The 72,089-nt window shown below is 37.1% G+C and overlaps 1 non-coding gene and 1 pseudogene across 1 annotated transcript; one reads left to right on the plus strand and one right to left on the minus strand.

Moving 5' to 3' along the window:
- Positions 1-15,700: 15,700 nt before the first annotated feature.
- On the plus strand, positions 15,701-56,239 carry LOC145065446 (pyruvate decarboxylase 1 pseudogene; annotated as a pseudogene).
- LOC145080653 (small nucleolar RNA R71) lies at positions 36,123-36,229 on the minus strand. The gene has a single exon (XR_013695247.1). It is a non-coding gene; the product is annotated as a small nucleolar RNA R71 (small nucleolar RNA).
- Positions 56,240-72,089: the final 15,850 nt, after the last annotated feature.

The following is a 72,089-nucleotide window of genomic DNA, read 5'->3' on the forward strand; positions in this document are numbered from 1 at the left end:
TGCATTAATATAATAATTGTAATACAAGCGTGTTCTGTCAAGTTTGTTAGACACCAAAAGTATAATCAAAATAAAAAGGAGTCTTGTATGTGCTCCATCTTCTCAAAAGCTGCATCTGTACCTGTCTACTAATGACCTGAGAATACAAGTTATTTTGAAAACGAGTATTAGCATAAAGATGGTGATTTCATAAGTATTTAGTGTCATTTCTTGTATAAAAGTGTTTACAATCATGTAATATAAAAGTTGTTATCAAAGTTTGAAAATAGTATGATCTCTAGAAAATCCTATATTTTCCAGTAAAAGTAGTCTTCTACCAAGACTTGGTTATTTGTAAGTTTGATCCTTTGAGAGTGTAAAAGTTTTCCTAATAAGACTATCAGTTATAAAAATATAGCTTTAGACTTCATTCATGTAAAGTAAAAGGGAAAATAATGTTTTACCCCAGTAGTGTCACTGCCGGCTGAATGAAATAAAAATGAAGACTTCAGGTAGTATGAAATGTGCAATACACCTCGGGGAGTCTGTTTTGCCTTCAATTCTTAATGTGTTAATTAAAGGTTTGAATGTGAACTCGTATGTAACCATGTTGATTGACGATCGAATAACTGATGACCCTCCAGGTCATACGTATTATGGTGAAATTTTGTCACCCCTGGGCCTAGTCGGCTCGGACTGTAGCTAGCAGTCAGGATGTGGGAGTGTCTATCCCGTATAGATCTATACACATAATCCCCGCTCTCCCTCTAGGAGACTCTGGTTACACGGTGATGGCATAGTGAAGTGTCGTATCGAGGAATAGTATGTCACATTTTGTTTTAGTATATTCTCTTGTATTATAGTATAATGTACTTTTTGGTATCATGTATTGAGTGTTCTCTTGTATAGCATATGGTATTCTCTTTGTATAGTATTTAACATGTATAGACTCATAACATTACTAACTATAGTGAGTATCATGGTAATAGTAGTAATGAGCGGTAAGCCTTAACTATACCTATTATAGTTAAATACAGGTGTTAGATGCATGCCTTTGATACACAAAGGTATAGAATTGACGTGAAGACTATTATATCCAACACAAATATATATGTTATATAACTAAGAATTCAGCAACAGTCGTACAAATAACAAGATACCCTAAGTCCACAATCAAACAAGAACAGGAAGTAAGGTGAGCTATCAGTCCTAAGTTCGTCAAGTCTTACTTATATAAATATATTGATGTAGATATAGTTTGGGAAGAAAAGAAGTTTAAAAAGAGTTTGGAAATAGTTTTATAACAATTTAACACAAAAATTGAGTTTGAGGAACATTTAAAGCAGTTTTGTTGGCAAAGCAGTTAAAAGTTTAGAAAATCCTTTTTGGTTGCAAGTTATAAATCACATGTGTTGAATCTATAACTTGTTGGATTCAACTTGTATTCCCCCCCCCCCCCCCAATAAAAGCATTTAAAAACATTATAAAGGTCAATTAAGGGGTATGAACTCACCTGCAGTGAGTGGAGTGGATGGAAGTGTCAGGTAGGATGCTAGGTGTCAAGTGAGGACTTGGACACACACACGGATCCTATGTAACATGTAGTGATACATAAATGTATCTAATTAGTTATTTAATCACTAATTAAGTAGGTAAAGACACTCTAATGCATGAAAACACTTTGTTTCAAGTGTTAGGAGTGCTAAGGGTTGCATCTAAGGAGTGTATGGCCTCACTATGCAGTTTACACTTCAAATGGTAGCCCTTAGGCGTGTTTATGGTTTTTGAACCATTTCCCCCATGATTTTACGGCCATAAACTCATGGGAATGGTGTGTTTGTGTGCTTCAAGGTCTTATGCTTCAAAAAAGAAGGTCCTAGGGGTGAATCAAGGGCTTAGGAAGTGGTTAGGGCTCGAAATGGCACATTTTTTGGAGTTTACGGTCCTTGGACCATGTTTGGGAGTTTACAACCGTAAACCCATGAGTTTACTCCATCCATTTCATGTTTTGTGGTTCTTAGATCATTCATGCAAGTTCCTAGTTCATTAGCCAAGCATTGGAAGGAGTTTGGGGCATCAAAACCCCTTTTAGGGGTGTTTACAGTTTTGGGAGATTTCCAAACCGTAAACCCATGTTCTTAGGGGGTTTTGGGGTTCATTCCATGGATTTGCAAGCACACTAAGCAGATAACTAGCTACGGAGAGTATACTTACTTATAGGAAGCTTGCAAGAGTGTTTTAGGACCCAAAAACACTAGTGTGTTCTTGGTGTTTTGAAGATCTAAGTAAAAATCAAAAATCCATAGATGAAATGATGTATAAACACTAGATTTAGTGTTGTATGAACGAATTTAGGGAAGAAAACTTACATTTTTGGTGGATTTGGAAGAAATGTGTGATGATAGTTGAGAGAAAACTAGTTGTTCTTGAGGTTGGAAGTGTAAAAATGAAGACAAGGTGGGTAAACTCATGCTATATGCATGAGTCTTAGGATGAGGGTGTTTACGGCCCAAACACCCCTTGTTTGGCCGTGAACACCTAGCTAAGGTGTTGGATTGTTCTACTCGTTACACCTCACTAATAACGACCCTTCCTTTTATTTAATCGTTTGACGAAAAATAAAATAAAACACCAAACATACTTAAATCCGGCCAAAAATGTACTGAAATATTTTTGACTAATATTTGGAGTGTTTGAATGTCGAAATTATACGCATGAAAATTTTAGGTTGTCACAATCATGCATTTGGATAGACTAAAATGAAATAAATAACACTTAATGTTTATTAATATATTATAATTTCTAATATATTAATAATATTATTTAATTAGTATTGATGAAGAATTAATTAAGTGATCAAAAAAAGACTAATTAAATATATGGGTTGATTGTGTAAATCACTCATACTTGTATAGTGGGCTAATGCTCCATGTATTATCAACTTGGGCTAAAACCCATAGGATGCTCCATGGACGCTCCATGGTCGTTATATAACCCATGGGTCATGGAAATGAAAAGTCATGACAATTAGGGTTTACATGGCGTAACCCTAATTATAACACACTATATAATCTTCATGTTACACACCAAAATTGGCACCTAAGAGAACAAAGGAGGGCAAGTCAATTTCTAATTGTTCTACATATCTCTCAAGTTTATTCCAAGTGCATTTGGTGTTGTTTGAGACATTTGAGGCATCACACTTGGGGTGCTAGGCTCACAAGGTTTCAAGGAATCCAAATCACTTCAAGGTATGTACAACAAAATTTTATGATTAAAGTTCCCCATGTATGCTAGATAGGATTATCAACCTTGGAAATCAAATTTTTCATGCATTTTAGACAAACATAGATCCAAGGTTTCTAGGGTTGCATGTACACCTTAGGAGTGTTAGAAGGTCAAAACCCTACAGTAAGTTCATAAATTTGGAAACTTTTTGAGTTAAGATGTTTTTTGGGACCAGATATGGATTTTTGGACAAAAGGGCTTAAGGGATTATGCTCTGAATAGAATGAAAAGTTGGCTGGCACGTACGCTGGGCATATGCTATGATACGCTACGCATACATAATCAACAACCCATATTTTGGTCAAGACCCTAGTACGCTGGGCGTACTCAGCTTAGTTGACTTAGTCGATTTCTTTGAATTTTGACTTTGACCAGGATTTAAACAAGTTTGACCTAAGGGTATTTTTAGTTTTAGTTGATATTGTCACCAATTGATGTATAGGGGACTTGTAGCGCTGATATTCGGAGCAGTGTCATGTTCAGCTATCTTTCCGGACTGAAAGGTGTGTTTTCCTTACTGTACTTGTGGGTTAAAGGCACGAATGTTGGCCCATTGGATTAGATATCCTGGTTTTCCATATAATGTTATGATGAGAGCATTTGTACATGAGTTATGAGATTAGACTGGTAGATCTGCATGATTATTTATATTGTTGGCTGTGTGTTAGGCTGGCAGATCTGTAGGACTACCTGTGCTTTTGATTATAACTGTTGTTGTAGATATCGACATGTTATGGTTTGTTGGGTTGAGGCGGACCAAGTCGTGCTGAAGGCGAAGATACCCTGGGCGGTCCGGATAGACTGAAGGCCTACGAGGCTGTTGAATCAGGCCGAAGGCTCGGAGAGCAGTCCAGATAGGCTGAAGGCTTGGTGTATCGGTCCAATCATGTTGAAGGCTCTAAGAGTGGTCCTAATTGTTTGTAGGCATGTAAGGCAATCCAATCATGCTGAAAGGCTTGTGTAAGTATATTGTTGTCTGTATGGTTGTTTGTGTGGTACTTTAGGGGAAAACACTAAGATTTGGCTTACTGTCTCACTTTATTATTTCAGATATTTCAGATGATCATGGGAAACTAAAGGCGTGATAGTGCACATTCTCTTGATTTTTATGATTTCAGATTATTGGGATACTCTGATTTGATTATTACTCTTGGAAATAATGACTTGTAAATAATTATCATCTTTGGATTGGTTTTGAGATATTGAAAATTTTACTCTAATATTTATGATGCTGCAAGTTTGTATTAGAGCCCTAGTTTGAGATAATTGAATGAACATTCGTCCGAATCCAGACTCAAATTCAGGATCTATAGAAGTTTTCAAAAAGATTTTTAAAAGTTATATTCAAAAGTTACCAAGGAAGTATGAGATATGTAAGATCATCCAGAGCAAGAAAGTATACCCCTAGTTACCCACACTGTTATTTGTTATTGATGATTATGATAGAACTGCATGCTAGTGGTAGGCTAGGGATCTTCAGGGATTTCATGATTGAATTTCCTGATGTATGATGTCAAATAACCTAGGAGGACCTCTTGTATGTTAGATGGAATTGACATCATTAATGTATTTGCTTATTATATGAATCATAGTTGTACATAACTAAAGTTCTATAGCCTGAGAATTGTTGATTTAGCCTTATTTCATATTATTGTCTGATGAATGGATTAGGGTAGAATCAAGTAGTTGACTTTCTATAGGATCCAACATTATGTATTATTAGCATGCACAAGTGGCTGCAGGGTTGTTCAGAGTTTCATAAGTGAGTATGTCGCTGTAGCAGGACAATTGAAGAAGGATTTGCCACTTTCTTGAGAATAAAGACAAAATTTATATGTACTCTAGTTGTACATTTGTTTTCGAGCAGTTTGTGATGGTCCATTGAGACAAATATGGGTAGTTGTGGAAGGTTGTATGGGCTTGTAACATTGAAAGCACAGGACCCATACGGGTAGCAAAGAAGTCACAAACCATGAGGGTTAGTCTTTTCATGATGGTTATACCAGTATGAATTGTGACCTTTCTGATGGATATATTGGTTTATTTGCAGTATGGTGGTGACAAGAGGTTCTGCTTCTGGAGCTGGTGGCCAAGATAGGCCGAGATTGAAAGATGATGACATCCCCGAGTTTATCACTACTAAGGTAGTTATTGCTGTCTAGAGCTCTATTCCAAAGCTATTTGGGTCTATCAAGACCTTTATGATTGATCTATTTGATGATTGCTATGCTGCTCTAACTGAAGTTGTTGCTGCTGCAGCTACCGTGACTATTGTTCTTGTAGGGATTCGAGGTGAGAGATCATTTCAATATTGGGTCTTCGATCACACGAAGCCCCCACAGTTTGATGGGTTCAAGGACCCGATAATGGCTATGAGGTGGTTGTCTGATTTGAAGGGTTTTTTCTTCACATGTTCTTCCTTGGATGACAAAAGGTCAAGTGCGCCCTGAACCTTCTCTAGTTTAGGGCGAAGGATTAGTGGAGATTGGTGACCGGTTTGTACACTCCTGAGCAGAGGGCTGCTGTTACTTAGGAGTAGTTCTCGGAGATGTTCTATTTGAGATATGTTCCCCTAGAGGAGAGGGATATATTAGATCAGGAGTACCTGGATCTGAGAGAGACAAATGAGACAATGACAGAGATCATCAAGATGTTTACAAAGATGGATCTTTGCTGCCAAGAGTTTGTTGCCTCAGAGTAGGCTCAAATGACTTCGTACTTTTGAACATGCTCAAGATGGATATCCAACAGTTCATCTCCACCCAAATCTTATGGCACCCTCGTCAAGCTTTAGGATGGTACGAGGAGGCGATACATCGCGATGGAGATTCAAACAAGGGAGTGGCGGCAAGCTCTCATTCAGTCATAACCGATAGTGAAGTGGTTCAAGCCTGTTGATTCATGTTCTGGGGACAAAAGGGTCGCACTTGTGGAAAGTGTGGCAAGGGTCATGAGTGTGTTTTTCAGTCTATTTGTAACGCCCTGTTCCGAATCGCTTTCCTAATTCGGGACTGTGGCCTGAAGATGGGTTATCATTAGGCTTAGGGCCTTTGGAAAAGATAAATCTAGAACCGTTTAGGTACAAATAATGTATTGGAGGTAATCTAGGAGTTTGGGTAGTGCATTGGAGCTAAGGGGTATATTGGTAAAGTGGGAGTTTGAGCTCTTTATGAATTTTGGATTTTAGTTCAGAGGGTTTTGAGGTGAAGATGAGTAGATATATGTGTAGAGCTTTTCGCCATCTTTTCGTGGATATAAAGAATGTCAAAAACGGAGTTGAAACGAAGAAGTTATAGCCATTTGAAGTTGGAGTGGTTCGGGTGAGTGATCATTGGCTTGTTGACCAAGTACATTTAAGGCTTATGACGTGAGCATTAAGTGCTCATGATGTGAGGGGCGTCTGATGCACTAAAACCCTAATTTCGGGTATTTAAAGGTATGAGATGATTAGGGTTGGTCCTCCTCAGCCTCTTTCACTCCCAAGACCTCTGGAAACCATAATCTCAGCCCCCATTGAAGTTCTTGGTCATATTGGTGTTATTCGAGAGATTTTGCAGGTTTTGAAGCTCATTAAGCAGAAGAAGATCATTGGTGGTGCATTGGTTAGCTTCTTGGCTTCATCATCAGCTAGTTGTGGAGCGTTTAGACCTTTGTAAGTCTTCAAGTTCATGCCTTTCCTTTCCTTTCTTGCTAGATCTAAGTGTCCATGCATTTTTATGACTTGTAATTTTGGTTATCATGCATGGAATACATAAAATTGGCAACTTTATGGATCATGGTGGTACCTTAAGCCTTATAAGTCTCAAATCTGGATTTTAGTCATCGTTTTGGACTCCAAGTTTGAGTCTTGGACCTTTTTACTTCATTTTCACCCACGTTGGTATTTAAGCCATGTATTGGACATATGTGACTGAAAAGCTTCGATTTTGTAGTCCTTGGGGTCAAAGAAGACCCTCTAGACTATCCCACGGTAAGGCTTAATGGATTAAGGGCTTAATGCTCATTTTTGGTCAGATTTGGACTCACGACGTGAGTACGTATTCGAGGAAGTTCCTAGATGGAAACAACAACCTCACGAAATGAGCATGAAGAGCTCACGACGTGAGCATCCCCTGTTCAATTTTTGGACTTTAAGATTGTGGGATAGCTTGGTATTGGACTTGTCTTTTTGGTTTGGGCTCATACTGGACTAAGGATTTTAGAGTAATGGACTTCTGGTTGGGCTTTCCTTGTTGGGCTTGCCCTAATGGGCATTGGATGATGAATTGGACCTTAGTGAGCCTAATGTTGTAAGGCCTTCATTGGGCCCAATAGGCTTGGACCTTTGGGCCATCGGAAAATCATTGGTCCAGAAAATGAATTGGCCTTTGGGAAAAGGCCCATGTAAGGGTTTGGGCCCAATTTGGATAATTGGGCCATTGATGGATATTTATGGATTGATAGTTTTGGGCCTTAGATATGGACCAAGTTAGACTAGGGGTAAAATGGTCGTCTATCTACTAAATTTGTATATTATCTGTTATATGTCGAAAATTTACATTGGGGTTGAGACTACTGCTTTGTGATGTTAGTTAACAGACTAGGGCAATCCAATCGGGAGGTTGTGGGTCAGGGTAATCCAACTAGGAAGTTGTGGACCCAATACATTATATGCAAGGCAATCTAACCGGGAGGTTGTGGACCCAGTACTGTATATGCAGGGCAATCCAACCGAGAGATTGTGGGACGGGTTAATCCAACCGGGAGGTTGTGGACCCAACATGTAGTATTGTATATGTTGTATGTTTGTATAGTGGTATTTTGGGGGAACTCACTAAGCTTCGTGCTTACAGTCTCAGTTTATTGTTTCAGGTACTTCAGATGATTGTAGCAAAGCGAAGGCATGATCGTGCACATCCTTCAGATTTTATTTTATTGGATTGTAGGATACAATGATTTATGAATTATACTTTTGAAACAATGTCTTTGTAAACAAATATTGTCTTGGGTTGTTTTGGAAAAATGAAAATTTTACTCTGATTTTTGGGATGTTACACATTTTAAAGTCACAACTATTGTATGATTTATGATTATATGCAAAATATTTAAATTATTGATTTCAATATTATGTTAAATGGTTAACTTATATCAAAATTTCAATTATACTTGAAAAAATCGAGAGACAATTTTATAAATAGTTAAAAATTATAAATTATAGTGTTAAACCTAAATTATAATCCTAAATTAACAAAAAAATCGAAAAAACTATTTTTTATGATCACTCAGAATTTTCAAATATGTAGCTTAAAAATAACTTATAATAAGAATAGTTAAAAGTAATATTTTATAAAAAAGAGTAAATTACACGAATGGTCCCTATGGTTTGGCGTAACTTGCACGCTTGGTCCCTAACTTGTTTTTTTAACTCCGAAGGTCTTTACTGTTTGTTTTTGTTATACGCTTGGTCCCTACAATTTGTTTTTGTTACGCGCGTGATCCCGATCTTACTTAGAAAGACTATCATTTAAATAGAGAAAAATGGTGAGGTAGGTAAGGTAAGGTGAAGGGGGTGTGTTTATTTAAATAAATTAAAAAATCAAGGACAAAATAGTCTTTTAGGTAAGACAGGGACCAAGCGCGTAACAAAAACAAACAGTAGGGACCTTCCGAGTTAAAAAATTAAGTTATGGACCAAACGTGCAAATTACTATAAAGCATAGGGAGCATTCGTGTAATTTACTCAAAAAAAAATTATAATGTTATCTTTCAAAACAAAAAAACACTGTTTGTTGTTTTAAATAATTACAATCAAAGAAACCAACAATATTCATCAAATAAGTTTTTAAAAAATTTATTTGATGAATATCTAAATTAAAACAATTAAGAGTTTCCAAATTGGTTATTTTAAATAACTTACAACAATAATAGTTGAAAGTAATATTATATACGAAAATTATGTTGTTACTTTTAAAAACAAAAACAATTTTTGATGTTTTAAATAATTACAATGATAGAAATTAAAATCTCCAACAAATAAAGTTTTTAAAATTAATCAATCATAACAACAATAATAAATATCATTAAATCATATATTATATTTAATTTTATTCCTGAGTAACTTGCAGGTAGAGGCCACTGAGACAATTGTGATTATAGAATTTTAAAGGATGTCTATATTATCATATAATTCAAAACAAATAATGTTTATACAAACTTATTGTAAGATTTATTATATAAGAGCTAACAATAACGTCATTGATATATTTAAAAAACATAGACTTGTAAAGATTTCAAATATATTATTGTATTATGTGCAATACATGGGCATTTGCCTAGTTCATTTGAAACCCATGCGGATTTTCCATTTCTTTCTAATTATGTTTATAAATTGGGTAATAATGTCAAATATGTGTAAAACCTGAATAACAATCCTAAATTAACTAAGATTCAATATTAAAATAATAGTTTTTTACTTTTATTTATAAAATTATGTCTATAACTTTAAATATATCATACTTAATTTATTAGTTTGGATATATTCCATGCGAACTATTGTCATTTTAAATTCAGAACTTTTGAATAGTTTGTATAAAATACGTCAAATTGTTAGCTTAAATAAATCTTTAAAGGGTTAACTTAAATCAAAATTTGAATTAAATTTAAAAGAAAATTCAAAGATTATTTTATAAATAATTAAAAGTTATAAATTGTAGTGTTAAATTCAAAACCTTAACTGTAATCGCAAATTAACTATTTTTTTCCTACTAACTATATTTGTAATAATTGTAATGTTAAAGGGTTAATTCGGATCAAAATATCAATTGAACTTATAGAAAATGCAAAGATTATTTTGGAAATAGTTAAGTTATAAATTATAGTTTTAAATGCATAATTATCATCATAAACTGGTTAATAATGTTAAACAAATGCAAAACCTAAATAATAATCCTAAATTAGCTAGAACTCAATATTAAAATCAAGATTGTCAAGATCAGGATCTTACGTATAATCGTTTTTTGGTTTGCAAGATCAGAATCGGGATCCTAAGAACTAGGGGTGTTCACGGTGCGGTTTGGTGCGGTTTAGAGTTGAAACCGCAAACCGCACCGTACATGTGGTTTGAGTTTTTTGGAAACCGCAAATCGCACCATAAAAGCTCTAAACCGCATTATGCGGTGCGGTTTCATGTGGGCGGTTTATGCGGTTTGATACGTTGTTTCAATTTATAACTTTGGTTGTTATTCATTGCATTTAAACACTTTCAAAATCTATTAATTATATTGCATACCCTTTAAAAGGCACATATATTGCAAACAAAAAAACCACGTAATGTTTTGCTAAGTTGTTATGAGGTATGAAATTTGATATCATAGTGTTTTAAGTCTTTAATTACCATATTTAACCATCGTGATATAAAATAAAGTTATTGGATAGTATGAAGTATTTGGTGATTGGAAACTTTGATATATATATATATATATATATATATATATATATATATATATATATATATATATATATATATATATATACACACACACACGATGCGGTGCGGTTTGAACCGCGGTTGGTAACTATAAACCGCAAACCGCACCGCATAGTGTGGTTTGACAAAATTACGAACCGAAAACCGCACTGCGAAATTTTAAACCGCATTATGCGGTGCGGTGTGGGCGGTTTATGCGGTTTTTTGCACACCCCTACTAAGAACCCACAAAATAAAACATAATTTAATTTATAATTTTTAAACATAAATATTATTTCGAACATTTAATTTTGCGTTTAAAAGTTAAAAAACGTCAAAATATTAGTCATAAGTCACAAAAAAAAAAATGATAAATTGTAAATTGGTAATGGGTAAAAGACATTAGGTGGTAAAAATAAATTTCATTGGGCAAAAAAAAAATCAAAGGAAGGTAGGATCGGATTGGATCTCGATCCTACAATCCTACCTACGATTTTACGATCCTACCCCAAATACGATCCGTTTACAATACAAATTGTTTTTCATTCATACGATCGTAGGATGGTACGATCCTACGATCAGGATCGTGATTTTGACAACCATGATTAAAATAACATATTTTACTTCAATTTATAAAATTGTGTCTTTAAATTTAAATATATTATACTTAATTTATTACTTTTGATTATACTGTATGTCAATGGAAAAACTGCACAAATGGTCCCTGTGGTTAGCTGAAAATTACCACTTTGGTCCAAAAATGTTTGGACTAGAACCAGAGGTCCAAACTTTTCATTTTGTTGCGGGTTTGGTCCAATTTCCTTTGGACTTTTCTATAATGACAATTTTATCCTTACTTTTTTTTCTTTTTCAGTTTTTATTTATCTATTTAAATATATTTTACCATTTTCATAATTAAAAATAAAACAAAAGAGAAACTCCTACCCCAATCCTTACCCCACCCTCCCCCTCTCTCTCATACCACTACCGGTTATGTTATCACCACCACCGTCCGCCATCAAAACCAATGCTACCACCGCCGTTGGTCACTGATAACCGCTACTGCCATCGATCCCCACCAACACTACAACAACATAAATTGAAACTCAAGAACTACAATCATTATCTGATGAATACATTCATATTTTTCCTGATCTGTAAAATAAAACATTACATTTTTAATCTACAACCTCAAAATCAAGAACAACTAGAGATTTAATCCCATAAGAACAATCATATAGAGTGTGGAATGCATAAGATAATTATAGGCGAAGTTGCACCTCATCTTCTTCGCATATATGGATCTCTTTGTCTCTTTGTCTCTCTCTGATCTTCTTCCTCAAAAAACCATTGTTTCAGCGGAGTTGTACCTCTTCGCAAAACACCTAGAGATGTCATTATCGTCACAACAAGCTAGCGTCTCCGACAATTTGCTGAAAACCCTAATCGCTGGCGGCATTGGGGTCGGCAGTGGTCCCCCCGATGAAGATGGACAAATCTTCAGCGATAGAGGTGGCTTTACGTTTGCAAATCTTTGGCCGCAGTGGAGATGAACCCTCTGATCTAAAAATCATTTAGTCAAAACCCTAGGTCACTGCCCTTCTCACTTCTGTTTTTGGCTTCAAGCTATGGAGACTTTCACCACCGCCACTATCTTCATCTTCGTCGAGGTTTTCAGGCAGGTGACATTCACCACCGGAGACCTCCCTACGCAACCGTCACCCATCATCATCTCCGTTTCCCAGATCTGTTCACCAAACTTCAATGACATAGTGAGAGAGAGAGATAAGGGGAGTCCTTCGTCTTCTCGAATTTCTAGCTCCGATCTACTTCTGTCTCTCTTCCTCTCTAAATGTATCTCTTCGTCTCCCTTCAATCGGCTTCAGGTGGTGGTGGTGATGCCACCGGCGGTGGGTTTTGGTGATGGTGGTTATGCTTTGATCGACGACAACTTCAAGTGAGTGTTTACAGAAACAAAAAATCATATAACAAAGGAGGGGTGTGGAGGGGTGTTTATATTTTCTTTATTATTTATTTATATATATAAACTTAATAAAGAAACTAAAAAAAGAAAACACCAAGGGCAAATCTGTCATTTTATATATTTTCAAAATACTTTGGACCAAACTCACAACAAAATGAAAAGTTTGGACCTCTGGTGTTAGTCCAAACATTTTTGGACCGAAGTGGCAATTTCCTGCTAACCACAGGGGCCGTTTGTGCAGTTTTGTCTATGCCAATTATTGTCATTTTCAAATCTAAACTTTTGAATAGTTTGTATAACATACTTCAGATTGTTAGTTTAAATAAAACGTAAAGGGGTTAACTTATATCGAAATTTGAATTAAATTTAAGACAAAATTCAAAGATTATTTTGTAAATAGTTAAAATGTATAAATTGTAGTGTTAAATTTAAAACCTAAACTGTAATCCAAAACTAACTATTTTTTTCCTAAAACTATTTTTATAATATGTATAATGTTAAAGGGTTAACTTAGATCAAAAATATTAATTAAACTTAAAAAAATCTAAAGATTATTTTCGAAATACTTAAACTTATAAATTATAGTGTTAAATGTATAATTGTAATCCCAAACTAACTAACAAAAATCCTAAAACTACTTTTAATATAACCAAGAATATCTAAATAAGTAACTTAAAATAATTTACAATATCAATAATTAAAAGTAATGTTATATATGAAAGATGTACTGTTATCTTAAAAAAATTATTTGATGTTTTAAATAATTATAATGGTAGAAATTATAGAGTTATAAATAAAATTTTTAAATTATTTAATCATAAAAAGTATAAATATAATTAAATTATATATTATATTTAATTTTATTTATGTGTAGATAGTAGCTATTAATACAATTAATTATAGAGTTTTAAAACGTATTCAAAACAAAAAATATTTATATCAATTTAATATAAAAATTATTATTTTTAAAAAACATATATTTTTCAACAATATTTTTATATTTTACACTGGATATTCACCTACTCCAAAGATATTCCTCTCAATATTAGGAAACCCATAGAATTATAAATTACTAGATTATTATTTTTGAATAACACCGAAGCATAATAATGTAACTGTCGGCAACTTTGACCACATATAGTAACCCTACCTTTTACTTTTGGTCTTTTTCGTTCTTCATTGATCCACTATTATATAAAAGAAAAATACTACATTTTTCATTTTGGTTATTATTACTGTTCTGGATTACAAGTTGCAATATCGCTTTGAGAAATTTTGATATTAAGTCTTTTTTTTTTTTTTTTTTAAATATGTTATGACAATTGACAATGAAATAATAAAATAAAAAAACGGATATAAAATAGCTACATTATGAAAACTTTGAAATTGAATTATTAAAATAGTAATCATCCTTAATAAATAAAGATATTTTTGTTATATGTTATACTCTCATTTATTTTGTCACATGTAATTTTGTGGTTATTTTAAATTAATGTTTATTCCACATGTGATTTTATGGTTTTTTCATTTTATTAAATTATAGATAATATTTAAATCCAATAATAAATGCATATCAATTTCATTAATTAATTTTCCTTCTAATTTCAAAATTACTAAATTAAAGATTCATTAATTTTCTTTATTTATTTATCTAAATTATTTGTTTAAATTTAAAAGAAAAAACAGAAAACATTTTAATTTTTATAATTCAATATTTTATCACCTTTCTTATAAATTCATACTTCTCAAATATTTAGAATTTTGTATTTAGTTTTTCTTTAAAATAAACTTATGTAATACATGGATCTCACACATAGTATATTTTATAATAATAAAAAAACAAACATTAATTTAAACAAAGGAAACAATATTTACCTTGAATAAACCAACAAGCTCCGACCGTAAAACCATCTGCACCATTGTAATATTATTTATCTTTTAAACATGTGACATGAGCTTTTGTAATTAGGGTTTTTGACATAAAATGTCTTAATTTTATAGAAAGTCGTCGATTATGTTTTAGTTCCGTTTTTTGGTATGCTAACATCCTAATATACCGAAAAAATGGTTCATATTTACCCCTAGCCTGATTTTAACTTCAAATGTCGGTCACCTTGTTGAATCGGAGCCGCCACGTCAGCAGCGTTGCTGATTTAAAGTCTTCAAATGTCGGCCACCTTGCTGAATCGGAGCTGCCATGTCAGCAGCGTTGCCGACTTGAAGTCTTCAATAGAAAAAGAGGTAGGAAGCGTCGAAATAAGGGTTTGGGCGATTCGAACCCTGGCCTCCCACTTTCTTTGGGAGAGATTTAACCACAAAACTTCAAAAAATTTTGTTTCCTAACACCTAAGTTAATGTATTTAGTATCTATTTTATTGGAATATTTAAATAATAGATATATTATTATTATTATTATTATTATTGTTATTATTATTATTATTATTATTTATACATGTATTTTTATATGTATAAAAACCAAGGTTGTAGAAAACGCTTGGCGGTAGCTTCGCAGTGGACTGATGTCAAAGGATTAATCGACTAGGCGGAGATTAACCGTGAACCATTAATTAGTAAAAGATTATTAAATAAAACATTAATCCTAAGAATATAAGTAAACAAATTAACAAATAATAAATATGTAATATATATTATTTTTCTTTTCGTTTTGTAACTATCTTCGTTGAAAAAAACCCACTTGAGATGTGCAATTAAAATTTGATACAAAAGTTTCTCTTAAGCATTACTCAAACATTTGGCATGCTAGTTAACTTATTTCACAACAAACCCAAAACATATGAATAAAATTTACCATTATTTTCTTTCTTTGATATTCCACTGATTAAACTAACAATATATAAGTCTTCTGAAAATAGAAATAAAAAACAAAGTTATTGAATGAATTTAGAACACCTCAATCACCATCACAGGTAAAAGAAGCCATAAAGAAAAGATATGTATCTTAGTGGCGTTTTCGTATTTTCTAATCTAATCTTAAATTTGAATAAATGGACATTGGAGGGCATGTGAAAGCGATGAAGGAAGTTGAAAAAGAGCTTGATAATGCCATCGAAAAGTGGCTAGACGAATATGTTGAAAAAAGAATATATTAATCAGATGGATTTAGAAGCAACCAGTAATGGTAGCCGAACCAAAACTTTGTGTCGCAAAACCCTGCAACAAATTTGTTGAATTAGCATACTCATGTATGTATCCTGTAGCCGTGATGTCATCAGCAAAATGGTTATTTCCAAAAGAGCATCCTCATTTCATTGGAGCATATTGGGGTGCTGTAAGCACAACTTTTTGTGCAGAAATTCAAGAATCAACTGATGCTTACTTATTTGTTGGACATGTATTCAATGACTTTAGCTCTATAGGCTACTCTCTTCTTCTCAAGAAAGAGAAAACCATAATCTTGCAGCTTGTGAAAAATCTAGTATGCTCAAGAATCATATTAAAATGATATTGTTAATTAACATATGATACTAATGAGTCACACTAACAACAACTTGATACAATTGATTATTTATTAGAAATTGATTTTAATAAATATTCAATAAATTATTATAATTAAATTAAAAATTATTTATTTCAAGAAAATAATAATTTCATTATCAAATAAAATTACATAATTCATATGATATGAATTAATAAGTTATGCACAACATTTTGGACTAGATAAATTTTTGTGTCTTTTACTAAAATGTTAATGTTTATATTTTATAAAAGGGAATTTATAAAAATTCATATACTTTATAAACAAGTAAAGCTATTTTTAATAATTTAAAGTGTTGCTTGCTTCTCCTTGTAACGCTCGATTTCCCAAGCTATTTATTTTAAATTATTGGTTGCTTAATATTTCGTTGGGCTTTGAAGTCTTTGGGCTTTTTGTTTTCATTTAGGCTTAAGAGGGGTGTTGTATGCGGGGCGTGCCACCCTATGTACGTTGGGCGTACCAATGGAGGTTGGACGCAGGTGTCATGGACGTACGTGCTACGTATAAAGGAGTACGTGCAGCGTACATGTCCAGACCCAACACCCTAAGTTTAGCGTTTGAGCATTATTTAAAGAACATTATGCCTTAAGGAGTTTCTTTATCAGCCGCCCTCTTGTCACTTATTAGCCTCCACGAAACCCTAACCCTATTGTTGAGTGTTCATGAGCTTGGAAGGTCCCTTGAGTGCCTTTTGTGTGTTTTTGTCCCATTTTCAAGGAAGAGAAGGTTGGAGCAAGGTGGTGGTTCAAGGAAAAACTTGTAGATCCGAGTTGCCTGCTTCATTTCAAGCTTGTGCAAGGTATAAAGTCTTGAACTTGTTACTTCATAGCTTAGATCTTTTTTTTTTTTTTTGGGTTTTGGACTCTTTTGGTCACATTAATGAGATCTTATGAGTTCATACTATTTCTAAAGCTTAGAGTTGCCACTCTTGGTATTATTGTGGTCCTAAAGTCATAAAGTAGCCATCTTTGAAGCCTTAATCCATCCATGCATGAGTATTGGCCATTTTTATGGAAGTAGATTGTTATATTTTGAGTTTGGGCTCATTTGGGAGCATGCAAGTCACCAAGTTGTCAACTTTATGGTTTAAGAGGATGGATATAACTCATATATATGATTGGGACCATGAGACTTAAGTAGTTAAGAACTTATTTGGATGAAGAGATTAATGAGTGAGTACGCTGGCCGTACAAGCCATGCAGCTTGTACGCTCAGCGTACAGCTGAGTACTCCACATGTACTCAGGCAGTGGGCTCGGCATTGCTTTGGGCCTCGGTTTGGGTCATTTCTTGGACTTAGTTGTTGTGGGCCTTAATGGGCCATCTGAAAGTAGTTTTTGGGCCACATGAATGATTGGACTTTTGGGTAAGGCCCGTTGAAGGGGTTTAGGTCCAATTTGGAAAATTGGGCCATGAGTCCTCGCATGATTAGCTAGGAGTGGGCCTTTTATATTGTGGATTGGGCCTTATGGATCAAATTAGGCCAGGGGTAAAATGATCATTTTACCCTAAGTATGAGACATTGGATATTGATTGGAACCCAACTATTGATTACGTGATATTTTCATTCTGATAGCTCGGAGAGTCGTTATGGCAGTAGTTAGGGATTTCTTTATGTGTAATGAGTTGTCTTTCCTATAAATAAGAAGTGAGTGACACTCATTTATGTAATGATCATTTTGGAGAGATTAGTTTTAGAGAGAGAAATAGCAAGAACCATTTGTACTGTTTCTATCAAAAAACTAATGAGAGCTTGAACTAGATTTATTTACTCCATGTTTTCATGATTTGTATGATTATTCACTAGATCTAATCAATTATGCATTTATCATCATAATCAACACCAATTGGTATTAGAGCGGGTGTTCTTCATTTGATCAAAACTGATCCATGATGACATTCTAGATTTGGTGATTTTTCATTTGATTTTTGATCTTCGTGATATAGAGAGTTTGAATTCTAGAAATTTATTTCCTCATTGATTCTACTCATAATTCGATTTTCTTCACTAGAATTCAAGTGATTTTTGCTTTCTCTCTCTAGAAAACCCATTCAAAATCATTTTCTCTCTCTACAAAACTCACGATCTTATCGATTAAACAAAGATGGTGTACTTGGATTATGATTCTTGGGTTGTGATCATTGAAGATGTGAAATACAAAGTCAATGAAAATCAATTCTATGGATTATTGTTGAAAGGAGGCTTGATTTCATGGGTACTATGGTTTCTTATGGAGGTTGAAGGATGATCATGGAAGATTGATGTTTCAATCGCTTTCAAAGATTGATCGTTTACTTCAAATCACTATGAACATGTTATCTTGGAGCGTAAATCAAAAGGAAGGAGAAGAAAGAGATTTGTTTAATATGAAATATATTTCTCTTATTGAAAACCCAAATGATCTTCATGCTCTTAAGTATGTTGAAGTTCAAGACTATGGAGTTCAATGTGATGTTCTTGATGTTCTTGAAGTTCATGACAAGAAGATTCAAACTTATTCTCAAGAAGATGAAATTTTTTTTTGCTTAATTGGAGTTCAAACCGATGATACTTTGTGTTCTTGTGATTCGTTTGAAGGAATGATTCCTTATCGAAAGCTGTAAATCCAAGAAATTCACAAATATAAAACTCCAAAAGATATGATCCAAACTTGTCAAGTTGAAGTTGTGGAAAATGGGTTTGTTCATGAATTCAAATCTTCAAGTTCCAAGAAGATGAGAAAGAAAAAGAAGAAGAAGATTAAACGTAAGAACAAGTGGTTTATTCATAAAAATCGTCAAATGTTGTTGTGAAGCCGAAATCCATGAAACAAGTTTGGGTTCCAAAGCAACAATCTCCAAGTATTGCATTGAATTTGAAGTCAAAACCCAAAAGTATTGATGGTTCTTATGAATATGTTCTTAGATCATTGAAGAACATGAAGAACACGAAGAACGAGTTGTAGAACATGCATCGTGGGTGGTACAATGTTCAAATTCATGATTTTCTTATTCCAACAAAAGAACCAAGATCTTCAAAATTTGATTCGTTTGTTGCAAGTGAAACTCGGATTGTCAAAAAGGTATCTCAAATTCTCAAACGGATTCCAAAACATCCATGATTTCGATTCATATTTTGCGTTTTTCATTTTTGATCAATTTGTCTCATTAGATCAAATTTGTTTCTACCCCACTGAGTGATCCAATTATTTTTGTTTAGATCAAAATTCCAAAAATCAAAATAATTTTCTCAAATTCAAAATTCACTGTTCATCATTTTTTTTAAAGCCCAAACCAATTGAAATTTACTTCACTGATCATTCAACCCATAAATTCGGATCTATTAATCGATCACTGTTTGAGCCCAATTCGAAATTGAATTATCGAACACACTTTTTTTGTCCACTCTTATACATAATGTATTATTGATTTCTCATTCGCCCTTCATTTATTGACTATCGATTCTATATTTTTTAATCAAATCCTCATCATTTTCTAATTGTCGTTAGATCGATTGAAAAGAATAATCAATTTCTTGATTATGCGTCGAAATCAAATGTTAATTGATTTTGATTTGAACGTTGTTGAAGTCTTGGAAGATTCAATGTCGAAAGTCAAAGTCGGGTTATTAACGCATCTGGAATTTACTTGAGATAGGTGTTTAGAGTCAAAACCAGATTTGTAATTGTGAGTCAAATTGTTCCAACCTGAAATTTCAAGCGAATGTAACGAATTTTAGTCGAACCTTGTAACCCGTTATAAGTTAATAAAATATCATCGAAAATAAAATGTTCAAAAAGTTTCAAATGGGTTGTCTAAATGATAGATATCGTTTCAAGGGTTTTAGAAATATAAAGAACACTAAAAACCGAGTTATAATGAAAAAGTTATGACCAATCTAAGATTCGCGGCACAAACCGGCAATGCTGGTAAACGTAAAACGCGAAGTTTCAATACAATAATTTTTAGCCTTAGGTGTCTAAATGATAGTTGTAGATATCATTAAACCGTAAACATACATAAAAAGATCGTCCAAATCTGACTTCGTACGGGGAAGTTATGATTTTTCTTAGTTCCGAAGTGGCAACAGACAGCTAAAAACTCGAAACAGTGATCGAGTGATTTGTGGCCGACACAACCTAAACGAGAATCGAATATCTCGTGAATGGTAGCACAACGGTAAAAAGTCTGACAGAAACGGATATAGGATGAAGAAGTTATGGATTTTAAACAGACTTTTCGTGTCCCGGCCTATTAAAAATATATCATAAATTCAAAATTTGCCAACGAAGTCTAAACGAAAGTTGTAGAGTACATTCTCACCTACACATGCATATAAAGAACGTCAAAAACGGAGCTTACATGCGAAAGTTACGGATTTTACAAGTTCGAGGCACACACACCAAGACGATTTACGCCCAGCATACCTTCGTACGCCCAGCGTACTCGGGTGCTAGGCCTCCGTTCGTCCAAGTCGTTCCGGGTACCATCCAATGCTCCGTCCGAGGATGCGGTAAGCCATGACGCATGCGAACGCCCAGCATAACCGAAGTACGCCCCGCGTAACGAGTACGCCCAACGTACTCCGAAATTACGCCCAACGTAATCCCTCTTTGAGCACCCTATAAATATCATGCGAGGCTGTCCGGGTTTATTTGCTTCCTTAATCATTTCTTTCACCTTGGAACACCTCCAAAAGCCCCTCTAAACCACCCAAAAAGTCCCGATACACCCCTAGTACACGACGCAAGGCCCGACACCCCGAAGTTCCCGAAAGATAAATCAGCTTTTCTAGTCGAAGTTCTGCTCGATTTATTGTCTCAACTTCTTCAAGCCACCACTTCAATCAAGTGAGTTCATACCCCTACAAACACAATTTAAGTACATTTTAAATGCCTTTTAAATACTTTTAAGGGGGGGGGGGGGGAATACAAGTAAACACCCGGTTATTATCGTGTGAAAATATCTATCCTTTGCTATGTATTCTAAATTGTTATTTAATCAATCTTATGTGATTTATAACTAGTATACAAATGGATTTACTACACGTTTAGTTGTTTTACCAAACATATTACTTCAAAGGACTTTCTCAAACGTTTTTACATGTTAAAACTCTTTATCAAACTGTCTTACATACTTTATGTTTCCTTTCAAACGTTGTTACAATCGTGTTTCAAACAAAGGGTTTCTTATACTTCAAATTGTTCTTATCAAACAAACAGCTTTCAAATCATCATTTCTTAGTTATTAAACTTTTCAAAGGTTTTACCAAAACTTCTTCTATAGTTTTATATTATCAAATGCATGCCTATATATGTATAGTTATATAAGAAATGTTTAAAGGACTTAGGACGGCTAGCTCGCTTTATTTCCGTTTCCTCATTGGGATGTGGCCTTAGGACATTGGTTATTCGTCCGAATGTTGTCTAAATATTAGTTAAATATCATGTATACATATATAGACATAAAAGTTCCATCAGTTGGTTCAGTACCTTTGTGTAGCAAATGCATACTTCGATTATACACGTACATTACTAGTAACTATAATAGGTATAGTTAGGAGATACTACTTACTATTCCAAGTACGAGGAATTACACAAGAGTCAGTTCATTCATGATTCTATACTAATACATTACATACTATATGAAATACGAACACATTACATACAATTACAGTACATACAATTACAAGACATACAATTACAGGACATACAATTACAAGACATACAATTACAAGAGATACGTTTACATAGATACGTTTACATGCGTTTCGGGACTTACCATTCCACACCCAAGGTTGTTCGCTACAGTAGGGGAAAATGAACATCGACGGGTGTCTACGGTTGTACTGTTCGGCGAGTTACCACGTCGTGAATATCCTAGTGCAAAAGGATACAATTTTTGTTATTATATTATTTTTTCTTATTACCTTTATTTTGTGATACATACACATAAACGATGAGGTAGACAATAGTTTTATAATAATAATTATTATACAAGGGAAAAACCGTCACATTTACAGTAATGCATACTTTCAAAACAGTCGGGTCTTGGTAGAAGGCTACTTTTTATACTAGTAGGAAATATGAGATTTTCTAGGGTTTTCAAACGTTTACAATTATTTTACAAACATGTTCAATGATACAAATTTTTCTCCATACAATTACAGGTATTTCTTTACAGTTTTACAAATCAAAGTCACATAAATACTTATGAATTCACAAACTTTATTGCTGATACTCGCTTTCAAAATAACTTGTCTTCTTAGGTCACAAATAGGCAGGTACGACGACTAGGTTTTGCGAAGACGGAGCCGTCAAGACTCGTCTTTTATTTTGAATATTCATTATGTTGATTTATACTATGAAAGAACTCACATGTAATTAAAATTATAGTATTAATGCAATGGATGATGTTGTTGCTTGTTTACTACCTTGCATTGTTGTGATACATTGCATGACGTCCTCCGCCCCTGAACGTTTCCACCGTTCTCTGTTTTGGGGTGTGACACAAATGATTTTGCTCAACATTGAGATCGATTTCGAATTTGTGATAAGTGTTGGTCTAAGTAAAAGGTGAAGGTCAAAATTGATTTATTGGGATGATTTTTTGAAACTGTATTCGGAGGGTTGATGATATGAATTCGAAAGGTTGAGTTGATGTTTATTTTCGAGTTGATGTTCGAAAGGTGGAGTTGATTGTGAGTTGATGTTTGAAGTAAGCCTTTACTGATTTCATAGTTAATTGTTTGGATGTCGAATACGATGGAAGTATGCTTGATGTTGAAGGGATTGGAATCGATTGTTTTGATGTTGATAAGTATATACTGTGTTTCGAAGGCTGTGTGATAATCGAAAGTTTGATATTAAGACTAGAATGGAAAAGAAAACGAATTGGGAACAAAATCAGTATGTTGAAATCGAATGGTTGAAAACGGGAATAAACTCATTTGGGGAGGTTTTGATGTCGATGTCCGATTAAAGACATCGACTTACATGATTTTGATTCTGAAGGCTTAGGGTCTGTGAAAAGCGAAGGGGTTGTTACTAGAAATCGAAGTCTTTGGTATCGATGTCAAAGTCTCGGTTCGTTAGTGAAGGATTGTTGTTCGTTAACGAGGGTTTGATGGATTCGTTAACGAGATATTGATGTCGAGTACCTATGGTTGAGTAGTAATGTGATGTCGAGTAGCGAGGGGTTGTTCGTGCTTCGCTAACGAAGACTTGTGATGAAAAGTTTGTGGATTGTGCTTCATTAACGAAGGTTGTGCATTCGTTATCTGATACAGCGAGAATTGAAGAAGAAAACAAAAACTTTCAATTTGGGTCCCTGCACTTTAACGAAGTGACAGTTATCGTCCATATTCAAATTGGTGTAAACAATTTGTGAAGAATGAAGATGTTTCTCATTTAGTCACTGCAGTTTTGAAATATTGCCAAAAAATACCCAACATCAAAACTGGACTAACAATTCTGAGAAATTGAAGAATTTACAGTTTCGCCCCTGTAGTTAATGCGACTTAACACTTTATGCCCAATTTCGCAATTGGGGGAGTGTTTCACATTTTAGAATATTTTTGGCGCAACGTGTCCTTGCAAAATTTTGAAAGTGGCGGTTTTTACCTGGATTTTGGAACTACTTGCAACTCTCACCCAAAAGTCAAAAAATTTCACAAATTTGGAAATTTTCCGTGACTTTTTCATGATTGTCTTTCCATGCAAGTTTTTTGACGTTTCATTTTTGGCGCACATCAAGGGGGAGTCATGTGAAGATTATTCATCGGGCGCTTCTCACCCTTAATGGGTTTCATAATCATTTTTTTATTATAAAAAGAGGGAGAATGAAGAGTGGGTATTCAAAGCTTCGGGAATTCATTTGCGGATTTGAAGACGATGTCATTTTGAGGGGGAGTTTGGTCTTTATCGCGCAAGCTCGTTGGATATTGAAGCCGAGACATCCAATCATAACTTTGAGGAGGAGAATGTTAGGGTGGAAAGTCACACTTGGATGTAGTTAGTGCTTACCCTCTTGTATTGTGTAATGAGTTGTTTTTCCTATAAATAGGAAGTGTGTGACACTCATTTATGTAATGATCATTTTGGATATATTAGTTTTAGAGAGAGAAATAGCAAGATCCATTTGTACTCTTTCTATCAAAAACAAGTGAGAGCTTGAACCAAATTTATTACTCCATGTGTTTATGATTTTTATGATTATTCGCTAGATCTAATCAATTCCGCATTTGTCATCATAGTCGACACCACTACAAAGATGATCCTTAGTGGGTTGAATCTTGTTTATGTTATTCAAAATGTTAACTCTTCCATTGCTAAATCTCTTGTTTTTAAACTAGTTTTTAAATAAAAACCCAAAAATTAATATGAGAGCCACCTTGCAAGTTTGGTTAGTTTTTTTTTGTTTTTGGAAATGTTAGTTTTTAGAGAATATGGATAACTTGGTTTTCTATAAAATCAAGTTCAAACATATTTTCTATGAAAAATTTATAATTTTTATTTTTATGTGACAAAAGTTTCATGCATCTTTTGTCATTTAAAGTTTTCTTAGAAAAACAAAGGTTGTTTGACATGTATGTTGATATTTATGATGTGCATAAACTAGCCAATGACCATTGTGTTTGTTGTGTTGTTGTATTTGGTGTTTTTGTTATAAAAATGATTGTAATAATTTATTTATTCAGATGGTATGTAATAAATCAAATAGGTTAGTTTTCTTGGTTTATTTTTGTAAGTAATATATTAGTTGGTAGGAATAATTTACTTTTACAAAAATGTAACAATAAATGAAGTTGGAGCCATTTTTCGTAGACCACAGAGCAATTTTCGAGATTAGAAGCATGGTGAAAGTTAGTGCCAGTTTTGAAAACTGTCACTAATTCTGTTTCTTAAGGGTTGTTGAACTTTTAGTGACAATTGTTGAAATAATGTTTTCAAGAAGCTTTTTCAATATTTTGCGATTAATAAGTGTTTTCTCAACTGAGAAATTCTACAACAACATTACAAGAAGATTTTTTATCCCTTAAAATGTCCCTTAAGGAATGGACTTGGAATTTTTTGTGTTGACTCAAAAAAAATGTTATTAGTTGGTTATGGTTACGCACACATATTTTTTTATGTACGTTTGTGTTGTTTATTTTACGCAATTATTATGTGTGGTTGATAAATTAGTTTTTCACATACTAAAATAATTTTTTGAAAAAATAAACATCCCATGGAGTTTGGTTTTCATAATTTATAATGTTGAGATAAGATATAACAAGTTATTGTTTTAAAATAAAATATGGTTTTATAAAAATGTTACTAATGTCAACTTTTGAAATACTCAATGATAAGTTTTAAAATGGTGATTTTTGTAACTTCTAAAAACTCCAAATATATAAGTAATAAAGTGAATTTTTATTAAAGATATAAATGGTTCAAATGCAGTCAAACTTAATACCAGTTATTAAAATTGAATTGCATCAAACTATATAAAAACTAGTTTTTTTTATATAGAACCTTTAAAAGTGATTTTCTTTTTGAAAATTGACACCATGGTTTATTATATGCATGTAATAACCATGATATCATATGTTTTTAAAACTAGAATTATAAAACCTATAAAAGACCCTTTTACAAACCTCAAATCTATGTAATCCGTTTTGAAGAACACGCGCACATCTGTTGTATACACTAGTGGGATAAAGGTCACCTAACCACTTAGTGTCATCTTTTGATGGCCTGGGTGTCTTCGCGATTTCTATAACCAAGTTATAGGCTGATTACACAAGTTCGTCAAATTGGATGATTTGATCGGAAATCTTTTGTGATAAAGGATACCTAAGCAAGAGAGTTCGAAGGCATAGATGAGATCAAACATGTCTAATTAAATTTGTTATTAGCGATCCCATAAACCTAGGAATTATATAGTAAGATATAACTGATAATCGATATCTATCGGGTTGAATTCAAATGTATGGGTTAAAGGATACCTAGCCATTTATTTGTTTTGCAACTTGAATCCTAGACTTTGATAATTAATATTTTTTGAAACTAAAAGAGGATTAATTATTAAAGATTTTAAATATTAAAAATACTAAATGAATTTTGTTAAAATTTTGTAGTTAAATAACCCATTCTCATTACCATGAAATTGTCATTTTCTTTAATGACTTAATGAAACAATAACATTCAATAGATACAACTTCAATGAATGGGTTCATGTCTTAAGAGACAATCTCATGAGAACTATGAAATTGTATATACTTAAAGGTCCTAGTCCTAAACTATTTTTCTTGAGCAATGAACCAGAGCATGATACCTAGTAAAGGCATCACTGTGATGCTAAAGATGTTTCTAACATCAAACTAGGAACAATACAAGGCCCAAAGGAATCACATTTTGTGATGTAGGAGGCCCATGTTTTATGGGCCGAACACCTTTAAGCCCAAGAAATCCAATAAGGCCCACATAGATGGATCTTGTTTCTTTTGTTGAAAAATTAGAAACTAGAAGAGGATCTACTCCTCTTATTTGGAAAGGAAGTCTGGAAGAGACTAGTACTTCATGTATCTACTAGGTAGAACTTATACATTTCATATAAAACTTAGGTGCTTGGTACTTAACTGTTAATCTCATATTTGTAAATGGCTTGCAGATATTTATAGAAGAGCAACCAGCTTAGCACAATCAAGTTGGAACTATAGTTTATAAGTTTAGTCTACTAATTATGCTAGTAACATAATCGACTTGTATTATGAAATAATTTTTGTTTAACAATGTATGTTTTTAATCTAGCTTGCCTAAATATATGCAACGTCCCGAAAATAGTAAGATTTTTTTTTTTTGATTTTAAAGTCTATCAAATCATTCATTAATTGTTTAAAAATAACCACCAAGTCATAATATTCAAAACATCAGACTACAATTATTCAAAATGTGGAAATCATAAGGGGAGGATGATGTGTCATCATGTCAGGCTCTTCCCTTTCGATACAGAAGTACCTGAAACCATAAACATAGACTGTAAGCACAAAGCATAGTGAGTTCCTCAAAATACCACATACCAAAACATACAAGTGTCATGGGCTACCCCTATGGTCTTTCCTTGCAATGCTGAGGCCAAATCCCGGTCTCACATACAAGTGCCATAGGCTACCCCCATGGTCTTTCCTTGCAATGCCGAGGGCCAAATCCTGGTCTTACATACAAGTGCCAAGGGTCAGATCCTAGTGTTTCATGCAAGTATCATAGACACAACTAGCATTCTACATAACAAGTAATGAGCCGACATTGGTGCCTTGGACCCGTGGATCTAGTGAGAAAACTCACCTCACGAATAGATAAGCAAACTGAATAGGACGCCGCTCCAATATCAACTCTACCATTCACCTTAATGAATTCAATGACACAATCTCATCATACAGGTCAAAATACCTAAAATACCCCTAGTTCAAACCCTAGTAAAAATATAGGCCAAAGTCAACTGAGTCAACGGATTTGACTCAGTGAGTATGTTGGGCGTATAGAAAATGATCACGGGGTGTAATACTTGGCTAACCAGAACCGGGAAGCTGACCACATACGGGCATCGTTTCACTTGGTATGCCCAACGTACGTGGGTACTCTCAACATTATCCATTAAGTGCTTAATCCTTAAGCACTTATGTCCAAAATCCACATCTAGACCCTAAAAGCTGATCTTAACCATAAAGTTTCCAACTTTATGGTTTTGCATGGCTATTGAGACCTTTATAACAAAAAGCCTAACTTCTTGACCCATTAAGACAACTTAGACCATACATGGAAAGAAACCAATGTCCAAGATCACATTTTTATGCCATAACACACCCTAAAACATCTGAAAGGACAAATCAAACGTCTTGGAGTATTCCATACTCATAAAGATCAAGATTGGGAAAAAATTGTGCCAACTTTAAGCTAAAACTAGATCCAAATGAGATAATCATAAAGGTTGTAGATTTATACCTCCAAAGGAAGCACAATAGGAAGTAGATGTTGGATCCAAGGCCATAAGTGATATAGCACAACCTCAAGGTTATTCCTTATTCTCGAAGAGCTCCAAAATGACACCAAAAGGCTCTTAAAGCTTCATAAGGCACTTATATACTTTAAAGTTTTGAAATGAGGAAAAGGGACGAAGATATGAGGGTGCATGCGGTTATAAAGGTGCTTAAATAGGGTCCAAACCCTAAAACTTAGGGTTTGCACCCTAGCTACGTACGCCCAACGTATACACATGAGTCCAAAAATTCTGGAAATGCAATTGGCGGCCAATCTTGCAAACAAATAATAACTCAAGGGAAAAAGTGAAAACCTGAAAAAAATTAGATGTTACAACTCTCCCCCACTTGAACTAGACTTTTCCCCTAAAGTCTGCTACTAAGAATAATTCATGGTAGTGCTCTCGCAGTTTCTCCTCAGGCTCCCATGTCTTCTGATCCATGATCGCCACCGGTCTCTCCACATAATTCAGGTGATCGTCAACCTAAATAACATCCAGAAGAACCACTGCGACTCATTGTCCACACACTTCCGAAGGTAAGACACCTGAAATGTGTTGTGGATCTTGCTGATCTCATCAAGCAAATCCATCCGATATGTAACCTTGCCAACCTGGGCGGATATCCTGAAAGGACCTATGAATATGGGGACCAACTTACCCCTCTTCCGAAATCGGATGACACCTTTAGATGACATTTTCAGAAGCACTGAATCTCCTACCTGAAACTCAAGGTCTGACTCGCAACCTGCCGCCCACTTAGTAAATCAACTCAGTGGTCTTGAGAACAACCTCAGTACTCCCGATAACCCGATGCCTGACCTCCTCCCAGCAAATCGGGGTCCTACACCTCCTTTCGTATAACGTCTCAAATGGTGGTCAATCAATGTTAACATGATAACTATTATTGTAGGAGAACTCATCAAGTGGAAGGTAAGTATCCCAACTCCCTCCAAAATTAAGTACACACGCCCGGAGCATATCTTCGAGTGTCTGAATCGTCCGCTTGCTTTGGTCATCATTCGGGGGGTGGTATTATGTACTAAAAGGCAGCTAAGTACCCAACTCCTCATGAAACAAACATCCATGGTCCGAAACCAATGAAAATGGCACCCCGTGCCAAATTACCACCTCGTGAATGTAGATGTCAGCTAAATTCTCAGTGGATATGCTCCTAATAGTCGTTATGAAGTGCGCACACTTGGTCAATCTATCAACAATGAACTAGATAGAATCAACACCATGTGTCATCCTTGGCAATTTTGTGATGAAATCCATGGTGATCTCTTCCTACTTCCACATGGGAATGGTTAAGGGTTTCATCTTTCTGTGGGGTCTCTGATGCTCGACCTTGACTTTCCTGCAAGTCAACCACCACTCAATAAACCAAGACATCTCCCTTTTCATATAGGACCACAATTACATCATCCTCAGATCCCTATACATCTTCGTTGGATAGAAAACTTTGACTTATAAGCCTCCTCCAGAACTATCTGTCTCACCCACTTGCTATCAGAACCGAAAATCTACCATACTAAGTAAACAACCCTTGATTGTCTTTGAAAAATAAGGGAATTTGTCCGTTAATCCATTCGACCTTCCAATTCTCGTTTTTCAATCCCTTCACTTGGGCTTTCTTTATCAAATCCATCAAAGGTAAAGGGACAACCATCCTCAAACAGATATCCATGATAAGGGAACCATGGCCCTTCGACTTGAAGCATCGGCCACCACATTTGTAGCACCGTAAATTTAAAACAATTTTTCGCATTTTATAAAAACATAATTCATTTATTATTCATAAAAACATCATTGTTTGAAACTCAAATTCATATCATAAAACAATCTCAAGATCTCATAACATAAAATCCCGTGTGTGTACTAATCAGGCCGGCGCCTTCCCGCGATCCTCACTAGTACCTGAAACAAATAACACCAAACACTGTAAGCACAAAGCTTAGTGAGTTCCCCAAAATACCATATATATATATATATATATATATATATATATATATATATATATATATATATATATATATCACACATATTAGCCACTCGAGGCTATAACTCTTTGGGTCCGTGCACCCAACTCTATGAACCCTTAGGCTCTATCTCTGTGAACCTTCCGGATCTAACTCTGTAGCATGCACAGCATAAATCACATAGAATAATGGAGTGCAACACATAACACATATATAGCATACAACACTGTATCACATAACTCTAATTACCTACTCAAGGTAAAGTATAGTGAGAAGACTCACCTCGCGTATCTCAGTAACTCGTAAATCCTTGAAATCACTAGTGCTCGATCTCCCAAGCTATAGTCCTCCTATAACACAAATACATCTATAATTAACACTTTCCCAACTAGGGTTGACTAACTCTATCAAGTCAATATCGGTCAACTCTGGTCAACGGTCAACGGTCAACCCAACTCGCCGAGTCTGGCGTGGACTCGCCGAGTCCCTACGGGGACCCGATTCCTCTGAATCCCCTTTCGACTCAATGAGTCACTCACCCAACTCGGTTACTCAACCTCTGGTTCGAAAACACGGAACAACTCACTCCAACTCGTCGAGTCTGCCAATGGACTCGATGAGTGCATTCCATGCACAACTCCAAACGACCTTCTGAGGTCAGATCTGTTCCACTAACTCATAGATCCAGTCTTTCCAAGCTTATTTATCACGTAAAGTTTATGTCTTGGTGCTCATATCACACTTATTGACTCATAAATGGTGTTTTAACCTCAAACACAAAGATCCCAAACCAAAACCTCCATAGACTCATATAAAGCTTGGACAAAGAGGCACTCTGGACCTCCATGGGTCCACATCCAGAACCTAACTCGCTTAAGGGACCATGGGAGCACTAGATCTAGTCACAAAAGGGCTCAATAAGCCCTAAATCAACATGAACATCACCTCAACAGAAAATGGTTCGAAAACAATACCTCAAACGTGATGTTCTGGACCTCAGATCTTCAGGAAGTTAACCCTCTTGCTTCCTCTTGGCTATAGCTTCCTTTCCCTTGCTAGACAACACCACCAAGGTCGACAATGGCTCCTTCTCTCACTCCAAACACTCAAGCTCACTAGGGTTTCGCTTTGGGGGCTGGTGAGCACAAATGACGGCCATAAGGCCCTTTAAATAGGTCCCAAACCCAAGAAATTAGGGTTTCATTAAACAGCGCGAACTCGCCGAGTCCACCAATGCGACTCGTCGAGTCCAGTCATTAATCCGGGTGAGAAATCGTGTCTCTACTCGGCGAGTCTACGCACCAACTCGCCGAGTCCTTCCACAAAACTCGAAATATAATGAATAAATATAATAACTGAAATTCCGGATGTTACAATTCTCCCCCACTTGAATCTGACTTCGCCCTCGAAGTATCATCCCTGAAATAGCTCTGGATGCTGCTCCTGCATCTCGCGCTCTGGCTCCCAGGTCAAGTTGGATCCTTTCCGATGTTGCCACTAAACCTGTACCAGAGGCACCTCCTTGTTCCTTAGAACCTTGATCTTCCGATCCACAATCGCAACTGGTCTCTCCACGTAGTTCAGGCTCGCATCCACCTGAATGTCCTCTAACGGTACTACCGCCGACTCGTCGGCTATACACTTCCTCAACTGAGACACGTGGAAGGTATTATGAATCCGCTCCAACTCTGCAGGTAGCTCCAAGCAATACACTACCCTGCCCACCCTCGCGATCACCTTGAACGGCCCAATATACTGGGGCCCTAGCTTGCCCCTCTTCCTGAATCGAATCACTCCTTTCCAAGGAGATACCTTCAGGAGAACATAATCACCAACCTGGAACTCAAGCTCGGATCGTCGTCTATCCGCATAACTCTTCTGGCGGCTCTGAGCGGTCAACAATGTCTGCCTGACCCGTTGTATCTGCTCTGTCGTCTGAAGCACAATCTCTGTGCTACCCATCACTCGTTGCCCTACCTCTCCCTAACAAATGGGAGTCCAACACCTCCTCCCATACAACAGCTCAAAAGGCGGCATACCAATGCTCGAATGATGGCTGTTATTGTAGGAGAACTCTGCTAAAGGCAAATACGTGTCCCGACTTCCGCCAAAATCCAACACGCATGCTCGGAGCATGTCCTCGAGCGTCTGAATCATCCGCTCGCTCTGACCGTCAGTCTGTGGGTGGTATGCGGTACTAAAATGCAGCCTCGTACCCAACTCCTCATGGAATTTTTTCCAAAATATGGAAGTGAAACGCACATCTCGATCCGACACAATCGAGATTGGCACCCCATGCCGCGATACCACCTCTCTCACATATACCTCTGCTAACTTTTCCGCAAAAGAACTCTCACTAATGGCGAGAAAGTGAGCGCTCTTTGTCAAACGGTCTACTATCACCCAAATCACATCGACATCCCTCGCCGTTCTCGGCAATTTGGTGATAAAATCCATGGATATTTGCTCCCATTTCCATTCTGGGACTTCCAGTGGCTACAACTTACCATGCGGTCTCTGATGTTTGGCCTTAACCCTACGACAGGTTAGGCACCTCTCAACAAACCACACTACATCTCTCTTCATACAGGGCCACCAATACTCCCTTTTAAGATCCAGAAACATCTTAGTGGACCCGGTATGGATCGAGAATCTCGATGTATGCGCCTCCTCCATCAAGATGGTACGCGTTCCTCCAACAAACGGTACCCAAATCCGACCCTGGAGGTCATAAGCCCTCTACTATCGGTTACGAACTCTGATACCTGACCGATAACTCGTTCTCTCTTACGGTTCTCCGGTCTTACTGCCTCAGCCTGAGCCCCTCTGATGGTGTCCAACACCGGAGTCATCACCGTCAATCTCATATAAATATCTCGAATCGGGGCGTTCTCTGCCCTACGACTCAGGGCGTCGGCTACCACATTAGCCTTGCGCGGGTGGTAAAGGATTTCACAATCATAATCCTTTACTACATCCAACCATCTTCTCTAACGCATGTTCAGGTTTGGCTGATCCATCAAATACTTCAAACTCTTGTGGTCCGTGTATATCGTACACCGAACCCCATACAGGTAATGGCGCCAAATCTTGAGGGCGAACACACAGCCCCCAACTCTAGATCGTGGGTGGGATATCTTGCCTCATGAGGCTTCAGCTGCCTCGATGCGTACGCGATCACATGCCCCCTCTGTATCAACAACGCGCCTAACCCAGATATCGATGCGTCACAATACACCACGAAGTGCTCCATTCCCTCTGGAAGAGCCAACACCGGGGCTTCGCACAATCCCTGGCGAAGAGTCTCAAAAGAGGCCTGCTGCTCTGGTCCCCAGTTGAACACCACACCATTCCGGGTCAACCTGGTGAGAGGAACAACAATCTTGGAGAAATCCCTGATGAACCTCCGATAATAGCCGGCCAACCCTAGAAAACTCCTGATCTCGGAAGGAGATTTCGGCACCTCCCAACTCAACACTGCCTCGATCTTGGCCGGATCGACTAAAATCCCCTTTTGGTTAACGAGGTGACCAAGGAATTGCACCTCTCGTAACCAAAAATCGCACTTGGAGAATTTATCATAAAGCCTCTCTGATCTCAGCACACTGAGGATTTCTCGCAAATGCTCCTCAAGCTGCTCACTGGATCTCGAATATACCAATATGTCGTCAATGAACACAATTACTGATCGATCCAACATTGGTCTGTGATATTGCCATATTTACATTTATTTTTAGGCAGTATTTAAGTAAATTTTTATTAATAAATTGATAATATGTTTAGAATAATGATACTTATGAGTTTAAATTGTTATTTTCAGTCAATACAAAGGATTTTCGAAGAAAGGGACCAAAGGTGACAAAATGGGGAACATGGGAGGCTTGGAAGACAAGAAAATAATAAATTCACGATAAGAACTAAATTCACGACTTGGCGATGAAGCCCACGACGTGGCACGGGTGTTCCAGAAGATAAGCATCGCGACGCGGAGGATTTCCTTGAAGAATACGGATTTCTTGAAGCCCACGATGTGGCGCAACCTGGCCACGACGTGGCGCGAGTTTTTAAGTATTATATAAGTTCTGATGATTATTACGAAAAGAAAGACTTTTGGCAGAAGAAAAAGGGTTCCAGAAGACGAATAAGAACGAAAGAAAGGTTCTGGAAGAGGGTTTTCAACACCAAAAGAAGTAAAGGTTTATTTTTAGAACATGTCTTTCATTAGTTTTAGCTGTGTTAGTTTAATTACTATGATGAGCAGCTGAATCTAGCTACTCTTGTTTAGCTAGATGAAGCTTTGAACTTATGAATAGTTATATGATTATGGATTAAGCTTAGTTGGTGAAAATTTGCTTGTGTTTGATTTGTATGACCTAGCATGTTAATATTTGTTTATCTAATTGTTTAATTACATGTTCTGTGTAGCTTGGTGACCATTAAACTGCATGAACCTGTTTACCTAATAATTAGTGAACATTGAATTGTTAGAGCTAGGATTGACCAATCTTAGTTAATAATGAGAATAAATAAAGTTTAGCTGTGCTAGAGAACGAGAATTGTGATCATAATTGCGTTTACACAACAAATCTTATATAGCATATTTACAACTATAATTAGTTATGTGTTTAATTATGTGTGAACATACATGGTTTGACATGAATCAGTTAAATATTGGTAAGATAGAACTAAATTACTAATATAATTAAAAACCAACTTAGTAATCCGTAATTGTTAGCTAGCCATAAGGGAGAAGTGGATTCAATCTAAACAAGAGTGTGTATTTTTACTTATTGAATTGGATTTAAGTTCATCTGATCTTGTAAAATTAGATAAAACCCTTTATTAAATTTGTTACTAAATTAGGTTAATTTAATAGTAAGTAAATTAATTAGAACACCGTTCCCTGTGATCGACACCCGACTTACCCAAGCTATACTGTAATCTGACTAGGTACACTGCCTATAAGTGCATAGATAGTTAAGTTTGTTAGGTTATAAATATTAAAATTAGTGGGTACTTTTGTGCACATCAAGTTTTTGGCGCCGTTGCCAGGGAACGGCTTAGTTTTTAGTTTATTTATTTGCATTAAATTAATCGATCCTTCTTGTGGAGTCACAGCCACAAAAAGTTAATTTTTCAGCAAAATAAATTTTTTTTAGTTAATCACAGAGTCCACGACGTGGCCACATACTTGCCACGACGTGGACAGGCAAAAAAATTTTAAATTGTTTTTTTAGTTGGTAGTTAGTTTTTCTTATTTTAGTTCAGTTTTTCGTTTTAGTTTAGCAAGTTGCAGGAGTTCATGACCAGAAGCTCAAACACACACTTGGTGCCACCACTGGAAGACCCCGAATCTGCACTTCACAAGAAAAAGACGCCCTTGCAAGAATTGAAGTCAGCCTTTTCCAGGAAGCCGGGAAAGAAGACAGGAGAGTCCAGTTCATCAGCGCAACACAAGAGCAATCTTGAGCATTTGGATCACACACCCGTGCAAACCGAGTCCGAAAGCGATACCGAGCCAGAATTTGAAGAACACACAAGTGAACCCGAGAACGAGCCAAGGAACGAGATGGCAGCGATTGAAGAAATGTCCATGGGAGCATACAAAAAGCGGATCCGAGATGATATGGGTCCTGGGTTAGTCCAACCTGCAATTCCTGCCACTGCCACATTCGAGCTGAAGGGACACATATTGACAGCACTGAAGGACATCCCATTTTTCGGGAAGGATCATGAGGATGCTTTTAAGCATCTAGACGAAGTCAACGACATTGCAGATTACTTCAATGTCCCAAATGTCACCAGAAATACAGTCTTGCTTAGGATGCTTCCCATCACTTTCAAAGGAGCTGCTAAGGAGTGGTTAAAAGCACTCCCACCAGGTACAATCACCACTTGGGCTCAAATGCGTGAGCAATTCCTGGACCAGTTCTGCCCGCCATCCAAGATAGCCAAACTCAAGAAGGCGATAGCCAACTTTGAGCGACAACCGGGGGAGTCACTATATGAAGCATGGGAGCGGTACAAGGGCTTACTCAGAAATTGCCCTCAACATGACCTAAATGTGCAGCAAGAGATGTCAATCTTTTATGATGGGTTCAATGTAATGACAAGACAACTCCTTGATTCTCAAGGACCATTGACAAAGAAAAATCCAAGGGAGGTCAAGGAGCTCATCGAAGAATTCGCGAAACACTCCCGCGAATACCATAACCCGAGGCAAGACGGAAGTAAAGGCGGTGGAGGGACCCAAACTGAAGAAATTGCAGCTGTCATGGCCATGCTAAATAACATGGATCGCCGGATAACACAAATGGACCAGTCGATACATGCCATAAGAGTGGGGTGCGAGCGATGCAGTGGTCCACACTTGACCAAGGACTGCAATATGGATGAGTTTGGGAACAGAAAAGCTCAAGTGTGCTACTCTAGTGGGGATAAGTTTGATGACGACTGGAGGAAACCAAAGAAGGAGTGGTTGCCATATGAAGAGTATAAAAAGAAAAAAGAAGAGAAGTATAGGCAGACAGGTCGAGGCTTTTACCAAAAGGAGCAGCCACCAATCGAGAAGAAACCCGACCTAGAGACCATTTTGATGAAGTTTATGGAGGCTTCGGAAAAGAGACATGATGCCACGGATTCCGCTATCATGGAACAACAAACATTGATGAAGAACCAGCAAGCCTCCATCCATAACCTTGAAGTACAACTTGGTTAACTAGCCACTTTAGTCCATGAAAAATTGTCCCCGAAGAATCCCGAAATAAAAGCCCAATCTCACGTAATGGCCATCGATACTGAAGAAGATACAATATCTGAGTTCCTAGAGGCGTTGGAAGAACAACCGCAGCAGCCCAATAAATCAAGGATCGAAAATGGAGAGAATGCTGAACCAGGCTCGCCACAACGTGGCGCAAGTCTGAGCAAATTTTTTTTGAACCTATTCCAGATTATCATCCACCTATGCCATTTCCCACCCGTGCAGCACTTAGTCAACTGGAGAGGGAACATTTAGAGTTTGTGAAGCAGGTGAAAGGGATTCCAATTAATACTCCCTTTGTTGAGTCCTTATCCAAAGCTTCCGAGAACCAGAAATTACTGCAAGACTTGATAGATACGCGAAGGCAATTAAAGAAACAGTCTACAGTGATTCTAAGTGAGCAAATTTCAAAAGTTGTGTTGGGAGAAACACCAGAAAAGATGGGGGATCCTGGACGCCTCACTCTTCCATGCGAATTTGGGAATAAAATGAAGGTTAATGCTTTAGCCGATTCCGGGGCTAGCATTAATCTAATGCCTTTTTCATTTTATCAAAAATTGGAGATTCAGAAGATGAAGGCTACAAAGATGAAGATTCACATGGCGAACCGTTCGGTGACACAACCCCGAGGCATAGTGGAGGATATTTTGGTGAAAATCGGAAAATTTGTTTTTCCAATAGATTTTGTAGTCTTGGACATGAAAGAAGACACGGATGTTCCGATAATCCTTGGTCGGCCATTGCTTAACACTGCTGGTGCCCTGGTTGATATCCGCGAGTCCAAGCTTACTTTGAGGGTTGGAGATGAACAAGAAGTCTTCGGGATAAGAAATGACTTTCAAGAAGATAAAGAAGAGGCGTTCACGATTAATGAGGAGAATGAACTAGAAGAGTTGGAAAAGCTTATGGAAGAAGAGATAAAGGTAGTTCATCAAGATGAGAGGACAAAACTAAGGGCATCTGTTCCGTATTTGATTGAAGTCATAGCTTACAAGAACCCACCTTCTTGGGTGAGCAAAGAGGACGAGGAAATGACAAGTGATGAAGAGGAAGTCACTTCAAAAGTAACAAGGCCAGTGGTGAAAGAAGAGGGGAACGCTATGGAGAGCAAGGAACACACAAAGGGCACAAAACGAAAGCATGAAGAAGATGGAAAAGCTAAAAAAGAAAATTCAAAGAAGGCGTATAAAAGGAGAGTTCAAGCGTATAAACGGCGGTTCAAGGAACAAAAGATCCTGGTGGTAGACTCTTCCGAAGAGTCAATGTAGAAGGCACAGAGTCCAGCTCAAGACTCCAAGAAAAAGAAGCACTTCTCGGGAGGCAACCCGAGTTTGGTTTGCAATTTTTTTCTTTTTTTTTTTATTTTCTTTTTAATTAGGAAAGACATCAATTCATCATCTAAAAACTGGTAATAAGTAGAGAAATAGCTGTAGGGGACTTTAAATAATGAATGATTTGCAAGGAAATTAGTTAATAAGATGAATATTATTAAAACTTGGCATCTGACAGATCCCACGACGTGGGCATAGCCAGCCACGTCGTGGATTAATCTATAATACGCGATCTTAGTAAATTTAAGGTCCACAATGTGAGCAAAGCCCGCCACGTCGTGGCCTTTAAAAATCAGGGGGGGACCAATCGCTTAAAACACTTTGACCGAGAAACCCCTTATCCCCACTTGGAAGACTGCCGCACTCACGGGAACATCACAACCCTACTGCCAATTTCTTATTATACTTCCAAATTCCTTGCAAGATCTTGCTAATTACTCCATTTGGTACGTGTTTTACTCATTATTTTGCAATTACTTCTTCCAATTTCAAGTTTTCGGGATTAGGGTTTGAATGATTCACGAAATTGGTTGAATCTAGTGTCCAAATTTAGTTTGCATGTTATTTAAAAGTCCATAGGAACAAACCCCAATAACTATTTTTATGGAAATCGCACGTAAACATGTCCGATTCAGCATCTGGGTTCGACAAGATCCACGACGTGGCGCAGCCTGGCCACGTCGTGACTTCTGGCAGAACATTTATATATGTTTTAATGTGTTATTTGTTTGCTGCTTTGCTTTTGTTTGCAGAAATGGGACCACGACGAGCTGTCCAGCAGGAAGAGGGCCCGATAGATGTAGCAAGCATACATCCTCTATACCAGTTCCCTCAAAACATTCCCCGACCGTTGCTAACAACCTACGAGAATGGACTTGGATGGTTATACAATAGGGAGTTTGCAATAGCCCCAATTATTGATTGGGGATGGCTTGGTAGAGTGGGAATGGTAGTGGAGCTGGAACGTTATTGGTCAAAGACTTATGTTGGAGATCAATTTTCGTTCACTTGTCACGGGTGGAGGAATTTATTCGCCATTCAAGAACCCGTGTTCCGGGAATTGTCGGTAGAATTTTTTTCTACCATTTGTTTTGAAGAGCGCACCCTTGATGTCACCTACAATAGAGCACTTGTGTTTCGTCTTGGGGGTGTATATCGTGAGTGTAGTCTTCGGGAGTTTGCTTGGCGTATGGGGCTCTATACGGAAGTGGAGACGCAATCTCCATTTTTTATTCCTTTCTTGCTTGGATGTGTGCGGGATTTTACTCCGGGTACTTTGGATGTGCAGTTTTGGCGGGGCATTTCTAACCATGAGTACAACACTCGTGACTCGAGTGAGTCACAAATACGGAATCCTGTTTTCCGATTTTTGCACCGCCTTATCACGTTTTCAATCAATCACAAGCATCATGGTGATAAGGTCCCCATCCAGAATCTATTTTATTTATGGACACTTATTACCCCGGGGGTTTGTTGTGATTTGCCTTATATGTTGGCAAGGTTTATGGGGAAGAAAGCGGCCAATTCTAGGCCTGGGAGCCCGATTACTGGGGGGCATTTGGTTACTCGCCTGGCTAGGTCATATCAAATTTTGACCCATGACTTTGTGAGGAATCTCACTCGATTCCCGGACACAGACTTGACCATTCAAGTCTTGGGTGTGATGCGCGCGGTGGTGAATATCGGGGGTCGCTTTGTTATACCACCGATCGATGACGAACAGGAGGAAGTGCAGCCGGGACAGCAGCCACCAGCCAGACCGAGGCATCGGAATGTGCGGGCTAGGGGAGAGGTCGAACGAGAGCGTGCTTCGCAGTATGTGCAGGGAGTGCCCACCGACCCTTTTCAGAGTCGGGTGGGAACATATTTGGATAATCTACGAGGTCATGCTATTTACCATACTCAGCTTACTGAGGGTATCTATTCACATTTGGGTGTGACCCGACCACCTTCTTTGCCACCACAATATCCCTATTTTCCGACATGGGAGGAGCTATGGCGTCCACAAGATGATGGAGCAGGGCCGAGTGGAGCACAAGATCAAGATGATGATTAATTTTATTTCTTTTGTTCTGTTTTTGAGTAGTTTTTTTTATGTTAACTTTAGTGTGTGATGTAAAACTTTATTAAGACTATTATGTTACTTTAATTTTCTTTTGGGTTGATCTAATTTTTCAGATTTGCGTTGGAATTCTAAGGAGCATAGAAGGTTCACTTTCGAATCGTGTTTGTCTAGTCAAAGAGCTTAGAGTCGTGAGTCGGAACCACAATTCAAGATAAGTGTGGGGTCTATTAGGAGAGAGGTTATAGTTGGGAAATATATTTGCATAGAAGCGTCGGCAACCAGTTAGCCATTGGTCAAAGCTGCTAGAGTAAATAAAGCAAATAAGTCATTTTCTGCTGAGGTTCAGTTTCCACGACGTGGACTCCTTGGGCCACGTCGTGGCGCCCTTGCAAATTATAGTAGTTTAGCTTTTTGGTGTTTGCGGTTTCTACCCATATCACGATGTGATCCAGTTTATCATTGCCACATGTTTTCCTTACAAATACACACTTTGACGAATTGACGTTTCGAGTTCGGTTCGTGGTTTATTTACGTATTCAACCAGTTTTACACCGAGTTTCGATTTTTGGAAGTCCAATTGTACATTGTCCACGCTTTTGGAGATGCTCACGCCACTATCCCAGGGGAGTCTGTTCTATTTTTTTTCTCCCTTTTCTTTAATTATAATTTGTTTTTACATACAATGAGGGCATTGTATGAAATAAGTGTGGGGTAGGGGTAGAAAAAGTAAATTGCTAGAAAATTTTGAAAAATTAAAATTAATTGAATCTAGTACTAATAATTTGATCTATAATTGCTAGTATTATGCGGGATGATCCGATGAAAGTTCAAATGTTTAGTTGAGCCAATACACGTTATAGTGCATTTGTGGCCTCCCTTATTTTAGTGAAATCATGGAACAAAAACATAACCCCGCTTGGTTTGAAGGATGCAATATGTTTAGCAGCCTAAACCTGAAATGTATCCAGGAAAATTATTATCATTAACCAATAAAGGTTGAGGTTGAGCGCCTCTGCTTAAGCATGTAGGTTTTGAGTGAAAAAAAAAGAGAGGTACATGTAAAAAAAAAAAAAAAGAGAGAAAGAATTACGAAAAAAGTTTGAAGAATTTTGGAGCAATTAAAGTGAAGATTAAAAGATCAAAATTCTGAAGAAATTCAAAAGTTGAGGATACCAGAAATCAAATCAAATAAGGTGTTGAATTCAAAGAGATCAAAGATCAAATGTCAAAGAATTGAAGAATTCCAAAAAGAGCTCCATAGTGGTATCGAAAAATTGTAATTCTAGTTTATGTACGCTTAGGTTGCTCAACTAAAAATACCTTGAGGTTGGGAGGTTTTCTGCGGATGGATTCGGAGGGTTGCATAAAATGAGCATTGTTCGGAAAAAGTGGGCGAGTGTTTATGAAGATTGTGAGTATTTAAAGTATGGGGGGGGGGGGTACTTTAGGAGAATTTTAGACACAAATGCATGCGTTGAAGTTTTGGCATAATGGTTGAACTAGAGTCGGATTGTTCTGTGTAGTTTTAGTAATTAATAATTAAGTTGAAATTTGCTTGAGGGCAAGCAAAGCCTAAGTGTGGGGTATTTTGATATTGCCATATTTACATTTATTTTTAGGCAGTATTTAAGTACATTTTTATTAATAAATTGATAATATGTTTAGAATAATGATACTTATGAGTTTAAATTGTTATTTTCAGTCAATACAAAGGATTTTCGAAGAAAGGGACCAAAGGTGACAAAATGGGGAACATGGGAGGCTTGGAAGACAAGAAAATAATAAATTCACGATAAGAACTAAATTCACGACGTGGCGATGAAGCCCACGACGTGGCACGGGTGTTCCAGAAGATAAGCATCGCGACGCGGAGGATTTCCTTGAAGAATACGGATTTCTTGAAGCCCACGACGTGGCGCGAGTTTTTAAGTATTATATAAGTTCTGATGATTATTACGAAAAGAAAGACTTTTGGCAGAAGAAAAAGGGTTCCAGAAGACAAATAAGAACGAAAGAAAGGTTCTGGATGAGGGTTTTCAACACCAAAAGAAGTAAAGGTTTATTTTTAGAACATGTCTTTCATTAGTTTTAGCTGTGTTAGTTTAATTACTATGATGAGCAGCTGAATCTAGCTACTCTTGTTTAGCTAGATGAAGCTTTGAACTTATGAATAGTTATATGATTATGGATTAAGCTTAGTTGGTGAAAATTTGCTTGTGTTTGATTTGTATGACCTAGCATGTTAATATTTGTTTATCTAATTGTTTAATTACATGTTCTGTGTAGCTTGGTGACCATTAAACTGCATGAACCTGTTTACCTAACAATTAGTGAACATTGAATTGTTAGAGCTAGGATTGACCAATCTTAGTTAATAATTAGAATAAATAAAGTTTAGCTGTGCTAGAGAACGAGAATTGTGATCATAATTGCGTTTACACAACAAATCTTATATAGCATATTTACAACTATAATTAGTTATGTGTTTAATTATGTGTGAACATACATGGTTTGACATGAATTAGTTAAATATTGGTAAGATAGAACTAAATTACTAATATAATTAAAAACCAATTTAGTAATCCGTAATTGTTAGCTAGCCATAAGGGAGAAGTGGATTCAATCTAAACAAGAGTGTGTGTTTTTACTTATTGAATTGGATTTAAGTTCATCTGATCTTGTAAAATCAGATAAAACCCTTTATTAAATTTGTTAATAAATTAGGTTAATTTAATAGTAAGTAAATTAATTAGAACACTGTTCCCTGTGATCGACACCCGACTTACCCAAGCTATACTGTAATCTGACTAGGTACACTGCCTATAAGTGCATAGATAGTTAAGTTTGTTAGGTTATAAATATTAAAATTAGTGGGTACTTTTGTGCACATCAGTCTGCATACCCTATTCCTGAGATCCATGAACGCTGCAGGCGCATTGGTGTGCCCGAATGGCATCACCACTAACTCGTAATGCCCATAACGAGTTCTGAACGCAGTCTTCTGGATATCCTCCTCGCGCACCCTCATCTGATGATATCCAGATCTCAGATCAATCTTGGAAAACCAAGATGCTCCCTGCAACTGATCGAACAAATCATCGATCCTCGGCAAAGGATAACGGTTCTTGACCGTTAACTTGTTCAGCTCTCGATAATCTATGCACATTCGGTGCGAACCATCCTTTTTCTTCACAAAAAGGATCGGTGCTCCCCACGGCGAGCTACTTGGCCGAATAAACCCCTTCCCCAGCAACTCCTGAAGTTGCGAGGATAACTCCTGCATCTCTGAAGGTGCAAGGCGATAGGGCGCCTTGGCAATAGGAGCTGCCCCCGGAACCAAATCAATGCGAAACTCAACCTGCCTCTCAGGAGGCACACCTGGTAACTCCTCGGGGAAGACATCCGGGAATTCCCACACTATCGGAACCTCCTCAACTGTACTCGCTCTCTCTGCACCAACTCTCGTATCCACCACATATGCTACCAAACCACTACAACCCTGTTGTAGGCTCTGTCTCACTCTAGCAGCCGAACAAAACGTTGAATCGGGACGGGTACTCTCACCGTACACCGTAAGAACTCCCCCACTTGGGTCTTGTATAGTCACTAGCTGCCGCTCGCAATCGATAATGGCTCCAAATCTGCTCCACCAATCCATGCCTATGATGTCACAGACGTCCCCCATCGCAATTGGGACCAAATCGATAGGAAACTCTACACCGAAGATCTCGAGTACACACCCTCGAATCACCTCCGTGGCATACACTGCTCTCTCATCGACGATGGAGACTCTCAGAGGTCGACTCAACCCCTCCCGACTAATACTGATGTGCTGACTAAAAGCCAACGATACAAAAGATCGACTCGCACCCGAGTCAAATAACACCAAAGCAGGTACAGAACTCACAAGAAAAGTACCTACGCATAACATAAAATAAGCACAAAATCTCAAACATTAAAATAAATACATGAAAGAATACATACCAGCCACGACATCGGGCGCTGCGCGGACCTCCTCCGCAGTCAACTAGAAGGCTCTCCCTCGAGCCTTTAGTGTCTCGGTCTTCACCGGCCGACTATCCGGAGCTCTAATCGCAGCAGGGGCAGTCCCCTGAGAAGCTCCTTGTGCTGACCCTCGCAGAAGCGGACACTCAGCCTTCCGGTGTCCGGTCTGGTTGCAGTGGAAACTCACTGCAAACCCCTTGGGGCATTCCTTGGCCATATGCCCCTCCTTGCCACACTTGTAGAAAGATCTAGCTCTACGAACTCCATCATGACCCTTGCCGCACTTTCCACAAGTGCGGCCCTTCTGGCTCCTTGCTCTGGGATCAGCGGGCTTGGCCCGCTTGGCTGCCGGCTGGGATTGTGCCAGTCGCCGATCCCTCCCCTGAGACTCCACCTCCTCCTTAGCCTAAGTCTCTAGCTCAATCTCCCTCTTCCGGGCATTTTCCTGAAGCTCGGAAAATGTCTGGTACGAGGAGTTCGCCACGAACTCCCGAATATATCTCCTCAAAATACTCAAATAACGGCTCATACGTGCCTACTCAATGGACACGTGCTCAGGGCAGAACATCGCCCTCTCATGAAACATCCTGGTAATAACCGTAACGGACTCTATACCCTGCTTGAGGGTCAAAAACTCCTGTGCCAACCTATCCCGTTCCACCGGGGGAACGTACTCATCACGAAACATGGTGGTGAACCTCTCCCAGGTCAGCGCAGCAAGCTCTGCTGGAGAATAGTGTGCTGTCGTGAACTTCCACCAATCCTTCGCCCCCAGGTGAAGCTGGTTCAGTGCAAACCGAACCCTCAAGTGCTTCGGGCACGAGCATGTGTAGAAACACCCCTCAATTTCAGACACCCATCTCATCGCTGCAATCGGGTCCTGTGTCCCATCAAACTCTGGTGGCTTCGTGTTGCTGAACTCCCTGAACAACAACGAGTCACCCCCTTGCGGCCTAGCAGCAGCAATGGCTGCGGTGGCCGCCGCAACAACAGCCTCAGAAAGAGCGGCATAACGCTCGTCAAAAGTCTCAATCAGCGTGGTCTTGATAGACCCGAACATCTCTGGTATCTCTGCCCTGATGGCTGCAGCCACCTCCTCATGGATGATCCGGCGGATCTCCTCATCAATGGTCTCGCTGCACTCTGGCACATGACGTGTCCTCACCATGATCTACCTCTGAAAAACAACATACGATATATTAGAAACTCACTCGAGTATACTCGCACTCAATAAATCGTCCCTCCTTGTTTCCCGGCATCCCGAAGATTCCTACTTGAACTGTACACCGTCCCGGTGTTTTTAGTAGTACGGGCCCAATACTACCTTCCACATCGCGTCAGTATACAACCCAAGTCCTCCTCCTAGGATCCCAAGTCTCAAGTAATCTATTATGCAAAAGCCTTTCTCTAACAGATCTCTCATAATCTCCTCGCTGCTACCTACTCACTCTCAAGCATCTCATAGCAGCTCACCTCTCCCTAGGCTAAGGCATCACAAATCAGGCCACTCTAGTCCTAATAGGAGTACCTAGCCCACTCTAGCACGAGAATACATCATATCAATATCATAAGTATAAAACATAAAGGTAACTTGGGAAATCACCGTACGGGCGCTGGCTGATCGTACACACGACTCTGCTCTGCGTTTTCCAAAAATCTTTTACTCTTTTTGAAAATATTTCTCAAATCCTCAGTTCGAGTTCAAATACGCCCGAAGGCGTACTCGAATCCCTCAAACCAAGGCTCTGATACCAACTTGTAACACCGTAAATTTCAAAACAATTTTTCGCATTTTATAAAAACATATTTCATTTATTATTCATAAAAACATCATTGTTTGAAACTCAAATTCATATCATAAAACAATCCCAAGATCTCATAACATAAAATCCGGTGTGTGTACTGATCAGGCCGGCGCCTTCCCGCGATCCTCACTAGTACATGAAACAAATAACACCAAACACTGTAAGCACAAAGCTTAGCGAGTTCCCCAAAATACCATATATATATATATATATATATATATATATATATATATATATATATATATCACACATATTAGCCACTCGAGGCTATAACTCTTTGGGTCCGTGCACCCAACTCTATGAACCCTCAGGCTCTATCTCTGTGAACCTTCCGGTTCTAACTCTGTAGCATGCACAGCATAAATCACATAGAATAATGCAGTGCAACACATAACACATATATAGCATACAACACTGTATCACATAACTCTAATTACCTACTCAAGGTAAAGTATAGTGAGAAGACTCACCTCGCGTATCTCGGTAACTCGTAAATCCTTGAAATCACTAGTGCTTGATCTCCCGAGCTATAGTCCTCCTATAACACATATATAGCATACAACACTGTATCACATAACTCTAATTACCTACTCAAGGTAAAGTATAGTGAGAAGACTCAGCTCGCGTATCTCGGTAACTCGTAAATCCCTGAAATCACTAGTGCTCGATCTCCCGAGCTATAGTCCTCCTATAACACAAATACATCTCTAATTAACACTTTCCCAACTAGGGTTGACTAATTCTATCAAGTCAACATCGGTCAACTCTGGTCAACGGTCAACGGTCAACCCAACTCGCCTAGTCTGGCGTGGACTCGCCGAGTCCCTACGGGGACCTGATTCCTCTGAATCCCCTTCCGACTCACCGAGTCACTCACCCAACTCGGTTACTCAACCCTTGGTTCGAAAACACGGAACAACTCGCTCCAACTCGTCAAGTCTGCCAATGGACTCGACGAGTGCATTCCATGCACAACTCCAAACGACCTTCTGAGGTCAGATCTGTTCCACTAACTCATAGATCCAGTCTTTCCAAGCTTATTTATCACGTAAAGTTTATGTCTTGGTGCTCATATCACACTTATTGACTCATAAATGGTGTTTTAACCTCAAAAACAAAGATCCCAAACCAAAACCTCCATAGACTCATATAAAGCTTGGATAAAGAGGCACTCTAAATCTAGAACCTAACTCGCTTAAGGGACCATGGGAGCACTAGATCTAGTCACAAAAGGGCTCAATAAGCCCTAAATCAACATGAACATCACCTCAACAGAAAATGGTTCGAAAACAGTACCTCAAACGTGATGTTCTGGACCTCAGATCTTCAGGAAGTTAACCCTCTTGCTTCCTCTTGGCTATAGCTTCCTTTCCCTTGCTAGACAACACCACCAAGGTCGACAATGGCTCCTTCTCTCACTCCAAACGCTCAAGCTCACTAGGGTTTTGATTTGGGGGGTGGTGAGCACAAATGACGGCCATAAGGCCAAATAGGTCCCAAACCCGAGAAATTAGGGTTACATTAAACAACGCGGACTCGCCGAGTCCACCAATGCGACTCGTCGAATTCGGTCATTAATCCGGGTGAGAAATTGCGTCTCTACTCGGCGAGTCTACACACAAACTCGCCGAGTCCTTCCACAAAACTCGAAATAAAATGAATAAATATAATACCTAAAATTCCGGATGTTTCAACATTGGCCTTCCCAGGGTGATATAAGATCTCGCAATCATAATCCTTTACCACATCTAGCCTCCTCCAATGCCGCATGTTCAAATTCGGTTGGTCCATCAAATATCTCAAACTCTGGTGGTCAATTTAAACAGTACACCTAACCCTATACAGGTAGTGCCTCCAAATCTTGAGGGAAAAACCATCGTCCCCAATTCCAAATCATGCATAGGATAATTAGCCTCATGAAGGTTTGACTGGCATGAAGCGTAAGCAATCACGTGACCCATGTGCATAAGGACAACTCCCAAGCCTAAAATAGAGGCATCACAATAAACTAAAAAATCATCCAAACCCTTGGGAAGCGTAAGAATCAGGGCTTTGCACAACTTCTGCCTTAGAATCTCAGAATCCAACTGATGATCAAGTCCACCGAAAAGTCACACTCTTCTTTGTCAAATGGGTCAGAGGCGCTAGATCTTGGAGAAATCCTGGATAAAACTCTGATAATACGTTGCGAGATCTAAGAACCTCCGAATCTCATATGCGGCCCTCACAACCTCCCATCGCATCACGACCTCAATCTTGGCCGATTCAACCAAGATATCCTTCTAGTTGACGATGTGCCCGAGGAACTGCACCTCACACAACAAAAACTGTCATTTGGAGAGTTTGTATAAAGCCTCTCCCTCCTCAGGGTCTCCAATACCTCTCATAAATGTTCCTCGTGATGCTCTTTGGTCATGGAGTAGACCAACATATCAATAATGAATACAATCACAGAACGATCTAACATCGACTTGTAGAATCGATTCATCAGATCCATGAACGTTGTTGGTGCATTGGTGAGCCTAAAGGGCATTACCACGAACTCATAATGACCATAACGACTCCTCACGGTTGTCTTCTATACATCATAATCCCTAAACCTCATCTGATGGTACCACAATCTCAAATCAATCTTGGAAAACCAAGATGCACAATGAAATTGATCAGGTCGTCAATCCTAGGAAATGGGTAATGGTTCTTCACCGTTAGCTTGTTTAGCTCCCGGTAATATATACAAATTCTATGCGAACTGTCCTTCTTCTTCACAAACATAATCGGTGTTCCCTACGAAGAACTACTTGGATAAATAAAATGTTTTTCTAGCAATTCCTAAAGTTGCATAGATAACTCCTGCATCTCAGGTGGTGCCAGGCAATACGGTGCCTTGGCTACCGGAGCCGCACCATGAATCAAATCAATCTGAAGCTTGAACTGACTCTCGGAAGGCACTCCTGGCAAATCCTCTGGAAATAAATTGGGAAAATCCCGAAGTATAGGTACCCCACTCAACTCCTTCGTGCCCTCAACTCGAGTGTCTGCAACATAAGCTAGGAATCCAGAACAACCCTGCTACAGATATCTCCTGGCTCTCACAGCTGAACAGAAATTTAGTCCATGTGAAGCTCTCTCATTAGGAATAACCAGTTCTCCCCTACTTGGGGTTTGAACTCTCACCACTTGCCACTGCAATCAATCATGACCCCATTGGGGCCCAACCAAACAATCACGATAATAATATCCGATGCTCTCAAGGGAATCGACACCAAATCAATAGAGTATCTCTCGCTAAACAGATTTCGGACACACCCATGATGAATCGTCAAAGCACTCATAGTACGCTGATCCGCAATCTAAACCTCCAATGGAAAATCCAATGTCTCCTGAGCGTCACAAAACTTCTTGCTAAGTACAAGAGATACAACGGATCAGGTAGCACCTGAATAAAACAGATCACAAGCGGTCATACCATTGACCAAAAAGGTCACTATACAAGATCAAAATTATCATAAGCATAAATAAGGAAAGAAATAAAAGGTAAAGATAGGTCACATACTAGTAACCATATCTGACATTGCACGGGCCTCATTGGTGGTCATCTAAAATTCCCTGATCTAGGAACCATGAAGCTCTAGCCTTTGCTTGAACCACATGATCCAACTTCAAAATTGGAATGGGTAAGCCAGATTTTGTAATAGCTTGACCCAACTTAACGAGGCTTGGACTCAGTCCAACCTACTTTAAATCCCTCACTAATTGTACACATTGTACTCCCCCTTTTACTTAATAAAAATCTTTCTGAAATCCAATTTATTGTTCTTTTAAAAAATTAAGGATTATCATTTCCTCAGTTTGAGTTCTAACACACCCAAAAGTGTACCAGAATCCCTCAAACCAAGGCTCTGAAACCAACTTGCAACGTCCTGAAAATAGTAATAAATTCTTTCATTTTAATGTATATCAAATCATTCATTAATTTTTTAAAATCAACACCAAGTCATAATATTGAAAAAATCATAGTACAATTATTTAAAATGCGGAAATCATGAGCGAGGATGATGTGCCATCATGTCCGACTCTTCCCTTTCAAACCGGAAGAACCTAAAACCATAAACATAAATTGTAAGCTTATTAGTGAATTCCTCAAAATACCACATACCAAAACATACAAGTGCCATGGGCTACCCCCACGGTCTTTCCATGCAATACCGAGGGCCAAATCCCGGTCTTACATACAATTGTCATGGCTTACCCCCATGGTATTTCCTTGAAATGTCAAGGCCCAAATCCCGGTCTTACATACAAGTGCCAGGGGCCATATCGTGGTCTTTCATATAAGTGCCAGGGCCTAGATCCTGGTTCTTCATGAAAGTATGACAAAGATAACTAACATTCCACATAACAAGTTATGGGTCGACATTGGTGGTTTCGACCCATGGATCTGGTGAGAAAACAAACCTCACACACAGATAGGCAAACTAAATAGCACACCACTCTGAGATCAACTCTGCCAATTAGCTTAATGAATTCAATGACACAATCTCAACATACATGTCAAAATACCTAAAATACCCCTAGGTCAAACCCTAGAAAAATCCAAGTCAAATTCAACCGACTCAACTGTGTTGATTCAGTGAGTACGATGGGTATACAAAAAATGAATACATGGTGTAATTCTTGGCTGACTAGAATCGGGGAGCTGACCATGTACACGCATCGTGCCCCTTGGTACGCCCAACGTACGCGGCTGCTGTCAACTTTATCCATTAAGTGCTTAATCCTTAAGCGCTTATGTCTAAAATCCAGATTTAGATCATAAAAGGTGATCTTAACCATAAAGTTTCCAACTTTATGGTTTTGCATGACTATTAAGACCTTTATAACAAAAACCCAAACTTCTTGACCCATTAAAACAACTTAGAACATACATGGGAAGAAACCAATGTCCAATATCACATTTTTATGACATAACACACCCTAAAACATTTAGAAGGACAAATCAAGTGTCTTTGAGTACTCCATACTTAGAAAGTTCAAGAGTGGGACAAAAGGTGCCAACTTTAAGCTTAAACTCGATCTAAATGAATTACTCATCAAGGTTGGAGATTTATACCTCCAAAGGAAGCACAAAGGGAAGTAGATGTTGGATCCAAGGCCTTGAGTGAAATACCAAAAACTCAAGGTTCATCCTTCTTTTACAAGAGCTCCAAAATGACATCAAAAGGCTCTTCAAGCTTCACAAGGCACTTACACGCCTTAGGGCTTTGAAATGAGAAAAGGGTTGAAGATAAGAGGGTGCATGAGGCCATTAAGGTGCTTAAATAGGTTCCAAACACTAAAAGGTAGGGTTTTCACCCTAGCTACATACGCCTAATGTACTAAGAGTACGCCCAACGTATGCACACGAGGCCAAAAATTACAGAAATGCCATTATGCACCAATCTTGCAAATAAATCATAACTCAAGGGTAAAAAAACAAATACATGAAAAAAATTAGATGTTACAATATATGTCCTAGGTATTTTAATTTATCAAAGATTGACCATTTACTTAAATCATTTTCATAACGATTACCTTCATATTCGAAAATGATTAAAATTATGAGTATGAGACTAGATCTCTTAATAAGAATTATATTGTAAATATCAGTATATAATAAATAAAAAGTTCCATATGCTAAATACGTTTGACTTAAACTTGTTTTGAAATTGTTATCTATGTTCTATAAATGGAATTTACATATTCCAACTTTATGAAAGGGATCTTTGAAGGAAAATAGTGTAGTTTGCTTGGAAAATGTAAATCTTATTTTTATATTAAAGATTCCTAATGATATTTTCACTATGTAGTAGAGAAAAAAATTATTAAGGAACTATACACTATCATGCATGACTTCCTTTGTAATGAATGTCTAAGATTTAGAACAAGATACCAAATCAACTTTATTAAAAACTATAGTAGTTTTAATTATATTTACATGGTAAAACATCACTTTGAAACCTTTGTTTAAGTTTTCAAATATAAAGTTACAACGCAAACCAGTAAGAACTATTTGAGGCCTTAATGATAATAAATGATGAATTAAATCTTACTTGGTATGATTTACTATCTAATCGATAGAAATGTTATTTCCTTGGGATAACACCTAGAAAACTACCAATTGTACCTTGAGTACAAACACCAACTAGCTAGTAAATATACATTTTTCTTCAGAAGATTTTGTATGGAAAGTCTCCATCCCTATCTTACTTAAATGTGTTATGGATTTAAAGCCTATGTTGGACTAAAGCTTTTAAACCTAAAGTCTACTACATACATATTTGTATAATACTCTACATTTGGCCGGGATTATTATATTCAAACCAACAAAAAATAAGTTCTCTTATTCCTCCAATAGCTGAGTTAGCAGAAAGCAAGCTTCTAATGACAAAACATGAGTGGGAGGTAGATGGAACTTGTAGTAGCTCAAGAACCATTACCTGATGTTGTAATAGTTGGCGCTAGTTTTAACAAGGGATTGTTAAACTTGAATAATGGCTATTCACAAACTCAAATTATACGTGTTAGTGGTAGAAATCATCTATGACTTGATAAATGTGGAATCTCTCAATGATGAGCTTTTCTTGATGATTTCTAGGAAATCCATCAAATACCAAGATGCTATGTCAGATCTTGAATCTGATTAATGACTTAGAGTCATGAACAAGAGATCTAATCCATGTATGATAATCATGTATGGTCTTGATTGAACTTCCTCCCTATAGTAAGGCTAGAAGGAGTAAGTGATTCTTCTAGAAAGAATACATTACATGGATAACTATACACATTTAAGGCATAACTTGTTGTAAAAGGATTTATCATACTCATGTCATTAACTATGGTGTTTATCATACTCATGACATTGACTATGATGAAACCCTTTTCATAATTAGATATGTTAGATCAAAAAGGATATTGTTTACTATAAATTCATATTCTCAATATGAAATATAGCAAATATATTTTAAGAAATATCGTTTTTCTTAATAGACATCTACTAGAAGATATCTATATATTAGCTTAGAGGTTTCTTAATCGATGTTATCCTAACAAAATGTGTAGAATTTGAGATCCACAGCAACATCTCAATGTTGTAATAATCATTTTAATATGAAATCACAAAGTATGCTTTTGTATCAAAATGAATAGAACATGTGTGTTTACTAAGAACTAATGGGAGCATAGTGAGATTCCTAATGTTGTATGAAGGAGACATACTTAATCATAAGAAATTATATTCTGACTATGCTAGTCTTTTTCACCTTGATTCTAATGTGTTTCTATAATAAAAGACTTAGGAAGGACAATATACATTCTTCGAATGTAAAATATATAGAGATAGATAAAATGAATGTTAAAAGTTTTATATCCTTTTGCATATATTGACAATATATTGAAAGAGATTAAGACAGACGATTCCTTTAAAGGAACGTTTACATTGTCACATGCCACTGATTTTGAGTCAGCCTCAAAAGGACCTATCTCATAGGTTTGAACTAGTAGAAAGGATTTACATTCGATTTGCTTGGAAAATGAATCCATCATTTAAGCCATATTATGCATAAAAACCTTGGAGGTGGTCATGCTATGAGCATATCATAATACACCAACTAAATACATGGTTAAGTGACTGGATGGCTATAGGAACATTCTAACTATACTTTAGAATAACTAAGAGAGTATATATGAGACAATTAGTTTAGAATAAAATCTTCATGTAAAGACCTACATAAGATTTTGATTTGTACGCAAATATATATAATTATAATTGGATTATGACTTCATTGTGAGATGAAGAGTAAGTTTAGTTGGAATAAGGTCCAACCAAAACAAAATGACACAATATGCTACAAAATAAGAATACACTAGTTTATAAATTGAAATATAATATGATTGGATGAATAAGTTTATTGGAAAACTATGTTGATTTTTGCCATTTAAGGATCACATAGAAATCTTTGTGACTTCGAGGGCATACTTAATCGAGATAAGAGACTCTATATCATGAAAGAAAACCAATCATATACTCCAAGATATTTAACTATACCAAGAGTAAATTCAAATGTGGAGATGATAGTATTCGCAGAATTCACACAAATTAAACTTAGTTGAAGCCATCAATAAAGTCCTTTTAAGCTAAGTATGAATGGTCACACGTTAGCTGTAAGACTTTATTATTCTATAAATTGGATTTTGATTTGGATTTAATATTTAGATATTGGAGCATTGTAACAACAACCATTATATAATGTTTTGATATACTGGGATATGATCATAACATTAGTAGTTGTTGTGTTGTATATTAACATGTTTAATCCATGAATACTCTTTTTATTGTAAAGGTTCATAGTTGGTTATAATTGTGGGAGCAATTATAATGTAAGACCAATATGAATTGGATTGCTTGAATTTCACCAAATGAAGGTAGGCAATGGCTTGTAACCGAGTTTCATATGTACTTGTCATACAAATGGTATTGAACTGAATCGCATCAAGATCATCTCATAGATTGATATCATTAATGATACTTTATTAAAAGGTACTACTTTTGTATCCTTAACACCTGAGATACATAGTAGGACTTAAGTGTATGGAGTACTATGCTTAGATATGGTCAAATGTTGGTCCTTAACCGAGCAGTTAAAAAAATCCCTTTTTAGGTATGGTGTGAACTATGCAAGAGGCTTATGTAGTTAAGATCAGATTTGCTCCTCTATGACAAAGGGATAACTGATGAACTTACCTTATACACCAATTGTAGCTTTGATCTTTTTAGGGATTGAGCGTTGACAGAATGGCACAAAGTCATATGTTGACCGGGGTAGTGAATTGTTGCTAGATATTCATCATTGTCTTTATCATTTTAATATGAATCTTGCATAACTGGGAGATTGAAAGATCGAGTATGCTCAAGAATCATATTAAAGTTAAACTGCTAATTAATATATGATACTAATGGGTTACACTAACAACAAATTGATATAGTTGATTATTTATTAGAAATTAATTTTAATAAATATTCAATGAACTCGTATATTTATATTGCAAATTAATTATTTCTAGGAAATAAAAATTTTCATTAGCAAGTAAGATTACATATTTCATATGGTATGAATTAATAATCCATGCACAACATTTTGGACTAGATAAATTCTTTTTTATTTTACCAAAAGGTTAAGGTTTCTATTTTATAAAAGGGAATTTATAAAAATTCATACTTTATAAACAAGTACAACTAGTTTTATTAATTTAAAGGGTTGGTTTCTTTTCTTGCTTGCTAAGACCGTAGGTTGAGAGGAAGGAGTCAAAGGATGGCTTATTTGATTAGTTTATACAAAAGTATGCATTAGGTTTAAGGCGTGGGAGAGAACTAGCTCTAAGGGACATACGTGCTTAAATGGTTAAGGACTTATGGACATTGTTTCAAATTATGACTAGGAAGAAGGCTTTGATTTTGCACTTGCACTTTAGATTGAAAAATCTAAAACCTCTATGTCTCTCTTCAATCTCTCTAGTTTTTGGGTTTAAACATGAATAATACTTGCTTATCTTATGCACTCTTGAAGTTCATATTGGTTATCAATTTCAACCGTAAGATATTAAGAGTTTTATACAAAAGAACTAGCACTCTACATCAAGTTGAGTCATTGTTGGTGTCTCTTAAGTTCATCATTATTCATCAACTTCCAAGCCTCCCAAGAGGACTCAAAGAACTACAAAGGTTGTTATTTCTTCATCTCATTTTTGGTTGGTATATAATCTTTTGACAACTTTGAAAATGATCCTTGGTGTGTTTAAACTTGTTTATGCTATTCAAAATATTAAGTCTTATATATCTAAATCTCTTGTTTTTTGAATTAAAACCTAACAACCTGATCTTGTACTGATAGGAAATGGTCCAAATTTAGGTGTGTGTTGAATGATTCCTGAATAGGTTTGTCAAAGAGACTTAAGAAAAACACCACAACGTATGAGAACTATTATAAAATTTATGTGCCAGAAGGGCACCTTGTGAAATTTGATCCTAAAGAGGAGTTGTTGTTTAACGTTCTGTTTCCACATATATAGAAAGATAGTACAAGTTAGATGTCCCAGGTTCAAGTCGCATGCAGTCTTTGTTGTGAACGATGGGGTTGATGACCTAGAAGTTTTATTGCTCAAAGAAAGTGTTCATACATGAAAACGACCCTCGACAACTATGAGGAGTATTTAGAAGCAAAGACCAGTTTTGGAGTTGCGGGGAGTTCAAGAAAAGAAGTGATTGCGACGAGTTGCTACAAAAGACTTGGGCACTGGAGATAAGGAGATGTGAAGAGTTAAAACATTTTGTATTTTTTGATACCGCAATGTTAAGAAAGTAATGATCACATTTTCAGTCGTTGTGTGCTGAGTTGGTGTTGCCATTCCAAGCATGGAAGCATGGACGTATTGATCAAGATTTCTTTTGATTATCTTAATTTAGGGACTACTACTATTTCTTCCTATAAATAGACTATCTTGTAAAGCATTGAAAGTGTATCTGATATTCATTTTCCTTTTAATCTGTTCAAGTGAAATACAAATCTCCTTATCATTTATCTTTGTGTTCTTCATTGTTCATACTTTGTGTTTATCATATAATAACTTTTATTTGGCTGCAAATAAAGCTATGATTCAAAAAGTATTTCTCTTACTTTCTTATATTTAATGATGTGTATTGCAATTATATTTCCTTATTAATTCCGTTATTTTGTAATGTTGACCTTCTTAAGATCCACAAGATTAACTTACATTCTGCACCATAAGCTCTTTTGTCACCTATGTTCTTCTCTCAACAGTGGGTATTAGAGCCATAGTGGTTGCTTTTTTAATTTTCTTTGGAAATCCATAGTATTTTCGAAAGAAAAACTCTTATTTGAAAGGCCTTTTATACCAGTAATCTCATCTTTTTCAAAATCAATGAAAATGGCACGACATTATTCATTAAATGTATTTAATAGTGTTTAAGGTTCTAATTGAGCTCCAATACTTGTTGCAGGTGAATATGACCATTGGTCTCACCATATGGAAATATATTTGCAAAGAATTGGAAAGGAAGGTTTGAGTCTATAGAAAAAGGACCCCATGTACCTCTCCTTACACCCATTGTCACTGATGGAACTCAAACCAGAATTGGAGGTGGTCAAGTTGCAATGATCAGACCTACCAACAATGAAATAAAAAGATGGAGAAAGATGAAATCAATTTCTAAGAAATATCTTGTGGAGTTCCTCCTGATAGTTTTGATATTATCATTAACTACAAATCTACAAAAGAATTATGGGATGCTCTTAGAAATCTTTATGAAGGAACTAAACAAGCTCAAAACAAGAAGCTGAACACCGCCTTAAAAATTTTCAACAACTTCAAAGCTCTTCTTAGAGAGATTATTGATGAATCCTTTAAAATACTCAACCTCATCGTCACCGAACTCTTAAATGTTGGTATTAATCGAAGTAATCATGAAACAAATCTACATTTTTTGAATGGTTTCAGAAAGCAGTGAACTATGGAAAAGATGATAGTCTAAGGATACAACAAGATCAAAAACTTGTCATTATACAAACTCTACAATGAACTTCAAGCTCAAGAGTCTATAGTGATGCAAGACTACATGGATCGTGGCAGACCACTTGCCTTGGTCGCTCACTCACTGTAGTCCACCAATAGACCACCTTAGTGTCCTCATAACGGAGTGTCCTCACACCACACCACATATGACGACACACTGTAGTTATATAAACCAGAGATGCAACCAGATGATGAAGAAGCCTTTCAACATGCTTTAGCTTTGGTTAATCAATAGTTCAACAGAATCCATCTACCAAACTACCGTAAAAATCAACAGTTCACTAGACCTCCCTTTAACCGAAGCTACAATCCACAAAATAATACTCCTCGTCACTACTCTCAATGCTCTAGATACCCTATAAATCCATCATATCAACCATAGTCTTAGAAAACACCCATGATGATTACCAACTCCACTGAAGTAGAAATGCAATATAAACCTTCTGACACCGTAAATATCATAGAAGAGAAGAAAAAAGGAACTCTTTTTTGTCACAAGTGTCATAAGGAAAAATCATTTTGCTAGAGATTGTAAGGCTAATATGGTAAAAGACAAAGCATTATATATTAGAATGGATCATGAGGTTGATGAAAAGAAGAGAACGACCGAGAAAGTGTTTGTGGCGCAAGTGAGGAGAGAATGTCAAGTATGGTCTTCAAGAAATAAATAAGATGAAATAGATAATAAGAGAAAACAAGCCAAACTGTGTCTTGTTGAAAAGAAGAGTGATAACACCAAAAATAGATCTGCCAGACTGAAGAAGAACTATTGCTTCATGGCAAGAAAAAGGAACATTAGCATCGTTGAACATGCAATGTGTAAGGAGGATCATGAAATTGAATGGTTAATTGATAGCGCTTGTTCCTTACATATGATAGGATGGTTAGAATACTTTCTTGAAATTAATTCAGTCAAACATGGTGGTCACATAACTTTTGGAAACAATAAAAATGGAATAATAAGACGGTATGGTGTTTTAACAAATGTAAAAAATTTTATTCAAACAGTTGCCTACGTCGAAGTGCTAAAACACTATCTTATTAGTGTTTGGCAACTCTGCAAGGTTGTTTATCGAGTTGAATTCGATGATGCATACAACTACATCATGATGAAATATAGATCAAGGTGTATAATCAAATCTGAGGCTACTGGAAAAATCTTCCTATTAGACATATCTCTAGTCATCAGTAAACCACAACTATGTTTTTTTGTCAAAAGTAGTCTCCGAAGTCAGTTGGTTATGGCACTAGAAACACTCTTGTAACATGCTAATGATGAGATATTTTCAATTTTAATGCTATCTATGAAGGAATATTTCATTTTTACCCTTGTGCTTGAGAAAGATTGCAGTAATGTACCATAGTGGCATTTTGGTGATTTCGTCTAAAACCTTAGTATGCTGGCCGTACGTTGTGTATGGTGGGCGTACTAGGATGGACCTTAGTATGTTGGGCATACACCGCATCCACATGACGTACGTGAAGGATCCTCAAGCCCTAATTTTTAGGGTTTGGTCTATATATATACATCAGTAACTCCTCATTTCTCATTCACTATTTAGCCTCCACTTTCCATTTCGTCTATCTAGAACCCTAATCCTCCTTTAGAGTGTTCTTGAGATTTTGTGGGTAATTTTGGTGATTAATAAGGATTGTGAAGAAGAGAGGACCACCTTGGAAGAGTGAGACACCATGATCAGAATCTCATCACCAATTGTCATCATTTTAAGGTAAAAAGCTCTGAACTTGATGATGATTTGTTTAAGATCTAGTTAGCCTTGAAGTTATGGACATTATGGTCGCATTAGCTTGGCGTTATGAGTATGGGTTACTCTAAGTCATTTGATTCGTCCTTTTAGACTGTTCAAGGTGATGTGATGCATAAAAATATGATCATGAGTGTTATATGTAACCCATGCATGTGTTAGATGGTCTTATTGAGTTAAAAACTTAGGATTTTGGACATTAATCACTTTATAGCCATGCAAAGTAATAAAGTTGGAAAGTTTATGACTTAGGAGATCATTTTAGCCTTGGATCTGAGTTTTAGACGTAAGTTTTTAATGGAATAAGCTCTTAATGGAGTTTTGGGACTGGGCTGCATACACTGGGCCTACAAGGTGGTACGTTCAATGTACGCGGTCAACGTCTTGTTTTTGGTCAACATCAGTGTATAATAGGCGTACTCTCTTAGTATGCAGGGCGTACTCCACTGGGAAGGGATTTTGAGTTTCGGACCTTGACCGTTGACTTTGACTTTGAAGGGTGTTGACCAAGTTTGAATTAAGGGTATTTTTTGTATTTTGAGCTATAGTTAAGCCTTGATCTCTATCGAATAAGTAACCTATATAGCCAGTATTCAGAGCAGTGTATTGTTCAGCTATTCGTCAGATTGTGAGGTGAGTTACTTCCCACTGTACCATGGGCTGATGGCACCAATGTTGACCCACTAGATTATTTATCTCGGTTAGGATAGTATTATGCTAGTGTGTGGCTGATTAATAGATATGCATGATTATTTGTATTTGCTTGTTTTGTGTTTATGTTTATCTTTTACATATGTCGACATATTACGTTAGGCTGAGGTTGTACTGCTTTGTGCTGTAGCAAAAAAACTCGGGAGCATTCCAGATATGAGCTGAGGGCTCGATTGGCATGCCAGACTGATATAATCTTAGGGCCCGATTTTCATGCCAGACACATACCATGGGATTAGGATTAATCTAGTCTTTCAAGCTGTGAGCCTAATATATGTTGTTATGTGTGTGTGTTGGCACTTTAGGGTAACTCGCTAAGCTTTGTCTTATAGTTTTTAGTTTATCATTTTAGGTACTTTAGAGGACCATGGAAATGCAAATGCGTGATCGTATACATCTTGTTGTTTTATGTCACTCGGTCTTGGGAAAACTCTGATTTGAAATAATGCTTTTTAAACAATGACAATTTTTCTAAACAATGTTGATTATGTTGGTTTTGAAAATTTTAAATGTATTATGATTTTGTAATGCTACAAGTTGGTATCATAGCCTTGGTTTGAGAGAATTGGATGAGCATTCGTTTGACAGACTCAAACTAGGGAACTACAAAAGTTTTCAAACTGATTTTCAAAAATTGTTTTCAATTGTAAACATGGAAGGAATCGATGTTTACGGTTAGTCAGAGCAAGAGAAAATACCCCAAGTTACCCACACTAGTATTTGATATTATGTATATGTTAGAACAGCATGCTAGTGGTATGCTAGGGATCTTTAGGAATTGCATAGTAGAATTGCCTGATAATTGATGTCTGGTAGCCTAGGAATTATTTCTTGTATGGAATTGACATCATTACTGTATTGGATTAGTGTATGCACCATAGTTATACATAAATAAGATTTTGTAGCCTAAGAATGTTTGGTTTAGCCTAATTCTATGTTCTTTTTTTGTGAAGGGCTTAAGGTAGAGTCAGGTAGTCGAATGTCTATAGGATCCATTATTATGTATGATTAGCATACATGAGTGCTTAAGGGTTGGTTGAAGTTTCATGGATGGGTTATGTGAGAGTAACTGAAGGGTTGAGGAATGTCTACATTTATCTAAGGAGTGAGAATAGGATATATGCATATTCTAGTGTGTGCTGGTAGGGTTATTATGATGATATTTTGAGACAAATACAAGGTAGGTGCGGAAGGTAGTATGGTCCCATACTACTGGAAGCACAGGACCCGTATACATAGTAGGGAAGTCACAACCCCTAGGGTTCTATTGTTTGAAATAGCTCATACAGTTTGAAATACATCTCATCTGATATTTTCTCATTTATTTTTAGTATGGTGGTTATAAGGAGATTCAAGTCAGGAGTTAAATCGAGTGGCCAGGATACATGGTTGACTAAGAAAGAGATTAGGGCGTTGAACTCTTCTGAGGTTGTGACTGCTGTCTAGGGGCAGATACCAGAGTTGTTTGGGTCTATCAAGACCACCATGATGGAATACTTTGACGACCTTTATGCTGCACTTATTGAGGCTGCTTTTGTTGCACAAATCACGACCATTATGGCCACTGGGGTTCGTGGAGAGCGAGCCTTCGAGTAATGGGACTTCGACAATACGAAGCCCCTGGTGTTTGAAGGGGTTTAGGATCCGATCATTGCTATGAGGTGGCTGTCTGATGTTGAGGGATGTTTCTTTACATGTTCCTTCCAAGCTAACCAAAAGGCCAAGCTCGTCCTGAACCTTCTCAGTTTGGGGGCAAAGGATTGGTGGAGGTTGGTTACTAGCTCCTATACTCCAGAGCAAAGGGATATTGTTTCATGTGAGCAGTTCTTTGAGATGTTCCACATGAGATATGTCCCATTCGTTGAGAGGGAGAGATTGGCCGAGGAGTATTTGGACTTGAGTCATGGGACCAAGTCGGTGACGGAGATCACTAAGATGTTCACTGAGAAAGCACTGTTTTGCCCTGACTTTCCTGCTTTTAAGTAAGCTCGGATGAACCGGTACTTGAGCATTCTCAAGACGGACATCCACCAATCTGTGTCTACTCATCGTTATGGTACCCTTGTGGAGTTACAAGAGGCCTCTAGGTGGCGGGACATTGAGTTGGAGCTCCAGGCGAGGGAGCGGAGGCAGGCTCCGATGTGGTCGTAACGTGCGGCAAAGAGGTTCAAGGCCGCTGATGTGAGATCTGGGAGTCAGAAGGGCTGCACTTGTGGCAAGTGCGACAATTTTATGAGGGTTGTTGTCAATCAACATTTGGGTTCCATAAATGGGACAAAGAGGGGAGTTACACCAACGACTATCAATAGCAGGTTCCAACACCAACCACAACGATTTGTTTTCACTGTGAGCAGGTTGGCCATGTAAGGACCAACTGTACTTTTCTTACTACGGGACCAGCATAAGCGCCAACTACTTTAAGGATCAACGGTGGGCGACAGGTTATGGTGTAACCCCCTAGGGTCCGAGGTCACACTTTTTAGCTCTTGGCAAAGGAGGCCAGGGCGGCGCGCCGACGCCAAACATTGTTACTGGCATGTTTCTATTTATTATTCTGCCGATTATTTTATGGTATGCATATGTTTATGTTTCTAATAGGTACATGCTTAGTGAATTCTTTCCCTGATCTTGTGTTATTCGACTCGGGCGCGACTCGGTCCTTTGTGTCTCGGTCTTTTAGTAGGGATTTCTATATGAGCCTTAGCGAGTTGCAGTGTCTGTTACGGGTTCTATCGCCAACGAACATGGGATTTATACATGCATAGTGTATCAGGGTTTTCTCTTAGCGATTTTCGGGGTGCCTTATCCAACCGATATGATTCCCATCCCCATGGGTGATGTATGTGTGATAGCGCGGATGGATTGGCTGAGCAGGTTTGGTGCTATGATAGATTGCAAGGGTCAATGAGTGATAGTTCGAACCCCAAGTGGGGGAGAATTGGTCATTTATGGAGAGTGTACGAGGATTGGTTCAGGGTTTTGTACGGAAGCCAGGGCTCGGTAGTACATTCATCATGGTTGTATGGGTTATCTTGCTTATGTGGTTGATACTCGGGTTGGGGTGCAGGTTTCGGTTTCAGATGTTCTATTTATTAGGGAGTTTTTTGTTGTGTTTCCATAGGAGTTACCTAGTGTTCCTCCTGAGAAGCAGGTGGAGTTCAGGATTGATCTACTTCCAGGTGCAGTTCCGATTGCCAAGGCATCGTACCATTTGGCACCACCCAAGAGGCATGAGTTCTCCTCTCAGCTTTAGGAGCTACTAGGCAAGAAATTCATTAGACCAAGTAGTTAGCTATGGGAGTACCAATTTTGTTCATCAAGAAGAAGGATGGTTTGCATCGGATGTGCATTGATTACAGGGAGTTGAACAAGTTGGTGGTGAAGAACCGTTATCCCTTTCCGCGGATTAAGGACCTCTTTGATCAGTTTCATGGTGCATCTTGGGTGTCCAAGATCTATATGAGGTCGGGGTATCATCGGTTGAGGGTGACAGAGGAGGATGTGAAGAAGACCGTGTTTTAGACTCGTTATGGTGACCACGAGTTCGTGGTGATGACATTTGGGATCACCAAAGCGCCTGTAGTGTTTATGGATTTGTTGAATCGGGTGTGCAGGCCGATGATCGATCGATTATTTATTATGTTTATTGATGATATGTTGGTGTATTCCAAGACCCGAGAACAACACGAGGAGCACCTTCGTGAGCCGTTGGTATTATTGAGGCGGGAACGGTTGTACGCCAATTTCTCGAAGTGAGAGTTTTGGTTATGAGAGGTCCTGTTCCCGGGGCATCTCGATAACCAAAACGGGATTTCGGTCAATCCGGTCAAGATTTAGGCTCTGATGTAGTGGGATCTCCCAAAGTCCCCCTCAAAGGTAAGGAGTTTCTTGGGTTTAGCAGGATATTATCGGAGATTTATCAAGGATTTCTCCAAGATTGTTTTACAACTCACTCATCTGACGGGGAAGGGCAAAAAATTCCGTTAGGGCCCAAAGCAGCAGAAGACATTTGAAATAGTACGGTAGAGGTTATGGTAGGACCCAGTGTTAACCCTTCTGTAGGATGTCGAGGATTTTATGGTATTTTGTGATGCATCAATCACTGGTTTCGAGACGGTTCTTATGCATAGGGAGTGAGTGATTGTATATGCTTCTCGGCATCTAAAGCTGCATGAGGCACGATATTCTACTCATGATCTAGAGTTAAGAGCTATGGTTTTTACAACACTATTTGGAAACATTATCTTTATGCCGTCCTATGTACCGTTTACACGGATCACAAGATATTTCGATATCTTATGGACCAACCGAAGGCAACGTAGGTGGCTTGACGTGGTCAGGGATTACGACTACAAGATCCTTTACCATCCTTGTAAAGCGAATATGGTTGTAGATGCTTTGAGCTGCAAGTTGGTTGGATCTTCAGCTGGGGATATGTACATGAGGATATCCGTTGATTCTCCACTTTTGGATTTAATTATAGGGGCATAGGAAAAAGAAGTCAAGAATGAGAATTAGAAATAGGAGAGGATCAGGGGTGAGGTCGACAGATTTGTCACTGATGGTCGGGGATTGTTGACACGGTGAGGTCTGGTATGCGTTCCGGTTTCTGGTGGGATCAGACAGATAGTTTCAGAGGAGGCTCATATCAAGGAGCATTGCATGACAAACAAATATTCAAGAGTTAGTGCGGATTCTAATCAAGACTAACACTTCACACAATTGGACTTAGTTGGTCTATGTTTTATCCAAAACATCACAAGTTACATATTTTAAATGTACAAGAGTAGAAACATTTTACTCTACACTTGATGAGTCTTATAAACCTTCCTTAACTTAATGTCACTCAAGGCACAATCTTGGAGTACGACTCTAAGACTTGATTTTGAAACGAAGTATGATTCATCTTTTGATTAATCATTTTAACAATTCACGATGCCTCTTCTTAGCCATACATATGCATTAAGATGTCCTTAGAGGATCAATTGTGATATGGTTTCATAATCACTAACATGATCATAAAACATGATACTCAAGTACTCTCTCATCCTTTCAGATTGGAGAAACTTTTATCTTTCTGCCTAATTTGATTCTTCTTATTCGTCCTGCCATACGTTGAAACTTTACCAATGTTCAGAATTATACTTAAACTTGTAAGCATAACCATATTTACTAAACTTTAGTAAATCATGACGAATAGTCTTACGTTCTTTGTGGTGGACCTGACCAGCGCACACCCAGTGTACCCAATCCCCTAGTCCTTCACTTGTCTCACATGTACATGTGAACAAGGAATTAGTCTTAATTTCCCAAAGATGAAGCTCTCATTCATCACACAATACAAGTTGCATGATTTCAAGTTTCTATCCAACTGAAACTTGGGTGATGAAAGTCTTTCCTTATTTGGTAAATTATGACACTACCACAAACGAAACAATTTTCACAAATGCCATTATAAGGAAATTTAAAATAAGATAAATTTTAAAATTTTCTTTATTTATAAAAATTGCAGAAAACTTATCCTTACAATGCACATACATATGAAAACTATGTTTTTATCTATTCCTAAGCAATCTATCATAACTCTTAAGAAGCAGCTCAAAATTCTGATCATCGAACAATGCGATTGTAATCCATCTCTTCACGATCAGAATCAACTTACTCTTCCTTTAAGCTTCATTTTGTTTCTTCAACTCTACAAAACATCAAAATGTAATTATATTACATCATGTATTAAGAATCTCCAAATAAGAACTTAATAGAGTTAGACAGTGGACTTTACCTAAAGTAGAGTCAAACATTTTGAATTTGCCATCCTTGTGATCTTTCAGGTAAATATGGCAGCTTCACAACTAGTTCCCCTTCTCTTGGCAATAGAAACATATGGACTCTTTGGGAATGGTACACATGACTATCTCAAACTTAGCCTTTCTCTTTACCATTTGGTCAATTGACTTGACCATGGCCAATCCCTTTCCTTTGGGAAGAGAAACCTTTTCTGGACTTCCAATGTTACCATTGTCAATGTCCATGGAAGTTTGGGTAGTATATCTTCCAATCAAATTTGCTTTACCAATGTGCCAAATCATTTCTGATTCAACAACAATAAGCAAATAGGCAAGATCAATAAGGTTCATGCCGTGATCTGTCATATAGTAGTCCTAAATGAACTCACTATATGACTCAGAGAGTGACTGAAGAACCAAATCAACAGCCAGCTTCCTTGAGACATCGACTCCTTACATTTAGAGCCTGTCAATGTGTTACTTCATCTCCAAGAAATGTGCACAAACCAACCTTCCAACTTGGTGTTTGCTAGCAATTAAGGTTTGAATAACCTTGAGCTTTTCAAGTCATTGAACTTGCGGGTCGGGGAGAATTATTGGAGGAGGTGGAGGAAGTGAAGTTCCACTACAGCACGAAGAAGGGATTAATCTTTTACCCCGATCGTCTTGTGGAATATCATCTTTTTAAAGAAAACTTTTTCCAAAAGGATGGGGAAGACCATAGTTGTCAGAACTACACATCAATTAGGGAGAAATTCAAGTTAGTTGATTTAAGACCTTAATATAACACCCAAATGCAATATTAAGGCTAGGACCCAACACAATATTTTACAATTCAAAAGTGGGATGTCGTAATCCAATTGCAAAATATTTCAAGGTAGGCAAATAACGATTTATCAGTTTCCACTATGAAAAACGAAAATGAACTATTGGTTTTAAATGAATTGAAATTCCTAGATTCTTTGAGATTCATTAAAGTTTTCAATGGCATGTTTAATCTCAATTGTGCCCTTCAAGTTTGTGACTGGGATGCCGAGGATCACAAACAATGTGTAAATAACCATGCAAAATAGCTTGGTACTCTCGATGTCATTTATCAACTAATCAATGTGCTGGTTAACCACACACTCTCCATTGATCTATGAAAAACATCGACCTACCCTTTCCCACCCTTGTTAGTCGAAGTTAGTGTGACGGTTAACGACACACGCTCCACTAACGACCTGGCAAGGTGTAAAGTGCAATTACATGGGTTAGCACCAAATTCACATTTTTCCTAAGTAACTAAGATTATGAATTTATAAGTGTTTAGTTACATGGTATTTTCATTATACTTTTAATGAGAATTAATGTCCTATCCTACCCGTTCGGCTAACGACCCTCTAGCAGTCAAGGAAACGGTGGGTGAGAGTGGATACTCATTACACCACCATTTTATATGCAGTAACCTTATACCCCCCCCCCCCCTTATAGACCGGCTTCATGAATGAGGCCTACTAATGGTAAGACTGACTTGTCTTATACATATACATAATTATTAAACTTTTAATATTATAATAGTATAAGGGTGTATTTTAACCTTTTAAAATACTAGATGGTTTAATTAATTAATAAATTATACTCTTAATTTAATTAAACTTAAACCATGTCATTATGAAATTATTAATCTCTTTTAATTAAACACTTTAATTAATTTAATAAAGTCCAAAAGGTGTAATTTGAACTATCCAAAAACTTCAAGGTTCTAAATATAAAAATTTAAAACTAAAACTATTTAATTAATTTTTTAATTTATGAAACCAAGAGTTACACATTTTTAATTACAAGAGTTTCTTAATTTGAGACTTTTCAAATACCAAAACTTGAGGGCAAGTTTTATAACTCTTGAAAACCTTTGATTTCCATAACTAATAAGTTTAATGTGGTTTTTATGGAAAAACTTTTCATGTTCCATAACTTGAGAACAAGTTATGGAGGACTTTTAAAAACATTTAGATTGTTATTTTTAACAAATAAAAAAATTAACTTATCTATGATCTAGTTAACCTCATAAGTCAAGATGATTCATATCAACAATTTGCAAGAAATTAGCTGAATCATATAAACTAATACAAATCTTGAAATTTTGACAATTATCTTTTAATTGGATGAGGATAATCATTACCATAACAACAAAATCAAATTTTATGAAATAAAACATTTTGTGGTAATGATCCTAATCTAAAACAGGCCAAAAATCCTCAAAATTTGCAATCAGAAGCATCAACTCGTCGAGTACATGAACATGACTCGACGAGTTGACCTATTACTGAGTGGACTCATCGAGTCAGCCAGTGGACTCGGTGAGTTCATCAATCGGAAGCCAAAAAATCAATTTTTTCAACTTTGAAAATTAAGCCATGCATCAAATTTAACAGAAAACAATCCTAGGCTCTGATACCATTGTTGGGTTTTGTATACTACAACATCCTATGGTGCATATGTTGGATTAGTGTCTAAGTCCATAACTATTTTGGTATGTACTTGACCCGATTATGAGCATGGTCCTTTTGGGTTGCCTTCACCATAGCAATATGTAGGATGAATTAAGGAGAGAAAGGTTTAATTATGATTTATTAATATATTATAAGAATAATATATTAAAGGAGAAATCATATTGTTTAATTAATATTAGTCAAGAATTAGTTGATAAATAATTTTGTGGCTAAAAGAGATTAATTAAACTTAAGGGACTTATTGTGTAATTATAAGATGATTACATATATGGGCTAATGGACTCCATAGAAGGTGGAGTGGACAAATTCTATGGGGAAACCCATTAGAAATCGTCCAAGGCTTCTAAAGAAGGAGTCCATGGGCTACTTAAGGCTTAAGTAGTCAAATTAGGGTTTCCTTGTTAGATAACCCTAATTGCCTAAGTATATAAGGAGCCCTTAGGCACCAAAAACGTGGCTAACACTTGGATTAGGGTTTCCATCCATTTTTGGTGCCTCCTTCCTCCTCCTTCCTCATCCAACTTGCTTAGTGGTGTTTGTGATTCCATTGGAGGTGCAGCACTTGAGGCACTAAGCTTTCTGAAGCTAAGGATTGATTATTATTGCTATATAACAAGCAAAGGTCAGATCTACACACTATTTTATATTAATATGATTAATTGTATGCTAGATCTAGGGTTTATAGCTTTGGATATTCAATTGCATGTTCATTAGACAAACTAGATCCAAAAGCTATTTGGGTTTGCATGTACACCATAGGAATGATGTTTTGCTCAAATCCGATCAGTGGTATCAGAGACTACGGCTGTTTGTTTGATGTATTTGATGTTATATTTGATTATTCAAGCTTAAAATCGAAAAAAATTTGAGTTTCTGGGGGCTGGACTCGCCGAGTCCACTATGAACTCGACGAGTCCAGTGCTGACTCGACGAGTCTGAGTCGCAGAATGCTGTTTTTGCGGGATTTTGACCTGTTTTGGCTGTAGATAATTACCTAAAACGTTTATAGTTCATAAAATCCGATTTTTATTGTTTTTGGGTGAATATCCTTACAAAAATAGTAGATAATTACCATTTAATCAAATATTTGTTACCTTGTAAGATAATGTTTAATTATTTGAGTTATTTGATGAATTATCCTACAAGATATTTGACTAGGTCAAAATTAGATAATTGCCTTATTTGAATTTTGTGATCTAGAATGATCTTGATAAAGTTTGGAAAAGTTTCAAATTAACCATTTAGGTTTCATAATTTAAATTTGAGCTTAATAGTTTTAGTTTTGAAATTTAAATAGTTGAACCATAATGTTTTGAAATGTTCAAAACTTGCTCTCGCGTTTTGGAATTTAAAATTTAATTAAAAAGTTTAATTTTGTAATGTTAAATTCTAAAACCCTAGTACTTTGAAAAGTTCAAATTACACCCTTATGTTTTTATTAATTAATTAAAGTGTATAATTAAAAGAAATTTAATAAAACATAAAGTTTTGGTTTACATTTAATTAAATTAAAAGTATAATTTATTAAATTAGACCATCTAGTATTTTAAAAGTGTAAAATACACCCTATACTATATATATGTAACATTAAAAGTCAAATATTATATATATATATATATATATATATATATATATATATATATATATATATATATATATATATGAGTAAAAGTCTGTCTTACCGTTAGTAGACCTCATTCACGAAGCTGGTCTATAAGGGGTGTTTAAGAAAATTGCCTATAAAATGGCGATTGAATGAGTATCCACTCTTATCCACCGCACTGTTGACTGGTGGAGGGTCGTTAGCCGAACGGGTAGGATAGGACAGAAACCTTCCATTATAAGTATAATGAAATACAAAGTGACTAAATGCTTTTACAAATTCCCAAATCATAGTTACACTTTGTACCCTTGTCAAACGTTAGTGGAGCGTGTGTGGTTAACCGGCACACTAATTTGGGGATAACATTGGTGGAGAAGGGTGGCTCGATGTTTTTCATAGATCAATAGAGCGTGTGTGGCTAACTGGCACATTGATTAGGTGATAGTAGCATTGAGTACACGACGTGATTCGTATGGTTATTCACACCTTATTTGTGATCCTCAGCATCCCAGTAGCAAATAGAAGGGCATAATCGAGATTTAAACATGCCATTGAAAAGTTTAATGAATCTCAAAAGATCTAGGAGTTTTAATTCATTTAAAAGTGAAACTTCCTTTTCATTTTTCATGGTGGAAATTGGTAAATCGTTATTTACCTACCTTCAAATATTATGCAACTAGATTACGGCATCCCTCTTCTAGATTGTAGAGTATTGTGTTGGATGCTAGCCTTGATGTTTCATTTTGGGAGTTACATCAAGGATCCTAATCAACTTAACTTGAATTTTCTCCCGTTTTGTAGATGTCTGAATCTTACAATGGTCTTCCCAAATCCTTTGGAACAAGATTTCCAAATGAAGATGACGTTCCAAGATACGATCAAGGAAATGAGAGTCATGCTTCACTTCCTCCACCTCCTCCAATTGTTCTCCCTGAACCACAAGTTCAAAGGCTTGAAAAGTTCAAGCTCACTCAAGCCCTTTTGGCAAGTAAACACAAAGATGGGAAACCTGTGTGTGCACACGTCTTAGAGATGAAGTCACACATTGATAGGTTAAGTATGTTGGGTGTCGATATCTCAGAAATGTTGGCTGTTGACTGGGTTCTTCAGTCACTTCCTGAATCATATAGTGAGTTCGTTAGAGAGTACTATATGATGGATCACGACGTGACCCTCATTAATCTCACATATTTGCTTATAGCTGTTGAATCAGCAATGATTTGGCGTGCTAATCAAGCAAATTTGTCTGGTGAGTCAAACTCCCAAACTTCAATGGACACTGGCAACATTGGAAGTCCAGAAAGAACTAAGTCTGTGATTGTTTGATGTGCTGTGCCAAAGGAGTCCATTTGATTTTATTGCCAAAGGAAGGGGCATTGGAGACAAAGCTGCCCATACTACCTGAGATATCTAAGAGAGGAGAGAGTCAAGACGTATGGCTCTACTTCAGGTAAAATCCATTATCTAACTCTTTTAAGTTCCTATTCTAGATTCTTAATACATTATGTGATAAGATTACATTTTTCAATTGAATTGCATTGCTTGAAGATTGGATTCTTAAGCTACTAATTGGAGTTAAAATAGATTGCTAAGAAATATGTAATAACATAGTTTTTTCAATTGAATTGCATTGTAAGGACAAATTTTTTCCGCAATAAAATGTATTCTGATTTTATCTTATTTATTTATCCTTGCAATGGCGTGTATCAAAAATTGATGTTTGAAGGTTTCTATTATTAGCAATAATGGATTTGATTCTTAGTTATGTTATTTGTGGAAATGTTGAGAATTTACCAAATAGGGAAAGTTTCTCATCGCCCAAGTTTTAATTAGACAGAAACTTGGAATCATACAACTTGGTTGCGTGATGATTGAGAAATTTCATATTTGGAAATTAGACTAATTCTTTAACAAAGTGTCAAGTGAAGGACTAGGAAATCAAGTACACTAGGTTGTGCGTTGATTTAG

Source organism: Lactuca serriola, chromosome 1, assembly GCF_051521515.1.
Source record: "Lactuca serriola cultivar US96UC23 chromosome 1, Lser_US96UC23_V15, whole genome shotgun sequence".
In the NCBI taxonomy this organism is placed as follows: Eukaryota; Viridiplantae; Streptophyta; class Magnoliopsida; order Asterales; family Asteraceae; genus Lactuca; species Lactuca serriola.